Raw genomic sequence first — 52,852 nt, 5'->3', positions numbered from 1 at the left:
CACCTGGACCTCATGGGTCAGAAAGCATATGAGGTCCAGGGCAGTGGAATGACCTGCCGACAGGGGATAGTCTTTGGCCTGCCTTGCAGTGCTCTCATTCTCTGAGCCTGAGGCCCAAGCCTCATCCCCCTCCCCCACCCCCCCAACTCATGTGAGGAAGTGGCATCTGGCCTAAGGCCTTAAAGCTCACCATAAAAAGAAGGGGGGGGGGCAGGAGGACACTTCCTTTAGCAGGCTATCAAGGTTTATCTGCAAAGTCCTGGAAACCTAACCCTGAACGCTCCCCACAGAGCCCAGATTTTTACAAAACAGTGTCCTGGAGGGGGTATGGCCTCACCCCTCCTGCTGGGAGGGGTGAAGAATGGAAGGCAGGTTTCCAAGCCCAGGACAGTGCTCTCCTGGCAGGCGATCCATGCCCCTGCCTTCTTCCCCGCTCTGTATTGCCCTGGTTGCTGTTGAGCAGGGCCTCACCCAAACCCGGAAGGGCCCTCGATCATCCCCTCAATGTCCTCCCGCCCCTGCCTCGCAGGCTCAAACCGCTCACCTCTCCCAGACCCGCTGCAACAGCGCCACCTTCAGGCCACCCTGGAGAAATGTATTTTCCGAACCCCACAGGGATCCTGGATTATAATCCTTTAGGCAGGGAGACAGGATAGCAGGGGCTGGGTTTATGTTGCAAACTGATGGTGCTCGGCACCACTCTGAGCCCTAATGGTAAAATGGGCATGGCAATAGCTCAAGGAGTGGCTCTGAGGATAAAGTGAGGTAGTCACATATCACACCTAGAACGCACCTGACCCCCAGCCAGAGCCCAGTGACTAATTCTCAGGTTGGATGACATGCTTATTGGCTTGGTTTTGAAAATCACCAAACGACCGACAATTTCAGGGTCTTATAAAAATCTTATAGAAGTCCTTGGCCCCCTTTTCTGCCATTCCTTGCTTTTTTGCTTTGGATCTCAGAGGCACAGAATTCGATTGCTCATGTAGTCAGTTCAGCTCAGTCATTATTGGCCACACATGGGTCTTCTTGTGTACTTATTTGCTTTGTTTTTGTCTTTTTCATCTCCCTTTTCAAATGCCTCCCCTCCCTTCCCCATCTCCCCACAGCCAGACATTCTTATGTTGTCAACGTGTGAGTGTGTGTAGCATGAAAATATATATTGCAACATATATAAGTAGTATTTGCCAGACGTCTTTTTGGCATTACATTTTTACGATCTGCCCGTGTTAATACACGTCATTCTAATTCATTCCATTGAACCGCGGCATGATGTTCATCATTTGCATATGCCACCTGTGATTTATCTATCCCTTTATGAGTAGGCATTTCAGTTGCTTCCATCCCTTGACTATTACCAGCAGATGCTTCGAGGAACGTCCTTGGGCAAGTCTCTTTGTCTACCTGTGTGAGAGATGTTCTGGAGTGTTTGCTCAGAAGTGGAATTGCTGGAGTGTGGGGTATATGCTCTCCACAATGGCCCCACCAGTTCATACTCCTCCTAGGACAAGGGTTCTTGCATCCCCACGTCTTCACCAGCACGTGCCCATCTGATGGTTATAAAGTAGAGCTTACTGCCACCTCCCTCCCCTTTCCCACCCTGCCTGTTCCACCTGGGTGTGCTGCAGAAGGAATTGAGGAGGCCTCCTATATGCCACCAACTCCGTTACCTTTTAAGGCAAGTGGCTCCAGCTACTGAATGTGCCCCCACCCCGTCACTGGCTGTCATCCATGCACAAGGCACCAACTTGGTCACAGCCAGCTGAATAGGGGATGTTGCATGAGCCCAAAGACATAGCAAGATGAGTGGCCAGGCCCAAGATGGCCCTAGAAACTCCATCCATATTGAGAGTGCCAAATTAACCCATCAAATGCAGCGTGCATGCCCACCACCTCTCTCTAGAAAGTAGAAATGTGGGCCAAACAACAGTGGCATGCGAGGTTTCATTTGGACTTCTGTCCTGAGTCCCCATTAGCAATTTTCTTGGTTGTCTCTGAGACATGAGGGGCCATAGAGGTGTAGGACAAACTAGGGTCTGGGACTGGCTGGCAGTGTCCCCTTCAAGCTCACATTTCTCCAAATTTCTGAAGTGCTTTTACATATAAGCTTTGAGAGTCATGGCCTCAGGAGTCAGAATGTCCTGGGTTCAAGTCCCAACTTAGCCACTTCACAGGGCCATTGTGGGTGACAAAGGCATGGTCCATGTAAGGTGCTTAGCAGGGTCCCAGCCACACGAGAAGCCTCAAAAATGACCATCTATTATTAGTAATGATTCATAAATAGGAAATACACCCTCCACTTTAAGAATAATACAAAAGACTCCCGGAGAGGCTGAGCCACTTGCAGGAAAGCAGAATTCAAACTCAGGTCTGTCTGTCTCTACTTGTTAACATCCTCTCAGCTGCCTGAATTCACTGACTCTGGTTCTCTGCCAGGACCTTGGGCTGGGTCCAGCACTAGATGCCTTCGGGAGTCCTCCTCAGGGTGGGGAACGCCCCTCCCCCCCCCCAGGGCCATCTTGGCACATGTCCCTCAGGGAGTGGGAGGCCCAGGGCAGGCCTGGGCCCAGGCTGAGCTATAGGAGGCTCCCAGGTGTGGGGGAAGGAGGCAGCCTGGCTGTTCTCCAAACACATTCGGAGCCAACCCAAGGGAAACCCCAATTCTGTCAGTGCCTGTATGCCTGGGGCACAAGCATTGGAGACATTAAATATTAAACATGTCGGCTGGCTTCCAAGCTTGGTAATTAAAACTCTTATTTCATATTTTACACAGGATGGACGGGGAGGTCATGGGGCTGCTCTAAGAGGTTTCATAGCTCCCTTGTTCACAGATGAAGTGGCTCTTCTGAGGAAAACCTCCTGCTCACTCGGGACCCATGCTGCCCTATTTATAAAGTGATTTCCTGAGAGGGTGGGAGTGGAGGTGGGGAGGTCTCCAGGGCACAGGAACCGTTTGGGGCTCTCAGCAGGGTCTTTCTACTTCTCCAAAATGGGCCTGTGTGCCCAGGAGCCTGCAGAGGGCTCAGCCTCAGACCCCTCACCCCTGCTGCAAAGGCAGCCTGAGCGCTGGAGAGGACTCTGGAAATGGGGAGAAAGAGGAGCTCCGAGGGGGGGACTGGAGGGAGGGCCGGAGGGAGGGGAGCCTTCCCTTAGCTTCTAGCGCCATCTGCTGACCACAAGCTGAACTGCAGCTCTCCCAGAGGCCAGCGGGAGAGTGCTTTGCACAAGGGGAGGGAGAAGAGGGATCAAGGAAAATCAGACCCGGTGCTTCAGGGAACAGTTTTAAAACAAAATTTAGATTTGTGAATTGTCCATGCCATCATTCTCTGGAGTCAAGGAATAAACAAGACTCAGACTTGGACCTCTGGGGACCCAATCCAAGCATGATAACGGGATGCATGTGGTAATTGTGGCAGCTGGTCCTTTGTGTGTTCACTGCGCTGAGCACTAGCCTACATGATTTACACTGGTTATCTCACTGCTGCATGCCCATTTTACAGATTCAAATCCTCAGGCTGAGAGAGGTCACCAAAGCAAGATTACCTCCCTTGCCCTCACCCCCAGAGTCATTCTTTCAAATGCAAGGCCCCTCCTTTCCACCTCCAAACATATCAAAAGCCCTCTTCCTTGTCCCATAGTCATTGTTACCCCTCAGCTTTCCCTGGACCACTGCAAAAACTTCCTACCAGGATCTTCCCACTAGCATTTTGGTGCCTCTCACCTTGCCTTCTACAATCTGTTCTTCACAAATAGCCAATATGATCTTAGGACACAAATTGGATCGCATATGTCCCTGGCTCAGAAACTTTGATGGCTCAGGCTGCCTGGGTTGCTCAGTTGGTTAAGCATCCGACTCTTGATTTCAGGTCAGATCATGATCTCAGGGTCTTCAGATTGAGCCCCACATCGGGCTCCACACTCAGCGTGGAGTCTGCTTGAGTCTTTCTCTCCCTCTCCCCCAGGCCTATCACCCCCCGCCCCCCCACCAACTTGCACTCTCTAAAAAAAATAATAAATAAATAAATAAATAAATAAATAAATAAAATCTTTAAAAAATGCCACCAGAGCCTGGAGGATCTAGAATCAGGAACAACAGATCCACTGGGAAATGAGTGGCTCCTCCTCTTCTTTCTACACCCCTCCTCTGTCTAAAGCCTTTCAGTGACTGCCGTACACATAGACATATAGTTCAATGGAATAGAATTGAGAGTCCAGACATAAACTTACATATTTATGGTCAAATAATTTCAAATGATGGTGCGAGGACAATTCAACGGGGGAAAGTTTAGTCTTTTCAACAAATGGTGTTGGGACAACTGGATATTCCACATGCAAAAGCATAAATGTATACCCCAACCTCACACCATACACAAAAATTAACTGAAAATTGATCTAAGACCTCAAAAGAGCAAAACTTTTAGAAGAAAATGTAGGTATAAATCTTCATGACCTTGGATTAGACAATGGTTCCTTAGATATCACACCAAAGCACAAGCAACCAAAAGAAAAACATAAATTAGACTTCATCAAAATTAAAGCTTCTGTGCTCCGAAGGACACCATCGAGAAAGTGGAAATATTTGTAAACCACATAAATGATAAGGATATAGTATCAGAATATTAGAATTTTTACAAATCAACAAAAAATGCAAATAAATCTATTTTAAAATGGCCAAAGGATCTGAATAGACATTTCTCCTGAGAAGTATACAAAGGCACAATAAGCCCATGAAAAGATGCTCAACATCATTAGTCACTAGGGAAATGTAAATCAAAACCACAGATTATACCCACTAGGCTGGCTACAATAAAAAAGACAAAAACAAATGTTGGCAAGGATGTGGAGGGATTGGAACTCTTCTGTTTTGCTGGTGGGGAAGTGAAATGGTGCAGCCACTGCAGAAACGTTTGGCAATTCCTCAAAAAATTAAACGCAGAGTTACTGTATGACCCAGCAATTTCACTTCTAGGTGTATAGCCAAGAGATTTGAAAACATATGGTGTCCACACAAAACTTGTATGTGCCAGTGTTCATGGCAGCATTATTTATAACAGCCAAGAAGTAGCCAAGCATCCATTAACAGATGAATGGATCAACAAAATGTGGTATGTCCATGCAATGAGATATTATTCAGCGATTTTAAAAAAATACTAATAGTGCTTGCTTCAGCGGCACATATACTAAAATTGGAACAATACAGAGAAGATCAGCATGGTCCTTGCACATGGATGACATGCAAATCCATGAAGATTAAAATAAAAAAAAGTACCAGTATATATGACAACTTGGATGAAACTTGAAAGCGTTATGCTAAGTGAAAGAAATCTGACACAAAAGGCCACGTAGTGTATGAGTCCATTTATATGAAATGTCTAGAACAGGCACGTTCAAAGAGACAGAAAGTAGATTAATAGTTTCCAGAGGCTCAAAGAAGGAAAGGATGGGGAGTGATTGCTAATGATATGGGGTTTCTTTTTGGGGTGATGAAAATATTCTGGAATGAAATAGTGGTGATAGTTGCACAATTTTATGAATGTGCTGAAAACAACCGAATTGTACACTTTAAAAGTGTACTTTAAAAAAAAAAAGGATGATGCTTATAGTATGCAAATTATATCTCAATTAAAAAAAAACTCCAATGGCCCCCATGACTTTTCACCATCTAACGCTTGCTTATACTTCTAACCCTACCTCTTGCTAGTCCTTCCATTGATCCCTTTGCTCAGAGAGGCAGAGACTCTAGGAGTGATTTTTTTTAAAGATTTTATTTATTTATTTGAGAGAGAGAGAGCTTGAGTGGGGGAGGGTAGGGGAGGGACAGAGGGAGAGGGAGAAGCACGACCTGAGCTCAAGGCAGACGCATAATGCACTGAGCCACCCAGGCGCCCCAAGAGTGATTTTTTTCAAGAAAGGATTTCTTGGGATTTGACATTAGACTGCAGGTGTGGGTGAGCAGTTTTCCTGAGTCTGTGGCCGGCATCCTCATGGGAGCCAGAAAAGTGCCTGAGTAACCTGGTAGCTGTTTCACCTCCGCCCTCCTAACTTCACAGAAAGTTCTGGAGGAGCCGGCCTTGTCCCAGAGAACCCAGGGAAGGGCATCCTGAGAAATTCAGCTCCAGCTTAGCTAAGCCAGCCGGCACGGAGCCACCCAACGCTCTTCTCAGCCACTCATTTGTACTCAGCCTTCAAATGTCAACTGCCAGCACATAGTGTCTCTGGCCCTTCCTCCAGACTTGGGCAGGCCCCTGCTCCGAACGCCATTCCATCAGATATGAATCCTTATGTGACCGTTTTCCCAGGACGGCAGTAAAATGGCTGGAGCAATGGACACCTTTTTCTGTTCTAACAAGGGTGTTCGTTCGTAGCCTGTCACAGGGCTGGCTGCAATTCTTTTTTCTCAAGGGAGGGTGGTACTTGACTACTCAGCTGTGTTCCTTTCCGGACAGTAGCACCTGTTGGCAGGGACATCGGGACACCTCGGTGTGGGGTCTCCAGCATTTGATATAGGGCCTAGCACACAGCAGACACTTAATGTTCATAAAACAAAGGAGATGAGCCAGGAGTAGCAGAAAGATGGATGAGCTGGGGGCTTCAGGCAGAAAGAAGAGGCAGCTCGGCAGGATAGTTCAGAACAGTTTTCAGAGCCAGGCTCCCCTCTCCATCACTTACCAGCTGTGTGATCTTCACCTCTCTGTGCCTCAATTTGTTCACCTTTAAAAAAGAGATAAGAAGGGGCACCTGGGTGGCTCAGTCGGTTAAGCGTCTGCCATCAGCTCAGGTCATGATCCCAGGGTCCTGAGATCAAGTCCCACATCCGGCTCCCTGATCAATCGCGGAGAACCTGCTTCTCCCTCTCCCTCTGCTGCTCCCCCTGCTTGTGCTCACTCTCTGCCTGTCAAATAAAGAAAATCTTTTTTAAAAATAAATTAAAAAAATAAAAAAGACATAAGAATAGCACCTCCTTCAAGGTGTTAGGAGAAGAATTCATCAGGCTAATATTTGCAAAATACTTAGCAGCATATAAGTGCTTGTTGATAGATCAGTAGATAAAATGAAAGAAAGATCAATCATCCTGTTTCTCTTTCAAAACCAGGGTGAAAGGCAATCCCTCCAGAGAAGCCACTGCTGGGGGTCCCCATTTGAGTAGCTGGAAAGCAGTGTGGCACATCTACTGTAAAAATATATAGGTTTAAGAGCACCAAGACATATGCTTGCACTGGTAAGACAGTCTAGACTGGAGGGGAGTGCATTAGCATACTGTTAGTTAAGGAATTATAGCGCTTAGGGTACCAGCTTCTGCACAATAAAATGATTTTTAAAACAACATTTTAAAAAGCTGATTAAAATGTAATGCTCCGTTTAGTTACTGCCACAAAATGTTTCGTTCGCAAATTATAGCCTAGCAGATTTAATTTACTTTATGCTGACACCCATATTAGATGTGATGGACCGGGCAGGCTCAGCAAGGCTGCAGGCTCCCGAGAGGCGGCAACGTAAGGATGTGAGCTTGTGGCCTCCACCGCTGAGCGTTTTTGGAGGAGGTGGCATGACCGGGTCTCCTCCCCACCCCCAGGCCTGAGGGCCTCCCAGAGGCCGCACACAGTCGTCTTCCCCATGGAGAAGTTGGGGCTTGGCAGAACACCGTGTGCTGAGAACAGAAATTGAAAACTGGTGCTCCGACGACCAAGTTCAGCCAACTGATCGTTAACCTGGCTCACATCGTGATTTCTGGAAAAAAAAAAAAAAAAAAGGCCAACATTTACAAATCAGGAGATCTCACCTAAAAATCTCGTTGTTTTGCTACTGCTGAGAAATGGGAGGAACTAGCAATAATGGACTGGTGTTGTCATGGCAACAAAAGGCTGGCCTTTGAGAGGTCACGCGCTTTCCAGTTTATCACAATCCCTGCCATGCCCTACTGTCTCCCCGGCCTCCAAGCCCAAGTGAGGGGCCTCCTCTCTGCTCCCACAGCCCTCAGCTCCCTCCCTGGACTGAAACTGCCTTTTTACGTCTTTTCCTGCTACACTACAAACTCTCTGAGGGCAGGTATAGTGACTGTTTCATTCACCCTACATCCTGTAGGCTGGCTTGGGGCCTGGAATACTGCAGGCCCTCAAAACACATTTACTGATTGTATTGGTTTCCTGTTACTGCCACCACAAATTACTGTGAATGTAACAGCTTACACAGCACAAATTTATTATTTTACGGTTCTGTAGAGCCATCCTGTAGAGAGAGGGTGTAGGTCAAAAGTCTGACGTGGATCTTGCCCTTCCTAGAGAAGTTCAAGGGGAAAACCCATTTCCTTGCTCACTCGGGTTGTTGGTGGGATTGAATTCCTTGCAGGTTATGGGACTGACAGTTTCCTTGCTGGCTGTCAGCCAAGGACCATTTCTAGTTTCTGGAGGCCACCCACATTCCTTGGCTTGTGGCTGCCTTCCCCCATCTTCAAAACTAGCAAAAGCAGTTTGAGACCCCTCTAAATGCGGCAAATCTCTCCTTTTTCTTCTTCCATCTCATCTCAGACCCAAGCAGGAAAGGTTTTTCGCTTTTAAGGACGCGTGTGATTAAATCAGGTCCACCCGGATAATTCAGGATAATCTTCCTACCTCTGGGCCTTCAACCTTAAATCACATCTGCAAAGTCCCTTTTTCCGTGTAAAGTAACATATTCACAGGTTCTGAGGATTTGGACATAGACATCTTTAGGGAGCTATTATTCTGCCTACTATACTAATGAATGAAAGCTATTGAAAAATCAGCAGGATGGAGAACAACATGGGTGAGGGCAGGCCACCCACACAGCTAGAGAGGTGTATCTGGCAAGGTGTCTGCCAGGAAGGTGGAGGAGCTGAGTTGGTGGTCCACAGGGAAGGAGGGGACCTACAGGAGGCAGGACGGAGCTGGAAAGGAAGACTTCTCCATCAAGGGAAGGATTAAGGTAGAACACTTTGGGGCCAGTGAGGATGCTGGGTGGGGAAGAGTTAAAATCCCAGGCAGAAGGGCAGGGGTGTGGGTTTGATCTTCCCAGTTATAAACTAGATTTCAGCTCGCCTCCTGACCCTTTAAATACAAATATGATCGGCGGGAAAAGCACCACCTCTTCTCATGAGGAGAGCTCAGTGTGACGCCAGGATGTCTGCAAGTAACCAGGGTATACTTCTCACTAGTAACCCCTGGATCGAAGTGCCAGCTTGCGCTGAATTTATTCTCTTTCTGTCCCTGGACCTCACTGTCTCTAGAGGAACTTGACCGTTCCTTTGATGTACACACACACACACACACACACACACACACACACACACCCCACTCCTGCAGGGCTGCTGTGGGTATAACAGCCTTTCTTGAAAGACCAGGATGCCAGAGGTGGGTGAACATCACAAGTATCCAAGCCAAAAGCTCCTTAAATGCTCCTATTAAATATCCTTTATCTTAAGTGCGCTTTCATGCTTCCTGCGTCAGAGATTTCTCACCAGCCACGCCACAGATCCCCCTGGGATCTCACCATCTTGCTGGCTTCTCTAGTCTTTCATTCTTGCTCTTCACCCCCTCTCCCGATGGGCCCCTCCAAATTCTTCTCATTGTAGGATACAGAGTAATGGCAATATATTGAGAGCTTGGCCCTATTCTTCACCCCTCCCTTACCGTTTTACCAGGTGACTCTGCAGTTGCCCTCACTAGAAAGGGAGTGTTCTTTCCTTCCCCTTGACTGTGGGCTCAGCCACATGACTTGCTGTGGCCCGTGGGATATGAAAGTAGAGGATAGAAGCAAAAACGAGAAATGTGCTCGCACAGTGCAACTTGATCTCTTGCACCTCTGTATTTCCTGAGAAGAGTTTCCCCTGGGTCGCTCCTGTCCCTTCGGCCAGGTGCAGAATGAAAACACATGGGCAGACCTGAGCCCAACCTGTAACGAGGAGCCAAGCCCAGAGGGACCCACAGCTTGAAGCAGAGTTGCCCACTTGAGCTCAGCTTAAATCAGCCACCCCACTGTTGACTTCAGACACACGAGTGAGAATAAATAATTGTTGTTTTAAGGTACTGAGTTTTGGGGTGAATTGTTTTTGCAATAATAGCAGACCAATACAGTAATTAGTGCTGGAGGTTGGGGGCGGGGAGGTTGCCAACACAAAAACCTCAACTCCGAGGCATTGATTTTTGGGACCAGGAATAAGCAGCAGGGAAAGGTTTACAGGGAGCTGGAAGGTGGTGGGGAAAGGGTCGTAGGGGGCAAGAGAAGACACCCTGTGTTAAGTAGAGAGAAACAGCTCATAAAACGGTTGTGCATGACAATGCAAATAGCAGCAAATTTGTCTCATGAACTTTTAGAGTTGGGGGAAGACATCTAGGGGCAAAATGTTGAAAATATGACTTTCTTGCTACTAGATAAATGTGAAAAGGTACTACTACAAGAAAGAGAGATGCTTAGCAAACTGTGGTGCATCCATATAGTGAAATACCACTTAGCAACAAAAAGGAATAAACTGCTGAAGGCACAGCAACATGGGTTAATCTCAAATGCATTATGCTAAGTGAAGGAAGCCAGATCTAAAAGGCTGCATACGCTATTACATATGATTCCATTCTGGAAAAGGCAAAACTATAGGGATAGAAAACAGATTGGTGGTTGCCAGGGGTGAGGGGCCAGCTACGAAGGGGCACCAGGGAATTTCTCCAGCTGCTGGAACTGTTCTGCATCTTGATCTTGGCAGTAGTTACATTACTGTATGCGTTTGTCAAAAATCATAAAGCAAGGGCGCCTGGGTGGCTCAGATGGTTGAGCGTCTGCCTTCGGCTCAGGTCATGATCCAGGGTCCTGGGATGGAGCCCTGCATCGGGCTCCTTGCTCAGCGGGGAGCCTGCTTCTCCCTCTCTTTCTGCCTGCTGCTTCCCCGGATCATACTCTCTCTCTTTCTGACAAATTAATAAATAAATGAAATCTTTTTATTTTTATTTATTTATTTATTTGACAGAGAGAGACACAGCAAGAGAGGGAACACAAGCAGGGGGAGTGGGAGAGGGAGAAGCAGGCTTCCTGCCAAGCAGGGAACCCGATGCAGGGCTCCATCCCAGGACCCTGGGATCATGACCTGAGCCGAAGGCAGACGCTTAACGACTGAGCCACCCGGGTGCCTCAATAAATGAAATCTTTAAGAAATAAAAAAATAAAAATAAAAATGGGACGATATATCTGCACTAATCATGGTAACGTAGGTTCTGCTAAAATAATAAATACCCAACTCCAAAGTCTCAAAAGCTTACAGCTTTCAAAGCATATCTCTTTATTACTCTCTGTTTTTTTCTCTGGTCAGCCTGGGGCTCTGCTTTATGTTACATTGAAGGACTCTAATTTTGATGGGCCAGCCACCTTCTGGAGCATTGCTGGTCTCCGTGGCAGAGAGAAAGAGGAAAGAGGAAAATCATGCCCCAGCACTTAAAGCTCCCACCTGGAAGCGACACATGGCACTTCAATTCCTTTTTCTTGCTGGTCAAAGAAAGTTGCATGGTCATATCTATGTTCAAGGACGGGCTTACCATACACCCAGGAGAAAGACTGCAAATATTTGGTAGATGGCACTAATGAATTCCACAGTCTCCACTATGATGGTGAATTTGTCAATTCCTTTTTGTACTACCACGAATTTTTTCTCTAGACTATCGTTCGAAGCTTTAACATTATGTGGATACAATTTAGAATTATTATGTACTTCTGGTAAGCTGAAGTCTTCTCACTATAAAATAGCTTCATTTTATTAGTCATCTTTTGCTAAGTTAGGCAAAAAGATAGCATGATGGCATGAATCACACACTCACTCTTAAAGTTACCCAGCTGGAAATGACACTTTTCATATGACATGAGTCAAAGAAAGTCACATGACCACACCTAACTTCAAAATGTCAATGCCTTACAACAATAAGGGTTAATTCCTCACTCAGGTTCCATGTCCTTTGCGGGTAATGGGTAGCACTACCCATTCTTCATTCTGTATCTTCATTCAAGGACCCGGGCCACAGCATGCCCATCTGGGACATGATCTTGTGACAGAGGGAAGGAACAAGGGTTCATAAAGCTCTGCTCAGGAGTGCACACATAACTTCCATTCATGTTTCAATGACCAAGCCTGAAGTCCATGGGGTGGGAAATACAGGCCTCTTACAGGGAGGGGCTGTAAATTATTGAAAACAATACTGCAGTCCATAACACTATTTTGGGCAATGCCTTTGCCTTAAAGTCTATTTTGTCCAAAGTTAATAAAATAGCCAACAGACTCAGCATGAAATCTCTTTTACCATTCTTTTAATTCAAATTTTCCATCTTTTTGTTTCAAACAGTACATACCTTGATGTTTTATTTATTATTTTCCATGATTTCCCATCTCAAGCTTTTTTTTTTTAAAGATTTTATTTATTTATTTGATAGAGAGACACAGCGAGAGAGGGAACACAAGCAGGAGGAGCAGGAGAGGGAGAAGCAGGCTTCCTGCCAAGCAGGGAACCCGATGCGGGGCTCGATCCCGGACCCTGGCATCATGACCTGAGCTGAAGGCAGACGCTTAACGACTGAGCCACCCAGGCGCCCCATCCCATCTCAAGTTTTTAATGAAACAAGGAACTAAAGACATTTATGGAACAATCTGTGAGCAGAATCCTTCCAGACATTTGTAGACTTTTTCCTCAGTCATTTATAGATGCTTTACCTAAAATTAAACTGGTTAATTTTTAGTGACTCTCCTTTATCAAGTTTTTTCAATAATGTTACGTAGCAACACATTTTCTTTTTGCACTTATATGTAACCAGTTTACATATATTTTTTAAGTTTTTATTTAAATTCCAGTTAGTTAATATACATGGTAAAATTAGTTTCAGGTGTAGAATTTAGTGATTTATCCCTTACATATAACACCCGTTGCTCATCACAAGTGCTGTCCTTAATACTCATCACCTGTTTAGCCCATCTCCCCTCCCACCTCCCTCCATCAACCCTCAGTTTTGTTCTCTATAGTTAAGAGTCTCTTATGGTTTGCTTCCCCCTCTCTCTTTTTCCCCTTCCTCTATGTTCATGTTTTGTTTCTTAAATTCCACAAATGAGTGAAATCATACAGTATTTGTCTTTCTCTGACTGATTTATTTTGCTTAGCATAATACACTCTCGTCCCATCCATGTTGTTGCAAATGGCTAGATTTCATTCTTTTTGATGGCTGGGTAATATTCCATTGTATATATATACCACATCTTCTTTATCCATTCATTAGTCGATGGACATTTGGGCTCTCTCCATAATTTGGCAATTGTTGATAATGCTGCTGTAAACATCAGGGTGCATGTGTCCCTTCAAATTAATATTTTTCTATCCTAGTAATACAATTGCTGTGTTGCAGGGTAGTTCTGTTTTTAACTTTTTGAGGAGCCTCCATACTGTTTTCTAGAGTGGCTGCACCAGTTTGCATTCCCACCAACAGTGTATGAGGGTTCCCCTTTCTCCACATCCTCAGTAACATCTGTTGTTTCCTGTGTTGTTAATTTTAGCCATTCTGACAGGTATGAGGTGGTATCTCATCCTGGGTTTGATTTGTATTTCCCTGATGATGAGTGATATTGAGCATCTTTTCATGTGTCTTGTTAGCCATCTGGATGTCTTCTTTGGGGACATGTCTGTTCATGTTTACTGCCCACTTCTTAACTGGATTATTTATTTTTTGGGTGTTGAGCTTGATAAGTTCTTTATAGATTTTGGATACTAACCTTTTATCAGATATGTCATTTGCAAATATCTTCTCTTTTAGTTTTGTTGATTGCTTCCTTTGCTGTGCAGAAGCTTTTTATCTTGATGAAGTCCCAATAGTTCATTTTTGCTTTTGTTTCCCTTGCCTCCAGAGACATGGCTAGTAAGAAGTTGATATGGCCAAGGTAACTTGATGTTTTTTTAAAAACTTGGTGTTAGGGGGCACCTGGGTGGCTCAGTTGGTTGGGTGTCTGCCTTCGGCTCAGGTCATGGTCCCGGGGTCCTGGAATCAAGCCCTGCATCGGACTCCCTGCTTGGTGGGGAGCCTGCTTCTCCCTCTCCCTCTGCCCCCCAGCTCGTGCTCTCTCTTTCACTCTATCTCAAATGAATGAATAAAATCTTTAAAAACAAAACAAAACACAAAACTTGGTGTTAGAATCTCTTTTAACTAGAAGGTTTAGGACTTTAAAAAATGTATTTATTGTGATTACTGATACATTTGAATTTCTTTTTCCACTTTATTTTGTGCTTTGTAGTTTTTCCATGTTTTATGTGTTCGTTTCTGCTTTTCCCCCCTTCTCCCTACTTGCCTTCTTTTTTAAAATGTTGTTTTTCAGGGTGCCTTGGTGGCTCAGTCAGTTAAGCATCTGCCTTTGGCTCAGGTCAGGATCCCAGGGTCCTGGGATTGAGCCCTGAGTTGGGCTCCCTGCTGAGTGGGGAGTCTGCTTCTCCCTCTGCCCCTCCCCCCACTCATGCATGCGCTCTTTCTCGCTTTCTCTCTCTCAAATAAATAAATAAAATCTTTTATAAAACATTTTAAAATGTTATTTTTCTTCTTCTGGTTTGGTCTGTAGCTCTATTTTTATTCTTTCAATGGTAAGCCCCCAATTCTAATGTTCATATTTAATTAAAGTCTAATGCTAATCAATATTTTTATGGACAGTACAAAGACCTTGGATTAATTGAACCAACGGCTCCAATTCTTCGCTTTCTCTGTATGCAAACCCTTTGCCATGACCCTTCATAGCTCCCTCCTGCTATAACACTGGACTCAGTCATGTGACTTGCTTTGGCTAATTAGATGTAAAAAGAGTCTTGAAAATGTGCTTGTACATTTCCATTGCTCTCTTTTGTGTCCCTGCCACTGCCAAGAGAACTTATCCTCACAGCCTGGCTGGTGAGTGAGACACATGGAGCAGAGTAAAGGCCTCAAGCCAAGACCATTCTAGATTAGCTGAGCCCAGACATGTAAGCAAGTCCAACCAAGCTCGGTAGAGCTTCCTAATCCACCCCCAGCTGACACCAGATGTGTGAGCAATAAACAAATATAGTTGTATCCCTCCAAGGTTTTGTGGCTGTTTGTTATGCAATAGATAACTCATGCACACTTCATAACACTTTACCTTCAGTTATCCTTTTATACTTTATATACAGTCACTCCATTATTTCTGTTTTGCCTTTCGGAATCCCACAAATTATAAATTGTTCTTGTTTCTTGTCCTGATATTTGTTCATATTTACTCATGTTTGCCATTTTATTTGCTCACCAATCTTTATTGTTCCTCAGGTCTTCCTCCTGGGATCATTTCATTTCTTCCTGAAATATATCTTCTAGAAGTTCCTTCAGTTAAGTTCTGTTGGTAGAAACTCTTAGGGTTTTAACTTCTTTTAAATTTTTATTTATTTTTGAGAGAGAGAGAGAGAGTGAGCACTAGCAGGGAGAGGGGCAGAGGGAGAAGCCGACTCCCCGCTGAGCAGGGAACCCGATGTAGGACTTGATCCCAGGACACAGGAATCATGACTTGAACCGAATTCAGATGCTTAACCAACTGAGCCACTGAGGCGCCCTGAAACTCTCAGTTTTTGTTGATCTGAGCGGTACTGTGTTTTTATTCTTGAAAGACTAAATATAAAATTCTAGGTAGACAATTATTTTCTCTCATCACATTAAGGTGATTATTTCATTAATGATATTATTTCATGCGACTATTATTATCTCCACTCCCATTAGTGCCACTGAACAATCAGGAGTCAGTATCACGTCATTCCATTATAGATTATCTGACTTTCCTCTCTGCTTTTAAAATCATCTCTTGGGGAGCCTGGGTGGTTCAGTCGGTTAAGCATCCAACTCTTGGTTTTGGCTCAGGTCATTATCTCATGGTCGTGAGATCGAGCCCCATGTAGGGCTCCTCACTCAGGTTGTAATCTACTGGAGATTCTCTCCCTTTTCCCCCCCCACCCCCATGCTCGTGTGTTCTCTCTCTCTCTCTCTCTCAAAATAAATAAATCTTAAAAAAATTATCTCTTGTGCTTTGGTGTTCTGCAGTTTCACCAGAATGGATCGAGGTTTCTATTCCCTTACCATACCTAGGAATTCAGTGCGCTTCATGAGGATTCTTATCTTTCATCAATTCTGGAAAATTCTCAATCATTATTTCACAATTGCCTTGCTCACATTCACTTTATAATTTCCTAACATAATTGACAAGCCTGTGATGAACCTCCTCACTGTTTTCCATTTCTTTGTCTCTCTGGGATGCTTTTTGGGTTATTTTCTTCAAATCTATCTTTTAGGGCACTAATTTCTCTTCAGCTGTATCTAATTTGGTGCTTAAAACTTCCAATGAGCTATTCATTTATAACAGATCTTAGGGCACCTGGGTTGCTCAGTCAGGTAAGCGTCTGACTCAGTTTCAGTTCAGGTCTTGATTTCAGGGTGGTGGGATCAAGCCCCGCATCAGGCTCGGTGCTCAGAGCAGAATCTGTTGGAGAGTATCTCCCTCCCCTCCCCCTCTCCTCCTCCTCCTGTTCGTGCTTGCTCTCTTACTCTAACATAAATAATTAAAATCTTTTAAAAAAGAAAACAGATCCGCCTCTGCTGCTTGACGTCTCTGCTTATTTCCTTATGGGTTCTGTGGTTATTGTGAGTTCATATTTGTTTGGAAGCCTGAGGGAATTCTTTGAGACCTGGGTTGACAGTGAGTTCTTCTAGAAAGGACATGTATTTGTTTCAGCCAAGTACCATAGGTACTATCAATCAGGTCCATTTTAAATTGAAATATTCAGCTTGTGGGCTTTTGGACCATGCAAACATTGTGGCCATGCAATGGCCAGACTCTAACCATGCATCCATTAGGGGTAAAATGCATTGCCTCTCTACCTAGAGCCAAGGCAGAGAGAGAAAACTTTCCTTGCTGCCTACCTCTGCCCGGCAGATTTTTTTCCCCTCTAGTTCATCCTTCCCCTAAAGATATATCCCTTCTTGGGTCCCAACCTGATATTCCAATTTGGCTCTCATCTTGCCTGGACCTCGGTAGATGCCCCTACAGCTAGTAGCAACATCATTGTTTACCTACCTCCAGAGATGATTTTTTAAATATTTATCAGTATAACACACATGCTAACCAATCAGAACAGATGCAGACTGTGTCTCTGCATAACTTCTGAACATCAGCTTGATCTAACTTCCTAGGCTTGTGTTTCTGCTTTCTTCCTGGTCTCAGATGATTTTCCTGACTTTCTCACAAGCTTATCTATGTATTGAAAAGGGTACTTTCAATATTTTTCCTAGCATTTTAATATATTTTGTTGCTGTTATATTTGAAGAGACTACAATATTGCTAGAAATAAAGTCCAAGTAAGAAATGTATTAGGCTTATCCAACGAAACATCCAGAGGTAAGCTAGAACTGTAGCTTAATGTCATATGAGACCTAGGCTCTTTCAATCCTTCCATTTTGCCAGCTTTAGCATTTGCTTGTCACATCATAGGCACATGATTGGGACTGAACTTCCAACCTTCAGTCTGCTTAGAGGCAGGAAGAAAATAAAAATGGCAAAGCACTTGGGCGCCTGGGTGGCTCAGTTGGTTAAGCGACTGCCTTCGGCTCAGGTCATGATCCTGGAGTCCCGGGATCGAGTCCCGCATCGGGCTCCCTGCTCGGCAGGGAGTCTGCTTCTCCCTCTGACCCTCCCCCCTCTCATGTGCTCTCTGTATCTCTCATTCTGTCTGTCTCAAATAAATAAATAAAATCTTAAAAAAAAAAAAATGGCAAAGCACTTAAGGAGCATACTCAACTAGAAGTCTCAGTGGACTTTGCTAAAATATATATATCTATGTATATAGATATATATATGTGTAGATAGATATTATGGGCCAGAAGTTGGTCACATGACTATGCCTGGTCTAACCACTGGCTAATGAGATTACCATGAATAGTTTGGACTAATAATGAGTCATTCCTTCTAGCAGCAGTGAAGATCTACCTCCCCTGAGATCGAAGGATCTCCTCTGGTACCTGAACAAAATAGGTCCTTCGGGGGACCCAGCACAGCGCCTGCCACACAGAGGGAACTGTTCCTTTCGTTGTACACTGAGCATCCACTACGTGCGAAAGGCACCGTGGAGGCAAAAATGGATCTGACAAGACCTCTGCTGGGCAGCATGAGAAAGATAAAGTTTGAAAGGGGTTAGGACTTGGTATCAGCTCCCTCACTCCCAGCAGCGTCCTCACTCGCAGTCCCCAAAGCCGATCGACCGGCGCCAGGTTACGCTGCGCAGTAGCCGGCGGCAACGGCGCGCTCTCCTAACGCCCCGCCCCGAAAGCGAGTCCCGCATGCGCACACCGCTTTCGCTCTGACGCACCCCCGGAAGCACTGGCAGTTTCGGGGGCGGAACCGGGAAGCGTTTCCGGGGGCGGGAGGCGCAGGCTGAGGCGGTCGCGGCGGCGACGGCTTCAACGGGCCTGACGCCGGTGGTGGAAAGTGTCCGGCGGGCGGGTTATGTGAGCGCGGAGCCCTTAGCAGGTACGGCGGAGTCGGGACAACAGGTAGCGAGAGGGCAGGGAGGGAAGCCGGAGAGGTTTAAGGGTTTCTCTGCAGGTCCTGGCGCGCGCGCGGCGCCGGCCCGGCAGGCCCATTCCGCAGACCGGGATGCTTAAGCCATGCTTTGGCGGTTGGAGTCCCGGCACCCTGGTCCGACTCCTGCGGTCTCCAGCCAGCCCGGTACGCGGACCGCGACACCAAGGCCCCCGAGGCAGAGTCTCGCCCAAGGTCACCCCGCGGCGGCGGACCTCGGCGGGCCAGAGCGCTTAGAGATCCCGCCCCGGTACGTCCGCCGGCCTTTCGGGGGCGCAGTGTGGGTGCGGCGTGGCGGCCTCGGGTTCGAGCCAAGGCCAGGAGAAGGGCTGCACCCGGACTTTGCTGGTATCTGCCTCTGTTTGCTTCTAAGTACTGTTTCATCTCTGTTGCGGCCTCTGTCACTTGTTGTCACCTGCCCTTTCTGCCCCTCAACTCTGCCCCTGTCAACTTTGTATTTCTCTCCAGTTTATCTCTCTTGAGCCCATCTCTATCTGGACTCTTTTTATTTCTGTCTCAACTTTGCTTGTGTTTCTTAACCCTGTGTTTCCCTCTCAGTCTTTACTCTCATTCATGGCCTGCGTGTCAGCCCTGCTCTTTGGCCATCTGTGTTTCTGCCAGTTCTGTGTCTTTCTCTCTTGTTTGTACCTCTCCTAACTGGGTTTGTCTGGGCGGGGCAGGGCAGGCTTGCCCGGACCTCTGAGCCATGCAAAGTGACTCATGACCCCGTGAAGCTTCCTGCGCTGGTGACATTCTCAGTGACTACTCTGCAGTCTAGCCTCAACTCTGACAGGTGTCGCCCAACATAAGTGTCCGGGTGCAGGAGCTCCTCCTGGCAGGCAAACCGGAGACCATCTCAGGGCCAAAGTAGCTTGATAAATCCTTGCCTTTTCTTACCCATGGTTTTTAAGATTGCACTCCACTTTAAGCCTCCGTCCACTTACTCCAGGATGGCCTCCAGGGCTCTCAGGAGCCAAACTCTCTCTGAGTTCTAGCTGCTTAACTAGGCCTGTCTACAGGCAAAGGAAGGGTCAGTCTGAGAGTCTCTGCCCCTTGGGGCTCATGGAACAGCAGGATTTCTGGGAAAGCTGTATGCTTAGTTCAGAGATTGTGTCAGTATGTGCAGTTAAATTATTAAGAAACCTAATAATTCGGGATTTCATTCTTTGCTTTACTAAAGTACTCACTGGAGAAATAAGCCAGACACATAAGAACAAATATCGGATGAGTTCACTTATGTGAGGTATGTAAAATAGGCAAATTCATAGAGACAGAAAGTAGAATATAGTTTACCAGGGGCTGGTAAACTATATTCACAGGAGGGGATGGAGCGTTATTGTTTAGCGGATACAGAGTTTTAGTTTGGGATGATGAAAAAGTTCTGGAAATGATAGTGGTGATGGTTGCACAATGTTGTGAATGTGCTTAATGCCACAATTGTACACTTTGAAATGGTAAATTTTATGTTAAGTATATTTTACCACAGTACAGGGAAAAAAACCCTGCTCATTGGAGAAGCTTGGAACTAACCAGATCTTTGAAAATGTGATTTTTAAAATTTATTTTGTGGATCTTAGAACATTTAGTTGAGCCTACATTTGTTGATGCCTGCTCTCCTCACAGCTAATATCCTTAGAAAAGGAGTTCGGTTAAAAAAAATTGGCTAAAATCTTCCCTCAAGTTTTCTACTTATGGCAGATTCCTGCCCTGGCTCTTCTCCCTCTATGTTCCTTGGATTCGGTGCAGAAATCTGCATACCCATGGGAAATTTGAGGAAATTTTGCTTTTTACATGAAGAAAACTCTTAGGGTTGGAAAAATAACCCTGTTATCATGATAATGCAAAATTAGGTGTCATTTCCTGTGTGTTTTCTGATGGAGGAGGCTTTTGTATTATGTTCTCTTATTTAAGCTATCAGGTTGCGGGTATGGTAGTTTATCAAGCTTTCTTGCGGGATATAGCAGCTGAATTACTACTGTATGGAATCTTAGATACCATCGATTGTTTTCTCTACTACCAAAGGAGGAGAAAACACTGCCAATTAAGCTATGACATGCTTTTTTAATCATTTAGGCTTCTAAAAAAATTTTTTTTAAAGATTTTATTTATTTGAGGGAGAGAGTGAGAGAGCACAAGCAGGGGGAGGGGCAGAGGAAGAGGGAGAAGCAGGCTCCTGGCTGAGCAGGAAGCCTGATGTGGGGCTTGATCCCCCCACCCTGAGATCATGACCTGAGCCGAAGGCAGCCACTTAACCAAGCCACACAGGCGCCTTAGGCTTATAAAAGTTCTTATTGAGAAGACTTATTTAAACTTATTTAGATATTTTTAAATGACATCATTCTAAAGCCTAAATAAAAAGAAGTGAAATGAATTGGTTAAAGTGTTTGTTAAACTTTTAACATTCCTACTCTTTTGAATACTTTTCAGTTCAGAGTTGGGTCCATACTTTTCCACAATGTCCTCCTTTGTGCCTTCAGAAACACTGATGAGGCTCTCAGGAATGCTCTATCATTGTCTCAGGCAGTGACAAGCATTAAAATTTCCACTTGGCCATCACATCCTGATTGCAGAAATTTTGAAATATGCCTCTTAAAATCAGTTGAATGTACTCTATCATTTTCATGAACTTTTCCTTTTTACCTTATTTATATTTACAGTTGAAATAGAAAGATTTTTGTCTTATTTGTAACATGTTTAGGACAAAAACTTTATTTTGTCGGTTTGTAGCTAATCATTTTCCTGAAACTTAGTGCTGTTTTCTGCCTTTTGCTTTTTTCTTGATTTGAGCTTCTTACCCCGAATGCTAATGAGTATGAGCGTGCATTTAAAACCATTTCCTTGGCTATATTGTAATGTAATGGCAGGATCACTGATAAGTGGGGAGTTAGTGGTTAGAACAATACCTTCTCTTTTGAATCTCAGAGTTTACCACAATGGAATGTTTGCCCTGAAGTTTTAAGTAAAACATTCAGCAGTGGCTTAAAATTAAAGGGAGACAAGAATCAGACCTCTTCAAGTAGCTAGCTCATTTTTTTTTAAATGATAAAATAGGTTTTACTGAGTTCTTTGGCTAAAGTCTTCCACTTAAAACCTGTAGGAGTGCTGATTGGCAGTGGTCTGGAGGCTGAAAACACTTTTCCAAAGGATATTTTAATTCTGTAAAGGTACATAGACATTTATCAGTGTTGGTTTTCTATTTTTAACCAATGTGCCATGGTATTATAAGATGTTATCAAAACTGGGCGAGGGGTTGAGGGATGTACAGAACTCTTGGCATTTTTTGTAACTTTTCTGTAAATCTAAAATTATTTCAAAATTGAAAGTCTATTTAAAAAATACAATACAGAGGGCGCCTGGATGGCTCAGTAGGTTAGGCGTCTGCCTTTGGCTCCGGTCATGGTCCCAGGGTGCTGGGATCGAGTCCCACATCAGGCTCCTTGCTCAGCAGGGAGCCTGCTTCTCCCTCACCCTCTGCCTGCTTCTCCTCCTGCTTGTGCTCTCTCTCTCCATCAAATAAATAAAAACCTTTAAAAAAATAAAATTAAAAATACAACACAGAAACAAAGAAGTTAATATAACCAAAAATACTAGTGTTAATTAGTTTTCTTTCTGCTGCTCACACACCTGTGGTATTTATTAGCAAGGCGCATGGACACGGTAAATGTCACCAGCATCTCTTTTACATTTTCAACATGATTTTTTCTTTCAGAAGTCAGTGAGATTTTAATTTCAAACAAAACTGAGAATGGGTTTCTCTTCCTCATTCATCCATACTGCTTTGTGATGGCCATGGCATAACGGGCTTTTTCCCAGGAATACAGCTTTGCATTAGGTAAGCTGTGAACTTACTAAAAAGACAGTTTTTTAAATTGTTTACTAAAATGGTTTCTTTTTCAGCAAAAATAATGATGTTGTATTTAATTGCTCTAGACCACAGTTTCTTTTACTTCTCTTCTGGGGAGGAGCTCTTGCGTATTTTAAGACCAATCACGGCTTTATATCATACCCTTACAGCATGTAACTTCAGAGAAATTTCTCTGCCAAGTGACTTTTTTTTAACTTAGAAAAATAAGAGTTAAATTAAACTGATTTGAATCCTGACCTACCACTTCTGAGATATATGACATTGGGCAGGTCTTTTAACCTTCCTGAGCTTCAGTTTACTCATCTTTAAAATGAGTATGAGGATTCAGGGGTATTGCAAGACCCAGGTTTCCATAGTCTGCTTTGTGAACTGTAAAGCATTTGACGAATATAAAGAATTTTGGTAGGCATGGGGTATTGGTATTTTTGTACATTTGTGCCAGTCTTTAGATTTACTAAAGTGGTATTTACTGTGTTTAAATGTGCTCCCTACAGTAAGCATGCAAATTACCCTTTGTTCTGATTAAGAAATCTCTGGAGGGCTTCAAGACTGATGGGTCTGCTTCCCTATTATATTGCTATCTGTGTTTTTCAGACATGTAATTGTGTTTAAATAATGTGTAAAACTTGACATACTGTTCTTTAGCTGTATAATAAATACAGGCTACTGTTAAATTCATCAAAGTTGGAAGAGACCTTGAAGGTCATCTAGAGCTTGGTGATTCTTCAATATTTCCCTGTTTTTCCCTGCTTTTAAAAAAGCCAAAGAGCCGGGGCGCCTGGGTGGCTCAGTCATTAAGCATCTGCCTTCGGCTCAGGTCATGATCCCAGGTCCTGGGATCGAGCCCCGCATCGGGTTCCCTGCTCTGCGGGGAGCCTGCTTCTCCCTCTCCCACTCTCCCTGCTTGTGTTCTCTCTCTCGCTGTCTCTCTCTCTGGCAAATAAATAAATAAAATCTTAAAAAAAAAAAAAAAAGCCAAGGAGCCTCCATGAACTATGGAGGGAATGAGTGGGGATAGGTGTGCATGTTTTAGAACTGTTACTGTTAGGTTGGTTTGGTTTTGTTTTTGTTTTTTGTTTTTTTCTTAACTGTGCAAGATAAAATCGCTAGTACCTCATTAAGTCTGAGGATGGTAAATAATTTGCTCTGGAGTTTAGGAATGTGTTGTATATTATAGATTATTTCAGTTGTTTATTTCTGAAAATAGTATTCACCTTTACCTTCCATACCAACATCAGGCTGTATTGGGCCTGAGCAAGTGTTTTGAATTTGAATTCCAACTGCACCACCCAGTAGTTATATGACCTTAAGCAAGTAGTTTAGCCTCTTTGTTTCCTATTCTATACAATAGGAATGAAAAATACCTATCCAGTGGTTTATTTTGAGGACTAATGAGATAAAATACATAGAGTGCTTTTGTACAGATTTTGGAACAATGCACACATTTAATAAATAGTAGATGCTGTTATTATCTCTACTAATTACAACATTTTCCTAGTTACCCAGTTTGGAAACTTGGTAGTCAGTATAGGTAGCTAGTTTACTTCACATCACTTTATTTTTTAAACCACTTTATTAAGATATAATTCACGTGCAATTAAAAGTTTTTTAGTGTATTCAGTGGGCTGTATACCCATCACCACAATCTAATTTGAGGATTTTCATTTCCCCCACCACCAAAAAAAAAAAACAAAACCCCAGTTAGCAGTCAGTCACTCCCGTTTCCTTTTCCCATAGTTTCTGGCAGCCACTGATTTACTTTTTGTCTATAAGTGTTTCTATTCTGGACATTTCTTATAAATGGAATCATACAAGATGTGGCCTTTTGTATCTAACTTCTTTCACTTAGCATAATGTTTTCAAGGTTCAGCCATGTTATCACATCTATCAGCACTTCATTCTTTTTTATTGCCAAAAGATTGCAATAAAAATCCAGGTATAGAATATAGGTTGACAGGTTTTTTCTTTGAGTACTTTGAAGACACCTGTCTTGCATTGTCTACTGTCTCCTGACTGACATTGTTTCTGGCAGAAAGTTTAAGAATAAAGAATAATATTTCATTTTATGGATATACCACCTTCTGTTTATTCAGTCATCAGATGAGGACCTTTGGGTTGTTTCCACTTTTGGCCATGATGGATAATGCTGTTGTGGATATTCCTGTGTAAATTTTTGTGAATATCATATGTTCTCAATGCTCTTGGGAATATATCTATGAGTAGAATTGTTGAGTTACATGGTAGCTGTATGTTTAACTCTTTGAGGGACTGCTAAACTGTTTTCCAAAGTCGCCACATCATTTTATATTCCCACTAGCAATGTATAATGGATCCTTCCACATCTATATCAATACTTGTTTTTGTCTGTTTTATTTATCATAGCCATCTGAATGGGCAGTATCTCATTGTGGTTTGAATTTGCATTTCCCTAGTGAATAATGATTTTTGAGCATTTTTTGTGTGCTCATTTGTATATCTTCTTTAGAGAAATGTCTATTCAAATTCTTTGCCCATTTTTCAGTTGTCGAGTTTTTTTAATATATTCTGGATATAGGTCACTTAACATTTACGTGATTTGCATATATTTTCTCCCATGTTGGAGGTTACCTTTTCACTCCCTTGATGGTATTATTTGTGCCTTGCATTACCTTGCATGTTCCTGCTTACCAATTCAATTAGTCCTACCAATTCTACCTTTTCCATACTCACTGTTACTTTCATTGCCTCAAACTTTGATTATATTTGCTGAAATCTTTTTTTCTTTAAGATTTTATTATTTATTTGAGAGAGAGGGCAAGAGCTGGGTGAGGGGCAAAGGGAGAAGCAGGCTCCCTGCCCTGGACTCTGGGATTATGACCTGAGCCCAAGGCAGACACTTAACCAACTGAGCCACCCAGGCACCCCTGCTGAAATCTTACAATTAAGCCTGTACTTCACACTTACTCCTGCTTTTAAGTGCATCAGCAGATTATCTTTCCTGAACATATTTCACAGCATATCACTGAGAAGTTTCCAGTGCTGCCCGCAGTGCCCACATTTAAAGTTCAGATTGAGCCTTTAGCAGGGTAGTCCCAGCAATCCTGTCCAGGTTTATCTCCCACCACACCCTGTCACTTGTAGAAGGAAGCACAGGAGTGATCTTGAGTGAAAGAGAGAGCTTGTGAGCTGGCTTTCGGGTTGTAGTTTTACCATAGGTGAGGACCTTGCCCTCAGTGGGATGGGAGCAATAACTCAGTTTCTTCAATGTGCCATACTCAGAGTGCACTTGACCCACAAGAGATTAAAGAAAACAAACCAGAATGCCATGCGATTTATAATTTTTCTTTCTATGTTAATAAGTGAGGTGGGCTTACAGTTTTTTCATGTCTAATTTTGATACCAGGGTTTAAATAAAAGTAATTAGTAGGTTTTCTCCCACCATTATTCCCTTGCTCCTCTTATTCCTCTGTAACAGTTTATACAGCATAAGAATTAATTTGCTTTATAGAATTTTCCCATAAATTATTCTAGGCCTGGTGTGCTTTTGGAAATCATTTGAACTGTTTGGTAATTTCTCCACAGTTATCTGTTTAGATTTTTTTTTCTTCTCAGGTCGATTCTGATAATTTATATTTTTCTATAAAACTTTTTATCCATGAGATTTTAAAATTTCTTAATGTGGAATTGTCTAATTGTCTTCTGTCTTAAAGTTTCTATATGTCGTTATATTCCATTTCTTATTCCTAATTTTGTGAATTTGACATGCCAGTTTTAATTTCTTCATTGTTTTAGAATTAAGAATTTTGTTTAATTATTGGGTGGGGTTTTTAAGATTTATTCTTTAATATATCTGGACTTATTATATTGTGTAATCACATGTAATCAATGTGCTCTGTGTGTGCATTTCTGCTTTGGGGATAACTGATGCTCTCTCTGCCCACTTTTTTTTAATGTCCTATAAAAACCTAATAAAAGATGTGTTATTTGTAGACTGTAGAGGTTGTATGTTTCCTTTAAATTAGCATTACCAGTGATACCAATCTAAGTTTCTGCATCCCAATTATCTTTTGCCTACCTGGTTTAAGGATTAAAAAAGGAAAATTTATATTTCTTACTACAATTATGTTTCTGTCACTCTTGTTTCCTGACGACTATATTACATTTACACATAGTTTGAGAGATAACTCTCACTGTGAATTAATGGTATTCATTGACTAACAATAAACTTGCAAAAAAAATAAGAACAATAAGCTTTTGTCCCATTTGATGCTATTTACATCTAATCTTACTTTGATATTAATAATGTTGCCTTGTTTACTGTTTTCATATACCCATTCTTTTGGCTTTTGACCTTCTTGGTGATGAATTCTATTATTGTTTCTGTATCTGAACAAGTATTTTGCCTTTATTTTGAAAGCTATTTTGATTGGGTATAGAATATAGGTCGACAGGTTTTTTTCTTTGAGTACTTTGAAGGCACCTGTCTTGCATTGTCTTCTGTCTCCTGACTGACATTGTTTCTGACAGAAGGTTTGCAGCCTTTTTATCTGTGGTTCTCTGTACAAAATGGCTCTTTTTTCCTCTGGCTGCTTTTAAGAGTTTTCTTATTACTGGTTTGAAGTGATTTGATTATGGTATGGCTTGGTGAAGTTTTCTTTATGCTTCTTGTGCTTGGAATTTGTTGAGGTTCTTGGATGTGTGGGTTTATTGTTTTCATGAAATTTGGAAAGATTTTTGACTATTCTTCAGATTTCAGTTTTTAGACCCTCCACCTCCTCTCCTTCAGGGACTCCAATTAGGTGCCTTGAAATTGTCTCAGGGCTCACTGATACTTTGTTTCCCCTCCCCCTCTCCTTTTTTTTTTTTGGTCCCTTTTTTTCCCCTCCCTGTTTTATTTTAGGTTGTTTCTATTGCTGTGTTTTCAGGTTCACTGATCTTTTTTCTGCAGTGTTGTTATTCCTCAGTGTTTGCTTATTTGTGTTTAATCTGTAGAAATTCAATTTGGGTCTTTTTTTATAGCTTCCCTCTTTACCTACTATGCTTAATTTTCCTCTATTTTCATAAACATATGGAATACAGAATTTTCTACCAGTTACATAAATTTGTCATTTCTGGGTTTGTTTCTGTTGATCAGATTTTTTCTTTCTTTATTATGAGTTATATTTTCCTGCTTCTTTGCATGCCTGGTGATTTGTCATTGGATGCCAGGCATGGATTTTACTTTCCTGGGCTCTGAATATTTTTGTACTATGTAAATATTCTAAATAGTTTGATCCTTTTTTTTTTTTTTTTTAAGATTTTTTATTTATTTATTTGACAGAGAGAGACACAGCGAGAGAGGGAACACAAGCGGGGGGAGTGGGAGAGGGAGAAGCAGGCTTCCCGCCGAGCAGGGAGCCTGATGCGGGGCTCGATCCCAGGACCCTGGGGTCATGACCTGAGCTGAAGGCAGACGCTTAATGACTGAGCCACGTAGGTGCCCGGTAACTCCCATTCCTAATTCCCCTGAGCCCATGACAACCTCTAATCTACTTTTTTGTCTCTGAATTTGCCTATTCTAGATATTTCACATAAGTGGAATTATACAACACGTGTCCTGTTGGTCTGGCTTCTTTAAGTTAACATTTAGCATGATTTAGCATAATGTTTTCAGTGTTTATATTGTAACATGTATAAGAGGTTTATTACTTTTTATATTCTGTGTTCTGTCTTTTAGATGTCATCAATTTGTTGTAATGTTGTTTAAGTCCTCTATTTCCTTATAGATCCTATAAGGGTGGGTTTTTTCTATCCATTACTGAAAGTGAGGAATTGGAGTCACTACCTGTTGTTGTAGATTGGCCTGTTTCTCTCTTCAACTTTGTCCATTTTTGCTTCATATATTTTGTTCCATATATATTCTCTTGTTAGGTGCATATATGTTTATGGTTGTTACATCATCTTGTTAGATTGAACCTTTAATCAATATATAATGTCCTTTGTTCTTGTAACCTTTTTGACTTAAAGTCTATTTTGTCTGATAATAATATAGTCACTCTAGCTCTTTGCATGGAATATCTTTTCTCTCATTTTACTTGTCTCTTTTAGACAGGATATAAATAAATCATGTTTTTTAATAAACCATCTGCCAATCTCCACCTTTTATTTGGAGAGTTTAATCCATTTACATTTAAATACTGGTAAGGAAGGATTTACTTCTACCATTTAGCTGTTTTCTGTATATCTTGTATGTTTTTTGTTCCACAGTTCCTCTACTACTACCTTTTAAAAACAGTTAAAAATAAAATAAAAACATTTATTTACTCTTCTTTTGGTATGCCATTTTGATTTTCTTCTTTCCTTTTCATGTATATTGTTTTCTTAGTGATTACATTGAGGTTTACAATTAACGTCTTAAACTTTAGCAACAACATAGTTTGACTAATTCAAACTTAGTTCTTTTTTTTTTTTTTTTTTTAAGAGAACACAGTTGTGCCCTTGAGTGGGGATAGGGAGGTGTGGAGAGGGAGAGAGAGAATCTTAAGCACGCCCCACTTGGGGCTCCATCTCAGGACCCCAAGATCATGACCTGAGCCGAGATCAAAGTTGGACGCTTAACCAACTGAGCCACCCTGGCACCCCCAAACTTAGTTTCAATAGTACACAAACACTCTGCTCCTTACATAATCCGTCCCTCCCCCTTCATGTTGTTATTGTCATGGATTACATCTTCAGACCTTGTCTATTGACATAGACTTATAAGATTTATTGTTTTATGCATTTGCTTTTTAAAGCATACAGGAAAAAAGGAGTTATAAGTCAAAAGAATGGTAACAGCTTTTATGTTTATGTTGTTAACCTTTATCAGTGGTCTTCAATCCTTCATATGCCTTGGAATTATTACCTTGTATTCTTTTATCTCAGCCTGAAGGACCCCTTTTTATCATTTCTGGTAGAGGAGGTCTAATGGTAATGAATGCCCTTAGCTTTTGTTTATCTGGGAATGTCTTAAATTCTCCTTTATTCAAGAAAGGATACTTTTGCCAGATAGAGAATTATCAGTTGACAGTTTTTTTTTCTAGCACTTTAAATGTCATACAACTGCCTTCTGGCCGCGACGGTCTTTGATGAAAAATTAGCTGTGAATCTTATTAAAGATCCTTTTTTATGTGATGAGGCACTTCTTTCTTGCTGCTCTCAACTCCCTTGTCTTTGACTTTCTGCTATTTAACTTCTAGTGTGTCTAATGTGGCTCTCTTTAATTTTACCCTGCTTGGAGTTTTTTGAGCTTCTTGGATGTATGGGTTTGTCTTTTATCAAATTTGGGAAGTTTGCTACCAATATTTCTTTTAATACTATTTCTACCTTTTCTTTTCTTTGGAGACCCACATGCTGTGCACGTTGGTACATTTGATGGTGTCCCACACGTACCTCAGATTGTGCTCATTCCTCTTCATTTTTCTTTCTATCCCTCTGACTGGATAATTGCAATTGCTTTGTCCTTGAGTTTGCTGATTTTTTTTCTTTTGCCTATTTAAATTTGCCATTGAACACCTCTTGTGGATTTTTTATTTCAACTTGTATTTGTTTCCTATGTCTTTCAAACAAAACACCACAGACTAGATGGCTTAAATAACAGGAATTTGTTTTTTCACAATTCCAGAGGCAAAAAGACCAGGATCATGGTGTTGGTAGATTTGGTTTCTCCTGAGGCCTTTCTTCTCAGCTTGCAGATGGCCACCTTTTCACTGTATCTTCACATTGTGCACACCTCACATGTTTCTCTGTATGTCCAAATTTCATTTCTTAAAAAAATACTAGTCAGATTGGATGAGGGCCCACCCTAACAACCCTATTTTAATTGCCTCTTTAAAGGCCTGACAATCCCAAAACAGTCACATTCTAGGGTACTTGGAGAGTTGGGGCTTCAACATGAATTTTGAAGGGATACAACGCAGCCCACAACACAGCTATTATTCTTCTTGGCTCCAGAATTTCTGTTTGGTTCCTTTTTATAATTTCTGTCTTCTTATTGACATTTTTCTCCTGATTTCCTTTAGTTTGCCCATAGTGGGTTTTTTGGGTTTGTCTTTTTTTTTTTTTTTTTTTTTAAGCAATTTGAGCATATACAAGGCAGATGTTTTTAACAATTTTGGCTAGTAATTCCAATGTATGGATTCTTTTTCTTGTGAATGCACCTATTTTCCTTTTTCTTTGTATACTTTTTATAGTTTTTGGTTGAGAGCTTGAACATTTTATGTATTCTAGTATGGTAACTCTTGAAATCAGATTCTTCCCATCCTATGGGATTTCTTTTGTTACTTGTTGAGGGCTGCAGTTGTCTGTTTGCATGACAATTTTTCCAAACAATTTTACAAAGTTTATATCACCTTGTTGCTTTTAGTCACTGAAGTTTCATTATGTGGTCAACCTGTGACATGACAGATTTCCTTAAATACTTTGACCCAGGTCCTGGGGGTGGATGGGCAGGGGAGTGTGTTTATCTTTTTGAAATCTTATGATAAAAAAAAAAAAATTAATGATCAATGCCGCTGGGGAAGCCACTGCAGCTTGAGCAGGCCAAAACAAAGCTATGTGGATCCACTATACTGGCCAGAATGCAAACCCCCCAGCTTTTGAAGGACGTAATCCTTGTCCTCCCTGGCATGAGCCAGCCACTTTAGGAATGTGGGCCACTATCCCACAGGGTGGTGCGGGGGTAAGGAATGGGGATTATAGTTGGTTTATGCATATAGCTCTTAGTGAGGACCAACAGCCTCTCTCTTCAGCCGGCATTGTCTTGGTTGCTACAAGCGTCTGATCAGATTCCAGAGTTCTGAAATAGTTGATTCTGATTATTCAACAGTTTACTGGTTGTTTTGGTGGAGGGACTGATCCCTAGAGCTTCCTATTCCACCATTTCCTCTATACCACTTATGACATTGATTTTCGTAGAACTGTATTTAAAAGTCTTGTTCTCAGTCACTTAAGATTCCATAAAAGATACTTGAAATTTTGAGGAAAAGATTAGTATTCAGTAACAGTGTTGGAAAAATAGGCTAGACATTTTGGAGGGAAAAGGGCTGGATCCCAACATTACTCCTTATGCCAAAACAAACTCTTTGTGTATTAAACATTTAAATGCTGTTTAAAAAAATAATACCAGGAGGAAAAAACTAATTCTTTTTACTTTTTAAAAATAATCTTGGAGTTGGGAATGCCTTTCTATGTCTCATACAAAACCCTGGAGCCATAAAAGCAAAGATTGGTAATTTGTATACATTTCAAAGTTAATTTCCTGCATTTATAAAAAAAACTACAAATCAGTAAGATGAATTGCCCAATTTATTTGAGCAAAGAATATGACTGATAATTTATAGGAAAAACAAATGACAGTAAACATGAATAAAGAATATCATTCTCATTCATAATTAAAGAAATGTTGATCAAAACCACAATGAATCATGGATTATTAATTTAGGAGATTTGCAAACTTTTTCTTTCTGGTTTGATAATGTCTGGTGTTGTTAAGAGTGTGGAGGAGTAGACACTGTTGTTTATTGTTGGTAGGAGTGTGTCTTGGTGCAACCTTTCTGGAAAGTACCTTGGTGTAATACACATCAGAATGTCAAATGCACAGCCCTTGACCCAGCAGTTCCATTGGTAGAGATTACCTTATAGATATTTCCAAAGATATGCCAGGATAGTTATGCGTAGGTGTATAATTATATTGTGTATATTACAATAGCATTGCTCATAATTTCAAAAGCCCAGACATTTGAAATTCTGTAAGAATAGAGCTGCTTAAATTAGGATATGTCCATATAGCAGGAGGTATATAGTCATTAAACAGAACTGAATTAGCTCTTTCTGTGCTAATGTGATACATTAGTCCATTTGGGCTACTGTAACAAAATACCATAGACTGGTGGCTTATAAACAACAGAAATTTATTTCTCAGAGTTCTGGAGGCTAAGAAGTCCAAGGTCAAAGCGCTTGTAGATTCTGTGTCTAGGGAGGACCCACTCCCTCGTTCATAGATAGCTTGTCTTTTCCATGTGTCTTTACATGGCCAAAAAGGCAAAGTAGTCTCTGTGTCTCTTTTAATTTTCTAATTTTTTTATTAAGTAAACTCTATGCTCAATGTGGGGCTCGAACTCAACTCAGCCCTGAGATTGAGTCACATACTGTACCAACTGAGCCAGCCAGGTGCCCCTAGTGTCTCTTTTATAAGGACTCTGCCCTTGTGACCTCATCACCACCTCTAAAAACCCTCCTCCAAATACTATCACATCGCGGGAATAGGTTGTTTTGTGTTTTTTTTTAAGATTTTATTTGACAGAGACACAGCGAGAGAGGGAACACAAGCAGGGGGAGTTGGGGAGGGAGAAGCAGGCTTCCCACTGAGCAGGGAGCCCGCTGCAGGGCTCTATCCCAGGACCCTGGGATCATGACCTGAGCCAAAGGCAGATGCTTAATGACTGAGCCACCCAGGCACCCCGAGGGAATAGGTTTCAACATGAATTTGGGGGGACACAATCAGTCTATACGATGTCAGAAGTTCTACAAGATCTATTAAGTGACAAAAGCTAAATTCAGAATAAAATGTAGGTAATGTCTGAAACAAATAATACATTATATGTTAAAAAAAGAAGAAGAAGATAGCAGGAGGGGAAGAATGAAGGGGGGGAATCGGAGGGGGAGATGAACCATATGAGACTGGACTCTGAGAAACAACCTGAGGGTTCTAGAGGGGAGGGGGGTGGGGGATGGGTTAGCCTGGTGATGGGTATTAAAAAGGGCACGTTCTGCATGGAGCACTGGGTGTTATGCTCAAACAATGAATCATGGAACACTACATCAAAAACGAATGATGCAATGTATGGTGATTAACATAACAATAATAATTTTTTAAAATGTAGGTAATGAACCCATTTGGGTAAGGATTTTTAAGGCTATATATGATTTATTCTGATATATGCACATAGAAGTTTCTAGAAATATATGAGTTTGTTGGGGCGCCTGGGTGGCTCAGTCGTTAAGCGTCTGCCTTCGGCTCAGGTCATGATCCCAGGGTCCTGGGATCGAGCCCCACATCAGGCTGGCTCCCCGCTCCGCGGGAAGCCTGCTTCTCCCTCTCCCACTCGTCCTGCTTGTGTTCCCTCTTTGGCTGTGTCTCTCTGTCACAGAAATAAATAAAATCTTAAAAAAAAAAAAATATGAGTTTGTTAATGGTGATTTTCTTTGGGAGGGGGAATAGGAATAAATGGTGAAGAATTTTGGTTTTTTTTTTTTAAACAACTTTCTTTAAATGCCTTTACATGTGTATTATTCCCCCCCTTTTTTTCAAATAGCTAAAACCCAAATTCTACAGTGATGTGATCTAGTAGAGAATCTATTTACCCAGATATAGTTCTCAGAATTTCCATACTTCTAAGTCTTACGTTTATATACTACTAAACTTCTCGTTTTGAAATTGCAAATACCTGAATAGTTTATTTCCTAGTCTATTTTTGTTTTAAATTATCATGAAATGTTTTAAGAGGTATAGCCATAAATTAATGCTTTTTCTAAAAACACTTATCTTACCTCCAGAATTTATTAATGAATAACCTGGTATTTTGGCATCTTCCTAGAAGAGGCAGAATGATGTTATAGGAAAGATAGCATAGGCTTTGAAGTCATAGAGACCTAGAATCAAATCCCAATTTAATAAAAATTAGCTCTTATTTTAACCTTGGGAAAGTTACTTGAAATAGCCAAACCTGATAATATCAGTCTCCACATTTGCAGAGTCATTATAAAGATTAAGTGAAAACAAGGTGTTCAGGGACGCCTGGATGCCTCAGTCATTAAGCGTTTGCCTTCAGCTCAGGTCATGATCCCAAGGTCCTGGGATTGAGCCCCACATTGGGCTCTCTGCTCAGCAGGAAGCCTGCTTCTCCCTCTCCCACTCCCACTGCTTGTGTTCCCTCTCTCACTGTCTCTCTGTCAAATAAATTATTTATTTCTTTAATAAAATCTTAAAAAAAAAATGCCAGATTTTCTAAGTATGAGATTAAAAAAAACCAAACAAAACCAAAGATTGAAAGTCATCTTTGAGAGATAGGGAGAAAGACCAAGAAAAGAAACTAATGTGTCTCGAGTAATTACTATATAGCAGGGACTGTACACCTTTTTTTCTTTTTTAAAAGATTGTATTTATTTATTTGACAGAGAGAGACACAGCGAGAGAAGGAACACAAGCAGGGGGAGTGGGTGAGGGAGAAGCAGGCTTCCTGCTGAGCAGGGAGCCCGATGTGGGGCTCGATCCCAGGACCTTGGGATCATGACCTGAGCTGAAGGCAGACGCTTAACGACTGAGCCACCCAGGTGCCCCGAAAATCTGGCATTTAACAATGTTTGGATATAGTATTAGAGCCAGGTGACAGTGCCAATAAATGTCTTGGGTTTACTGGTTTATTTTAATTTACTATGGAATTATGGGGTATGAGCAGGATCTCTAACGGAGTTTATCTTGTTAATTGTTGCTGTTTGAAATTTTCTCTAATGCTTGACTACCCCACAAAATATATTTACAGTAACAACGCAGGCAATCCTTTGTTCTTTGTTATAGCTTTATCTTCGGATTGAGTTCATTTAGTAACAGGGACAATATTTACTATGCTCTTTGGTCTATAAACAACTTGGAGACCATCAGATAGAAGGAATACCTTGTCTTCCCATTTAATTCTGCTTCATATCAGAAGCTCCTACAGGGCTAAAATTCTGATGGCCACCAGAGAAACTCACGTTGTTTGGGGCTTCGGTGAGTTTGCCCCTGTGGTGCTGAAGGACCAAAGGCAGGATTGTTCTGGCCACTTCAGCCCCATTTCCCCTCACTCCCAGGCTGGTGTATAGCCTAATGGTCTTGCAGTTCCGTACAGTTGCTGAGTTCATTCTTGTCTCAGAACCTTTGCATAGTTTTTCCTTCTCACAATTCCATCCTCACTTTCTCACCCCAACTTGGCAAATGTGGATCGAATCTGAGGTCTCTTAAAAATTCTGTCATTTGGATAGGTACTGTATTTGTTTGGACTAGAAATATTTACTTTGTTTTATTTAGGAGATTCATAAAGCTTACAGATCCATCTCTGTGGATTCTATTCTCTCATTCACAGACAGGCAAAATCAAGAGTTAATACCATGAAGAGTGGTGGGTGGTTCCTGTTTCTGGCATACTCACACCTGCAAGTCTTGCTCTGGGGGATGAATGCTCTGCCCACTAGTGCCCACAGGCAAGGGGACTTGATGGAACTATGGAACTTGTCTCAGTTTTCTTAGTGATCTGTAAGTTTCTCTTTGGGCTGGAATTAGGACTAATTTTTCTTTCTCTTGTAGCACTGAACAAGATTTGTGATGAAATGGAGCCTGGAACAAACTCTTTTCGAGTAGAATTTCCTGATTTTTCCAGCACCATTCTGCAGAAACTGAACCAGCAGCGCCAGCAAGGACAATTATGTGATGTCTCCATTGTTGTCCAAGGCCACATTTTCCGGGCACATAAAGCTGTTCTTGCTGCCAGTTCACCCTACTTTTGTGACCAGGTACTCCTGAAAAACAGCAGGAGGATTGTTTTACCTGATGTGATGAACCCAAGGGTATTTGAGAACATTCTCTTATCTAGTTACACAGGACGTCTAGTCATGCCTGCTCCAGAAATTGTTAGTTACTTAACAGCAGCAAGCTTCCTCCAGATGTGGCATGTGGTAGACAAATGCACTGAGGTTTTAGAGGGAAACCCTACAGTCCTTTGTCAGAAGCTAAATCATGGCAGTGACCACCAGTCTCCAAGTAGCAGTAGTTACAATGGCCTGGTAGAGAGCTTTGAGCTGGGCTCTGGGGGCCATGCTGATTTCCCCAAAGCCCAAGAACTGAGGGATGGAGAGAATGAAGAGGAGAGCACCAAAGACGAGCTGTCATCTCAGCTCACTGAGCACGAATACCTTCCCAGTAACTCGTCCACAGAGCATGACCGGCTGAGCACGGAAATGGCGAGCCAGGATGGGGAGGAGGGGGCCAGCGACAGTGCCGAGTTCCACTACACCCGGCCCATGTACAGCAAGCCCAGCATAATGGCTCACAAACGCTGGATCCACGTGAAGCCTGAGCGCTTTGAACAGGCATGTGAGGGCATGGATGTGCACGCACCCTATGATGAGCACCAGGTCACTGAATCCATCAATACCATGCAGACAGAGCACTCGGTCCAGCCTTCAGGAGTAGAGGAAGACTTTCATGTCGGGGAAAAAAAAGTGGAAGCAGAGTTTGATGAACAGGCTGATGAAAGCAATTATGATGAGCAGGTGGATTTCTATGGCTCTTCCATGGAAGAGTTTTCTGGAGAGAGGTCAGATGGGAATCTAATTGGGCACAGACAGGAGGCTGCCCTAGCATCAGGCTACAGTGAGAATATTGAAATGGTAACAGGGATTAAAGAAGAAGCTTCCCACTTAGGATTCTCAGCCACTGACAAGCTGTATCCTTGTCAGTGTGGGAAAAGTTTCACTCACAAGAGTCAGAGAGATCGACACATGAGCATGCACCTCGGTCTTCGGCCTTATGGCTGTGGTGTCTGTGGTAAGAAATTCAAAATGAAGCATCATCTTGTGGGCCACATGAAAATTCATACAGGCATAAAGCCGTATGAGTGTAATATCTGTGCAAAGAGATTTATGTGGAGGGACAGTTTCCACAGGCATGTGACTTCTTGTACCAAGTCCTACGAAGCTGCAAAGGCTGAGCAGAATACGACTGAGGCTAACTAAAAATAGGATCTGGCCCTTGAGTGGCAGGCACAAAAATAAACTATGGTAATTATGCAAATCTGGGCACAGATGATGCGTGCTACTTGCTATTATGAGAGGAGCTTAAAAAAAAATGGAAGATATTTCTGAAAGACCAGCTCTAAGTAGGCCAATTTAAAAATCTAATTCCTCAAATTTGTATGTTCCTGTCCAGGCCTGGAGTGGGTAATGGGGAGAAGTTAACCCACCTCCCAGCTGGCGAGGTAAAACTTCAGGCCCGTTGTTGTGATGGAGGCAGGTGGACTTGGTGATCGAGACACCTGCACTTGGAACTGGACTCCAGCCTACCAGTTCTGTTTCAGGTGGCAGCAGATTTTGATCACTCGTTACAAGGTCATGTTGGGATTTTATTTAGCTCTCACCATAGATAACTTAGGTAATGTGGATTTGTTTTGGTAGCTGCCTCACTGAATGAAATGCTACTTAATGTAAAAGCTACAAATAATGTGATTCCTAGGATGCGAAAGTGATTAACAGCTCTCTGGTTTTATTTTCTCTAAAGGGTATTTTAACTAAAAACTATGGAGATGCTAAGAGGGTGATGTTCTAAGTATAAAACAAATAACTTACGGTACAAGCTTCAATTTCTGTTAAGACGCCACTGTCACGATGTGTTTCAGACTCTTGATAAGGCAAAGTTTTGTATTTTAGTACTAACATTTAGTTTGGACAATTGTATCTCATTGTAATTCTCTAGGGTGCCAGAGATAGGTATTTCTAATTGGTTTGCTGTCCCAAATCCTGTTTAATTATAGCATCCACACAGTGGGATCTGCTCTGTGGCTAGTAGGCGTCTAGCCTGCTTTGACTCTGGCCATGGTACCATTGGCTGCTGCAGCCGTTTCTCTCTCAGATCATGATGCTTCATGAGGTCAGTCAGTGAGCACAGTTAGTGGGAACGAGCCAGAAGTCATGGCTGAGAGTTACCTGTGCGCGGAAGTTTATGGAGGGAATACAGTGACACTCCCAACTGTCAGTGAGAGTTGCTGAGTAGCAGAATTTTGAGCGGCAGAAGAAAACAACTGCCCAAGCAAAAGGAGTCTTGAAAATACACTGGTGGGGGAGGTAGTCTTAGCGGGGCACGCTGAGCTAATGCTGCCAGTTCTTTAGGAGTGCCGGAATGTGTTTTCAAAGGGGGAAAGAAGGAATCCTAATTTTAGAAAGTAGTCTACAGATTTCATGCTCCCAAATTCTAGGTAAAGCTGCATAAATTTACAAGTCCACGTAGCTGTACGCACCAGAAACCAGCAAGAAAAGCAGCTGTTCTTTTCGACCTTTTCTGCAGCTCGGGCAGATGTTTTAGGTTAAAAAGGAAGCCTCTATTCGGGATGCTTTCAAGCTGCGTCAGGTACCTGAAGTTCTCACCAGGGTAGGACAGGGTGCTACTCTTATGTCAGCTTTTCCACAAATTACTGGTCTTTTACTTCCAAGTGGAAACTTTTTTCCTTAAAATAAAAAATAACTCTTCCTGGATTTGAGGTGAAATTTTGTTTCAAAAGTTGGGCTTTGCTCCAGTGTGATAGACATTGCTGGCAATGGCCTCTGGTCCTCAAGCTCCAACCACAAAGGCATCTACTTGTTGAACGTTGTCTGGAAAGGGGAAAGAAAGTACTTATTTACCAGTTAACTCTTGCAGTCTACATTACAAAACAGGGATCTATTCATTAACACTGTATCATTCTCGATATATAAAAAGCACTTTGTATTTAAAACTTTATTATAAATATATATATATATATTGATTTTTTTAACCTAGAAACTAGATATTACCTCTTGGTTGTTTGCCACATTAATACCCTCTTTGTGTCAAAATTTCACCGGTTAACAGTCCTTTCTCTGCATACCTGACAGATGTGTATAGAGGTGACTGTGCAAGCAGAGCTCAATTGCTCCTTCTCTTTTGTTTTTTCATGTTAGAAGCCAATGGGTTTTAGGGATGATCCTAGCCATTATGTGTGAGAAGAAATTCTTTTTTTATTGCTACTGATTTCAGTACCAAGGCAGTGAAGCCATTTTGTTCTGCCAAAAGCTGATCACCCTCTCCCATGGTATTAGCATATCATTTTCTAAGGATTTGGAAGGTTTGATGTGGGTTTCCCATTAAAGATTATATTCAAATGAGCATTGGGACATTTTGGGAGAAGAGTCTGAGAAGTAAAATCAAAATACTCTAGAAAAATCACGGTTCTTCAGTTACGCAGAAATTAGGACAGCACCTTTGTTATGAGTAATGTTGAAGAACTCTTGCTCAGCCAGGAGTGGTGGGCAGCCCTGGGTGGCAATTTGGGAAGTAGTCAGTTGTGCTGGGACTTACCTCATGTGTTGTGAAGAAAGGTGTCTTTTATCGAAATCCTAAGAAGCTAAGTATAGAATTTAAAAGTGTAAGTTCCTCACATCTGCTGTTTTAAGTTGTTTATAGTAGTTGGGGTTTCCTTTAAAATTCGAGTTGCTAATCGGGTCAGTTAGACCCTGCGAGGTGGTTGGGCATCTGAAATGCTGGCCATGTTCAGAGAAGTGGGGGACAGAGATTGCCTTAGTTTGGATAGTGAAAGTGAATTTTTATAAACTTTGCTTTTTAGGATTAGGAGATTGTACTGGATTACTACCTTTTCTCTCCTGCCCACTCTGGGTTGGATAGTCTCTCTCTGTAGCCTCAGTTCAGCTTTAGAAAATCTTTATCCTTCCAAATGAGTTTGGATAGTTGTGGGTAACATTTTCCAAACAGTCTTTCAGGGATCGTGTTGATGGCCCACAACCAAGGTATTTGTCCCCTACTTTGAGGCTTAACTGTGGTTCTTCTCCAGTCCCAGTGGGAAAGGGCTTCAAGGCACCATCAGTGGTATTTAACATTAGTATTTATACCGTGCCTTTAATTTTAGATCTACACATTACAACAATCCACTTGGTCAAGTAGGGATCGCCATCTAGGGAAGGACTGCGGTAGCCTTTCCTCACGTGCTGAGGGTTACCCTCAGGCGCTCCCGGGCCCCAGCCTGTTGATTCTGATTTCTAGATCTCACCTTCCTCTAATCCCTTCTGTAGGCCACGGCTTTCAGAGAGTCTACCCAAAAGGGTCTTCTCCATTCTAGTGGCCGTTTGCTGAACCAAACTGACCCGGCGCTAGCTTCTAGCTGTTTGGGAGAGCTGCTTGGTCTCAGTGACCCTTTCCTGCAGAGGCACGTGCATCCCCAAACTGCTGCCTAAGTGACATGGGGGCGGAGCAGAAGCAGCTCAGTTGTGTTTGTCCTGGGGAGGGGGATTTGCTGCAGCCCCCTGCACGAGGGTGGGGAGGGCTTCATCACACCAAATCCAGGAGTTTGTCTTTGTAAAGATCTCATTTAGGAATGCTGGAAACCAAGCAGCATATTTACGCCCTTCCCCAAACCTCCATCTGTGCCACACTAATTTTGTGATTTAATTGCTTTCATGGGTCGCTAACTTTGTTGAGTAAAACCAGGGTTTGTTTGTTTGGGTTTTTTTCTTTGCTACTTATATATTTAAAGGTACATGTTTCTTATTTCAAATTTCTACTGATAGTGCCCAATGGGAAGATGCTGGAACACGTTTTGCAAATGTGACTTTTTTTTTTTTTTTTTTAGTGTTGCTTGAAGCCTGTGTCCTATTATGTCAGTTGCTGCTGCCTTCTTTCCTTTTATGAGGTTCCCAATGTTTCTTCCAGAAAATTACTTTATTTATGCAAGTCAGGTGACTCTTAGACCACAAAACCATTTGATGATAAACAGATTATCATTAGGTGCATATCTTATTGATATTTTGTGAAATGTTATGCCTGTGTTGCAAAAGTTGAATAGTTTTGTCTTTATATATTGCTGTCTTCAGTGTACAGCATGGTTTTACTTAATTGAATGTTACTGTTTAATATTTTCTTCTTATAGAAGAGACCATGCCCTTTTGTATGACATGTTTTAATAAATGTTATCCGTCAACTTTGTAAAAGTTTTGTTTTTCACTCTGGTTATATGACCACATGTCTTTGTTTTCATCCTGGCTTTTGCCCCCTGAGAATAAAACTTAGGTTGTGGCCTTTTGATAAGTAAATGCCAAATGGATAGTCTGACCAAATTGGTAGTGAGTGAGCATTTGCTGCGTCAGGCATTTATGATGATTATCTCATTTTAACCTCCCACCAGCTCTATCAGGTACCTAGGTGTGCTAGATATTCTATTGGCTCCTACAGATCCCCTCCTTAGTCTGTACTTCGCTCTGGAGGTTGGCCTCTGCAGATCTATCTGGTCTTCTGGTCAGGGTCCACCAGAGATGCTCTGGAAGGAGCTTGGCGGATTAGAGGTGAAGCAGTTGGTGAATTCATTCCCCTGGCTCCTTTCTGCCAGGTGTGGGTTGACAGTGGCGGGGCTCCTCTGCCTAAGGCCACAGCTCCTGTCTGACAGCTTCAGGGTTTGGTGACCACACCCTCTCCTTGTCCTAGCCAGCAGAGGATTGGTCCTGACTCCCTGTTTTGCTTCACTGTCCTCACAGAAGTTCCCTAACCCTGCCCACACCCTTTATAAATAGCCCCTTTATGAAACTCAGGCACCCCAGCTGAGTGTGCCCTTTGTTTCACACCAAGACCCTGGCTGATTCTTTAGGTACACTCATTTCACGTATGATCCTGTTGTGCCCGAGAGAAGGTAGACGTGTTACGGTGGAACAGTGGCTGCAGAGTGGAACTGGGATTCATGGCTGCCACACTTGGAGGTGCTTCTTTCCAGTGCTCTGTAATGCTCCCTGCTCTTTAGTTGGGTCTTTCCCTCACCTCACTGTGCCTTCCCCCACTCACCCCCCCCGAAAAAACCCTCAAGAAACGGCAACCGTGCTCTTTAAAAGTGCTGCAGGCACTGAGGGGGCCCACGTATTTCCTAACAACAGCTCATTACCAGAGACACTGCTTGTTTTAGACCAAACTTAACCGTCTTCCCACACAAACCTTCTGTTACCACTGTTTGTTGTGAGGTTTCTTTTCCCCTCCCCATTGCTGATTTTAAAGCCAACTACAGATTGCCTTAGATAGCTTAGCCATTCTCTGTGTGGGAAGAAGTCCAGAAGAACCATTTCTAGCCCTTTTTGAGGTGGGGCCTGTCAGCGCTAACCAAGGGCAAACAGCTCAGGGCCTGTGGCATGGTGACCCCCTGACCCCCATTGAGGCCCCTGCTTACCAGCGGTCCAGCCCACCTGGGGAGTAGGCTTTCTCACACAGCTCCCGCAGGGGCGGAGACCTCTGGGGTGTGAAGATGAGAAGCACTGTGTTCCTTATCAGGAGAAAGCAAAAGATGGAAGTGGTTCGTTTGTATTTGGGAACAGAAGGGGGGTGGGATGTGAGGGGTGTAACCCAGATGGAGCATATAACACCTGTGCAGTTTATTTAGATTTCCTCATAGTCACTTCAGGGACCGCTTCCCACCAAACCACCGGAGTGTTCCTTGAGACAGTCTCCATGCCTGGGCATCTTGGAGGGTACACAGCTCTAGAGTTTGCCCACAGTCAATGGACCAGCTAGCAGGTCAGCAACAGGAAATGAGGTAAGCTTGAGCTTAATGTAACAGTCATTTATTATTTGGTAAATGATTTTAAGTATGATCTTTCTCTGTGCAGAAAGTGAAAGATAAGAACTCTGTGCCCTTTATAAGAAAACTTGGTTAGCGTTATGTTCAGAGTTCAGTGAATGGAGATGGGCACGGACGGCATTTTTTTTTCCCCTTAATGAGAAACCAGAAGGGGACTGAGAGTGGGGAAGGAAGTCTCAGTCTTACTCTGAACTGGTCTGACTCGTTTGAATCAAAACCAAGTAATGTGATTTTATAATCTACCACTTTCTTGTGGCCTGCTACAATTACAGGAGAGTCACAGTGTCCTTTGAGGGAGTATGTGGGCTCTAGAAAAACAAGGTAGTTCATAAGCAGTATTATAGGTAAATATGTTATAAAAAATAGTGGCATTATACTTAGACTCTAATGATTATGAGTTCTGTTTTTTCTTCTTCATATTCCAAAATAAGAAACCAGTACTGAAGCCATTAAATGTATTTATAACTTAATAAGATACTAGTTACTCCCCAGAGTATACTGGTCTGCCTAATGTAACAACTAACCTTTATTAATGGAAGCCAAGGAGTGCTTCTAGAACTGCCCCTGTCTTGTTTGGGGGTCAGTAATGCTGTGATAAAATCTCACTTGTTAGGGTTCTCTGAAAAGATCCTCACCTGCATGACACTCAGTGATGGGTGGATGCCAAATCAGCAAACGCTGCTGGGATTCCTGCAGGGTCTGGCTGCGTAGAAATTGTAGGCTCTAAAATGACAGCAGTGACCTTGAACCAAACTAGAAAGGATTAATTTTTACATTATTTATGTAGTGTCTCATAATGTGGGAAGTATTGTTTATCTACTCAAACTATGAAGATACAGAGAATTTTCTCGGAGAGAATTTGTTGTTGTTGTTGCAGTTCTGTATATTTATTGGGCTCTGAACATCCACTCAGCCCACTGAACACCATACCTACTTTAATAGGTATAAGAAGAATTGGGATTATAGCCTAAAGATAACAGTACTAAGCGGAGGTTCATTGCACACTTAATATGTGCTAAGTACTTGCATGAACTCATTTATTCTTCCTAACAGTCCTGTTGAGGTAGAATTTTATTCCAGGTCACTCCATGTAGCAGGAAAGGATGACTGCTTCCTATTCTGTTGGACAGGTGGGTTTTTTTTCCCCTCAGGGAAACCTTTCTAAACCCTATTCCTGGGCACAGGCTGTCTGTGTCTGAGGGTGAGATTCAGAGAATCTCAGAGAGTGGTCCCTCTCCACCTGCAGGACCCTGGGCATGGCTTCTGATGCTGGGGAGCATGTACCTGGGCTGGATTATCCTTCCAGCGAGCGCCTTTAGGTGGTGGGTGACTCACCCAGTACTCCGCAGGCTTTCTCACTTTGCTATCTTGGGAGAAATAGAGACTCTATGCAGAGACTGTTCCAGGTCTGGCATCAGCAGCTAACCCTACCTGAACATCTTGGCTCGAGAATTACAGGTAGAAATTAACCCCAGGAATAGGGGGAGTCCAATACTTTCCCAGCTGGTAGAAAAGTTCTATCAAGGCTTACTTCACAGAATGGGCAGGGAAAAGGAGCATGACCCCACCCCCAGCCCCTCTGACCAGAGCAACTTTCATTTCACGTGGTCTAACCGAGCAACTGCACACTCCATAGAGCTCTCATTTGCCCAGAGCCCACTGTGTTCCACACTGTTCTAAGCACTTTCCATGGATCAGCTCTTCACTCTGACACCAACCCTGCAAGGTAGGTGCTATTGCCATCCCTGTCTAGCAGGATGCTGACAGCAGAGCCAGGATTCAAACCCAGGCAGCCCGAGTCCTGGGCTCCACTGAGCTTTACATATATACTCTATTGCTGTCCCGTGACTGCCGGCCCAAGGGTTCATTTCACATCATCCAGAGGAAATCCCACTCTGTGGGCTGATGATCCAGGTGTTAAATTTGAGCGGAAATAATCTAGAGAGAGGTTCCGAGGGCCAGGGGCTTATCTGGGCCCCCTGACCACTGCTCTGGTGTTAATCACCAGGAGATGGGTTTTGGCACAAGTAACACCTGCTTATCTCTCAAGTTGTCCCACCCTGTTCCTATCAGCCTCTGGGACAGCCACTCCTTCACAACAGTCTCCACTCATGACATATTCTCCTGCCACTTGACTGCCCCAAACCCTCCTCCTTCCTAAGCAGACCTACTCCCGTCGCCTCCCATGATCTGCCTGATGGGATCTTCACTCAGCATGGTACCCAAGGCCCTGGTCTGAGAGTAGCCTACTTGTCCATTCTTATCTGCCAATCCCCACTTGGGCTCTGGCTGCTCTCCTTGGGCTTCTTTTCGTCTTTGCATGGATGATTTTCCCTGCCTTGAATACTCATCCTTTTCTTTTCCATCCACAACTCCCTAACCTTTGTCCTCCTGGAAAACTTTTTATTGTTCCAGGTTCTGCAAAAATAATCTCTGTGGTGCCTTCTCTGAGCACCCTTGGAAATTGTTCACACACTCAGTGATTCCATTTCATTTTGAACTTGGTTCTGCTGCAGCATTTATCACTATTGTGATTTCATATGTACTATCCATCCTTTACATGCACTCGCGTCCCCTGCTAAACAATGAGCTCCTCAGAAACAGGAACTATGTCTTAATTGTCTCTGACTGGCTGTTCTGGCACAGTCCTGTTCCTGGCACAGTCGAGAGATACTGCTGAATTTAAAAGATAATAATCAATGCAGATTCATTGGTCAGTCTTTATCCACCAGTTACAGCCAGGGACTTTGTGCTTCGTCAGAGACCTTTCTTAGGAAGCACAGGCACCCAGCAATCCTGCAGTGCCCTCTTCCAACAAATGCCACCTAAGTGTCACTGAAATTGCCTGTAGCTGAGAATTCTGAGATTAAGTACAGGTCCTCTTTTCTAACCCAAAGGAAAGATTTTATATCTGAGCAGCCACTTAGCTATCATACTGGACACTGGTTTATTTCAGTAAAGTCAGGCAGAAGAGGACATTGGGACTTATCAAACAATGATTTCTGGTAGAACAGTCAGTGTCTGGCTCAAACCAGAATGTCAGGAACTTAGAGTTGACAACTTGCTTTGGAAGCAGAATAAAGTGAATCATTACACTCCTTGTTAAATATACCAGCCCCATAGTGAAGAAAAAGTGACTGATTTTTTGTTGTTAATTTCTGCTGAGAAGCTTGTTCTAGAAGAGGGCATATTGTCAGTGAGATTTTGGTACAATCTAAACATGTTACATGTTATTGGTTACATGTTATTTGGTGCTTCATCTAACACTAAAATTTGTGGCAACTGATTAACGACCAAAAGTTGCTTTTGGACAATATTCAAACTGTGATTGTGCTGATCTGAGCTTTAAGGAACAGTAGAATATTACAATCAGGAAACACAGAATCTGGGCTAGACAACCAGGGGGATTATATGCAAAAAAGACAATTTGTTTCGGGTGAATCGGCTCCAAGGGAGCATGGCCTGAGACTTTTCTGGCCATCTGAAAGTAGAAAGGGCAGCAGTGAGCTTGTGACTCAAAGGAGCTCTGCCAAGAAGGTGTCAAAGAGTTCTGCTGGAAGTGCTTTCAAAAGCATCTTAGGCCAAATGTCTCTAATCTTTTCAAGTAGAAGGATCATTTCTGAATATTAGAAAATTTTGCAGAACCCCCCCACACACACAATAATAGTTGATCAAGAAAAATATAAAATTTTAGAACACTAGTATGCCTTCAGTAATGCTTAAATCCACTTATATTTTTCTTTCTTTCTTTCTTTCTTTCTTTCTTTCTTTCTTTTTAGAGAGGGAGGTGCAGGGGCAGGGAGCAGCAGAGGGAGAGGGAGAGAGAATCTTTTTTTTAAGATTTTGTTTATTTTAAAGATCAAGAGAAGCGGGAGGAGGAGCAGAGGGAGAGGGACAAGCAGACTCCGCACTGAGTGTGGAGCCCGATGTGGGGCTCGATCTCAGGACCCTGAGATCATGACCTGAGCTGAAATCAAGAGTTGGATGCTTAACTGACTGAGCCACCCAGGTGCCCCTATATTTATTCTTTAAAAAAGCATAGTTGAACAGTATCAGTGCAAACATGTGGGAGGTCTCAAAAGGAGCTTTATATCCTTCCAGGGTCTATTCTTTGGTTCATTCACTCATTTATTTACCAGATATTTATGGACCACCAGCTTTGGCCCTGGCCTGGGCCTTCAGAAGCTGATTTTCTTGTCTTTAGAGGTTGTGAAAAGCACTCCAGGAGAAAAAGAAATGAACATTTCAGGATAGGTCCTTTGCTGTCTATGTCACATAATTGACTAAACCTTATGGATCCAGACCTGTAAATAAGATTTAACCATCAATTTCAAGACAACACTTGTCAAAGAAACCTAACTGTGGATGGTAACCAAGTCACTCTTCGCTATGGATATGGTGTGAGCCACTGAACTTAATTTATCTGCAGGCCAAAACCCAAGTTACAACCATTTCCTGTAATAGTTAACGTCAATCTCACCTGCTTTTCTGGGTTTCCGGTTAACTCCTCACTGTCATCTCAAGGGAGAAAGGGAGTAAAACTTCCCCAATTGACTCCTATTTCTGCCTCCCAGGATTTTCCCATTCCCCCTTTTTGAGCAGAATCCTTTTCTCATAATTTGCCCACCATAGTTCATCACAACTGAATTCACAAGGACAATATGGAAGCTATGGAATAAACCAGTAACAAGTCCTTCAAGAGTACACTGTCTAATAGAGTCATACTTTAAAAAAAAAAAAAATAAGAGATACTACTAGGTGCTGGACATATAGCAATAAATAAAACATAAAAAATCCCTGTTCTCCTGGAGTTCCCATTCTGGAGGCAGGTAAGCCTGGTATCACTAACAGACTCACACGGGGACAGAATGACCAGGACACGCAGGAAGCCTTCCTAGTGCCAGCAGCCCCTGAGCAGAGATGGGTGGGACTCCGATCCGCCGAACTGTGGATGGGAGTGAAGAAGAGGCCAACCTGTCCAGAGGGACAAGTATGAAGAAGGGCATGGAGGTGAGCAAGTGTGAAAGGTAGCTTGCGCAGCCAAGTTGTTCCTATGGTAGTGGATGTCAACTACTGTGCATTGACTATATGCCAGGCTCTGTGCTACATTCTTTACATGTACAGTCTCCTTAGATCTTTACTATAACCCAGCAATTCTAAACTAGGTCATCGGACTCTGGAGCCCAAGATCATGGCAATTACACCATTGGTGCCCAAGGTCATGAAGGGCCGCAGATCTCAGGCTAAGGACTGTGGATTTGATTGCATAGGCAATGATCAGAGGTGTCAGGAAGATGAACCCAATGCAATGAGAAATGACCTAGGACATGGTGTTTGTGCTGCATTCCGGACATGGGCTGAGTGACAGATAATAGGCTTGCCAATGTGGTCTCCTGGGTGTGGAAACAAATGCCTGGAGGGAAGAGCCACCACAAGCTCAGGTAGGCCAAGTTCAGTGTCAGGGATGGAATGGGGCCAGCTGTACTCGTAGCCTAATGGGGGGCTGTTGTTAACCTAGGTGGGTCCATCAGAACAAGAACGATGGAGGTTCCTTCTGAACTTGGTTTTCTTCCATGGGATTTTTGCCTCTGGCACTGGTCATGTGCCCTCCAGTCATGCATGCCAGCCAAATTCCTTTAATGTAATTGAGAAATGTCCTCAAGAATGGGCAACACTCAGCCTCTTCTCTCCATGAAGGTCATGAGGGGAATCTCAAGAACCCTATCCCCACACACACTCAATTACATCCAGTTCTTTAATGACTGGAACGTAGCCATCACCACCCCTGTCCTAATTATCTCTCACCTAGGTTGTTGCACCAGCCTGGTCTCCTCACTCCACTTCATCCTACACATACCTGTCAGCCTCAGTCTTCCACCTTGTCCCCAAGCTGCTCTAAAACCCCCAACTCCTGCCAAAGTAGGCCCCCAACTCTCCAGACTGTAGGCTTAGACTTCCTTTCTGGTTTGTTTCCACTATTTCTCCATCCTACTCTACCTATTCTACTCTCCAGCCAAATCCCATTTTCCTTGAACTTGCCCTCAACTTCCCTGTAACCACGAGCATTACTAATGCTCCCTCTCCTCCTGCCCAGAATAAATCCCATTTCAAAGGCCATCTCCTCTAAGAAGTTTTGACTATCCTCCCCAGTTCAGTCTGTGCCCAGTTGCGTCACTCACGCAGGCATCATATGTATGCACGTTGCTAAGCTCTGCAAGAACAGGCGGGTATAAACACCTTGTGCCTGTGTCCATTCCATTTCTGTGTTCCTGACAGCCTAGGGCCTGCACCCAACAATCCTGTTCAGGTGAAGTCAGAACTGTCTCCTGCATCTTTAGGAAGGCTTGAGTAGCACAGTAGCGAGGTAAGAGACTGGGGAGACCAAATACTCAGTGAGATAGAAAGACATTAAATTCTTGTTCTGGTGAGAGCCGGAAATGTGTGACACTGTACCATGGCCGGTTGTATTCCCTCTCGTAAACACAGTCACCCAGCAAATGCAGATTTTTTATAACCAGCTCCCCCCCCACACACACTCCCCACACCCCGCCTCCGCCAAGCCAAGAACTGCTTCAGAAATGACTGGGTGTTGAAGGTCGGCTTTATCACATTCAAGTTGCTCCCCTCTTCCGGACTGAAATGTACCGACCCTGCTGCACCTCCAGCAGCCCCTGACCAGCTGTCACAGCCTGGTGCCTGGAACCAGGAACCGAGTGCGGGTCTCAAACCAGGTCAAGTACAACAGTCACACTCACAGCCGAGCTGCTTCTGTGCCTCCCAATCTCTCCACCCTCTGCAAACGGAGGCTGACGATAATTCAGCTGTATTTGCTTTTTGAACTTAGAAAAATGACTAGCTTGGCTCACTTTAAAAACACAGCCTCTTCCTTGTTCTTTGAGTAATCAGAGTCACAAACTGCCGCTTTCAGAAGTCGACCCCAAAGAACCCCCCCCACCCCCCCCACCCCCGGCCTCAGGCCTTGAGCATGATGAAAGTCAACTTGCTCTTCTATAGGATGCCTGGAAGGCGGCTTGTCCCGTGATCAGAGTGGCACTGGGCGGGATTCTGCGAGGTGCATGGGCGGTCTCAATCTCCTCTTGGGAGCCCTTCCCCAAACAGGACCCTGTCAGCTCCAGGCGAAACTGTTACATGTTTTCTCCAGTCAATAGCTGTGCTTTCTAGCAGCTACTGACCCCTGGCCCCCATTAGGGTTCATGATATAGAACGTGTACAGACAGTGATCAAGGAGGAGACTCTGGATGAGTTCCCATCCTGCACCAGGAAAGGAGCAGCTTCTCCTGGTAGAGTTGAATGACCCCTGTGGACATAAGCCAGCTGGGCTGGGCATACTATTCTTTTCGTGGTTCTGTGAAGTAGTTTAAACTTACAAAAATGTACACAAATACTTGCATTATCATTGTGTGATTCAGTCCTGGACCTCAGGATTTCCTGCTGGGCACATGCGCTTTTTTTGTGTAACTGAAGTATGATCAAGCATGAAAGAGCACAAATCATAATGCACAGCTCAATGAATTCTCATAAAATGAATGTACCCATGTTGCCAGTAACCGATCAAAACACCCGGGGCTCAAAATTCCCTTCATTCCTCTTTCCAGGAGTAACCTATCCTGACTAGCAGCAGCCCCATTAGTTTTGCCTATTTTTGAGTTTTATATAAATGGGATCATACAGTATATACCCCCTAGTGGCTTCTTAAGCTCAGTGTTGTGTTTCTGAGCTTTATCCATGTGGTTGTGTGTGACTATAGTTCTCCATACTCCATTTTTCATTCATTTGTTCTTAAAATTGCAGCTCAGACTCCATCAGAGTACCATACTCTGCAGCAGACCCGTTTCAGCCATGAGTGAGATTGTCATACATAACCCTCATCTGCTAGAAACCGCATTCCCGACTAGAGGAATGTGACGCAGACGAGGGAGATGATGGGTATTTGGAGAGATTCCTGGGTCAACAATAAGGCTTGAACTCTGTTAAGCAAAGAAAGGGCCCTGCTTGCTCTTTTGCCTCCAACTCTTCCTCCTGAGTTTCTGGGTCTCCCAATACAGAGGGCCATGGTCAGGCTGTCTTTGGAGTGTGGCTGAGAATTCAAGAGGGCCTTTCTGCTGAGGAAGTTGAACTGGGAGAGGGACCCAGAGGCTGAGGCAGCATCAAAACTTAGAGAAGAGCTCCACATAATTTACTGAAATGAATGGCATTCCCATGGGTGGGTTTCTAGAACACACCATTGGTTGTTTTAGGGGACCAGGGACGCCCCCACTGGGAGAGGGAGCAATGTCAGTTACACACTGCTCTGAGCACCTGGGGTATCGCTGTTGCTCACTCCTCAGAGGTAAACTGCCTGTTTTTCAGCTTTCTGCGGAAAGGCATGGTGAGCAGCAGTTCTGAGAGGTGGCTGGAGCAAGGACTCTGGAGGGCTGGTGCAGCAGGGGGCGGTCTGCCTCCAGGCAGGGCGGCTGGACCGCTGCCCACTCAGGAGGGCTCAGCAAATCTGTGCTTCCTGGTTCGGAGCCATCTCACCCTAGTGGGATCCAGCTGGAGCCTGACTTCTTTTTGTCCTAACTTTGTTCCTTGTTTTAAAACATTTATTGAGCATTTGCCTTGTTGCCCAGCTTGGTGCTGGGCACAGGAACTACAGTGAGAAACAAGACAGGGTCTCTGCTCTTGAGTCACAGGAAGCCCCTGACAACAGGAAATGCTGGTGACTTCTAAGAATTGCAAGAGAGCAAGACAAGGTCTCCATCGTGAAGCTGCTTATGCCCGACAGAGGAAGCAGCAGATGCTCAGGGCTCAGTGTGATAGCTCCCAGGTAGCTGGATGGAGTAGAGAAGCCTCAGCAGGAAAATAAGATTCATCCTAATAAACCCCAATTTGGACCTATGAGCTACTGGATTTTGCGTGTTTATCATACACGAGGCACTTTGTAAGAGCTTTACGACCGTGATCTCGTTGTACTACTGCCAACAAGCCTTTGGGGTAAGAACACTTGTTCTCTCCCGTTTACAGATGAGGAGACAGGTTCGGAGAGGTTGCCCATCTTCCCTTTGTTCAGTGAGTTTCAACCACTGGCACTGTGTCCTTAACTGATTGCTTGGCCAGAAGTTGAACCACCCCTAACAAGACATCAGGCCTACAAGGCCTGCCTAGGAATCCCAAGCAGATGAGCACGTCCAACTTCATCGAAACTCTGGGATTCCAAGGGAAAAAAACAAGAAGAAGCTTAAAGGAAGAGGAGGATGGGCAGAGGTTACTCACTTATTTGAGTGTCGTGAGTACTGAGGACAAGTAAAAAAATAGTTGAGAAGTGTTGCGGTACAAACTGTCAGCCAAGCCCAGCTTCCCCATTAGTAAACAGCACAGGTACCCTGGTTCCAGCCCGCAGAAGGCTCAGAGCAGAAATGTTGAGAATCTCCCTGGGCAGAGGAGTACCCTGGGCAAATTTAACCCGCTGACTAGTTCCGCAATGAACGCCAAGGTTGCTGGGTGTTCTGAAAGCCTACTTACTTTCAGAGAGGAGAAAGATGTCTTACAAACCAGGTCATTAGGAATAAAGAAAGGGCCAAGATACCACCGTCTTCTCGAGTCCTGACTGACAAGAAAGGCATCATCCCCTCTGAACAGAAACTGTTCTTGGGGGAATGAGAGTGGGAGGGAGGGAGGGAGCAGATGAGTTGAAGAGTTTTTCTCTTTTAGTGGCCAGAGGCAAAGATTCCAAGAAGCTAAGCTCCGTGATGAAAGGGGAGCCGAGAATGACAGTGTCCAGTGGGGGGAAGGGAGGGGAGATCTGGAGGAGGGCTAGGGGACACAAAGCCAGGGTGTACCTCTATAGTGCGTTCCCCCTTGCATTGCTGCCGTTGGTTCAGTCCCTCATATGTTAAGAGCTCCTGCTGATTCAGCACCCACCAAGTACGATGCTCTGAGAACCACTTTTCCTCGTATTTCATGGGGTTCTCCTAACCATCTTGATCAGGTACTATTGCCATGAGAAAACCGAGGTTCA

The 52,852-nt window shown here is 43.2% G+C and overlaps 1 protein-coding gene and 1 non-coding gene across 10 annotated transcripts; both read left to right on the top strand.

Moving 5' to 3' along the window:
- The first annotated feature begins 5,156 nt into the window (after nucleotides 1-5,156).
- Nucleotides 5,157-5,263, top strand: LOC118018278. The gene has a single exon (XR_004681356.1). It is a non-coding gene; the product is annotated as a U6 spliceosomal RNA (small nuclear RNA).
- A 13,172-nt stretch (nucleotides 5,264-18,435) lies between these two features.
- Nucleotides 18,436-41,209, top strand: ZBTB43 (zinc finger and BTB domain containing 43). 9 transcript variants are annotated; one of them, XM_035015780.1, is made up of 3 exons: nucleotides 18,438-18,532; nucleotides 22,293-22,415; nucleotides 35,787-41,209. In XM_035015780.1, exon 3 carries the CDS (start codon nucleotides 35,810-35,812, stop codon nucleotides 37,211-37,213), a length of 1,404 nt encoding a protein of 467 aa, XP_034871671.1. In that variant the 5' UTR covers nucleotides 18,438-18,532; nucleotides 22,293-22,415; nucleotides 35,787-35,809; the 3' UTR covers nucleotides 37,214-41,209. The 9 variants fall into 9 exon arrangements, with proteins under 9 accessions (XP_034871678.1, XP_034871671.1, XP_034871673.1 ...); XM_035015782.1 differs by having other exon boundaries at nucleotides 18,461-18,532; nucleotides 22,296-22,415; XM_035015783.1 differs by lacking the exon at nucleotides 18,438-18,532 and adding an exon at nucleotides 18,539-18,555.
- The last annotated feature ends 11,643 nt before the right edge of the window (nucleotides 41,210-52,852 follow it).

Source organism: Mirounga leonina, unplaced genomic scaffold (assembly GCF_011800145.1).
Source record: "Mirounga leonina isolate KUSES-001 unplaced genomic scaffold, KU_Mleo_1.0 Mir_170, whole genome shotgun sequence".
Lineage (NCBI taxonomy): Eukaryota > Metazoa > Chordata > Mammalia > Carnivora > Phocidae > Mirounga > Mirounga leonina.
Note: the sequence above shows the minus strand (reverse complement) of the source record. Positions and strands in the feature narration are given on the sequence as shown.

What these genes read in the sequence shown, in the direction of transcription:
- ZBTB43 (XM_035015787.1), top strand. Translation starts at nt 35,810, where the DNA reads ATGGAGCCTGGAACAAACTCTTTTCGAGTAGAATTTCCTGATTTTTCC.